Raw genomic sequence first — 72,089 nt, forward strand, 5'->3', positions numbered from 1 at the left:
AAATGTGGTAAGAAATGTAGAAGATTTTTGTGAAATGTGTGAAAATATTGAAAGTGAAAGAATCAAGCCTGTACAGGTGTATATGATGCACAGATAATGTTGTGAAGACACCACCTCACAAGATTCTATTTTGATGTTGATGGCTATTTGTTTGACTTACAAATACAATGTGTATGCAAAGCAAACCAGTGACTGTTCGAAAATGGCCTAAATCTTGGTTATGATTCAATGGAAATGACTTGTTTACTAAGTATATGTGACTGCAAATGTTTCAGTGTGTGTACTACTTCTGCGGTGTGGGTTACATTGTCAATAGTAGTTACTGTGGATGTGCTCGTGGGTTTCCATGAGCTGAAATGTCAATGAAAGCAATTTTTGGCACGCACAAACACCCAAATGATTTTCCACTGTTTGTAGTTCATTAAACCACTTTGCCAATACATGTACCTCCAGGCCATGTATCTGCATTTCAGCCATAATGAGGGGATTGCAATGTTGTGTACAGAAAATGAAGCCAACTGCAATCGATAATTTTCCAAAACAAACAAAGTTTTAAGTTCATATTTCTCCAAGCAGGGTTGAACGGCAAAGATGTCGTGTAGAAGGGCTTGTCATCGTTTTACTGTGTCTATTTTGGTGTTATGGTCGTCGTTTCTAATAGGCTTTACATAATAAACATGCACATCTGTATACACTCATCTGCTCACGAATTTCCCTAAATCTGAGGCATTTTATTTACCCTTTGGCAGATGTTTTTATTTGATGTCCATTTTGCCTATGCTAAAACAGGGCTGCACGCTAGTTTCCTACTGGTCCGACCTGTCCCTGTCAGACCAGTAGATACACAGTGTTGTCATATTTTACTGGTCAGAACCTATGAAATTTTACTGGTGTCATCCTGGCCCAGACAATTTCATTCTCTTTCTACTAGTAAATTTGGCAATTTCTGAGAAGTTACTGGCCCAACAACAGTGATTTTTAATGTTAAGCATTGGCAAAAACAGATTATTTTTTATGAAAGTTGATGGCAACATTTTTCAACCAAAGTTGTCCCTGCTGCTCTACTATTCAAGGCTTCAAGCTAAATGCCCTGAAGGCAAGTTTTGGAGTAAAGCTGGCATGTGAAAGAGCTGCAAATAATTCTTAATCCTTCCTATTAATGCCTTGAAGGTTGACATCTTTTGCCACTTCATAGCCACACACAGCAACTCATATATGTTTCATATTGTTCTGTGTTAGTACAGACTCATTGCTTTTTTTTTTTTGCCTTCAAATTTAAATGCCCTTAATGAATATTACAGTAACATTTCTTTCCACTGAAAAAGATGAAAAAGGCGAAATATGGCTCAAGGTCAATTATTGCAAGGCAGTTTTGAAGGGAAAGATAACAAAATAACTCCCACGTGACTCCTGTAAGTTTGATGTTGTTTGTGTGAACATTAACACGCTATATACTTAATAGACATACACATTCCCCATGTACGTATGCAACAATTACGTACATATAATTTGTTAAATATATTATTTCTATCCAAACAGCCCTGACACTGTGTGGAAGTACATAAATGGCTTTTGAAGGTTTTATGACATACAAATGCATGTTAATTTGAGTTGATTCATGATACTCTCAACATCACTTTTGTGGTGAAATGATATATCTACATGTAGAAACAATCCATATATTTTAAAATAATTTTGCTTCTATTTTTCTTCAGATTACTTGGATATGCCCGCAAAAAACCCCTTCCAAACCAAGATTCTGGTTGTGACCTCATCTGTCAATCATTGCTACAGTACTGATATGTTTAACAAAAGACATTGGAATGCACCTTCCCCTCGACTCAGCATAACTTGCACGTTTCTGTGATATTAACGTGACTAACAAAAGACTTGGCGAGGGAACATGCAAGTTATGCTTGGTCTCGGGGAGGGTGCATTCCAATGTCTTTTTAGCTCACCTGAGCCAAAGGCTCAAGTGAGCTATTGCGATCGCCCTTCATCCGGCGTCCGTCGTGCGTCGTCCGTCGTCCGGCGTCCGTCGTGCGTCGTGCGTAAACTTTTTACATTTTCATCTTCTTCTTGAAAACCCCAAGACTGATTTTCATCAAACTTGGCAGGTAGCATCCCTAGGGGGTTAGGAACTCAATTTGTTAAAATGGGCACCGTGCCCCACCCAGGGGGCCCCCAGGGGGGCCCAAACCCCCCAAAATTAAGGAATCTGTAAAAATCTTCTTCTCTAGAACCAGAAGTGATAGAGCTAAGTTAATACTATGAGTTAGTACATTGATGACTGTAGTTTCAAGTTTGTTCATGGCAGAATCAGGGGTGCCCCCTTGGGACCCAGGGGAGGGGGTGAGGAGGGGTCCTAATGGGGCCTAAATTGTACATTTTTATCGTCTTCTTGAGAACCCCATGACCCATTTCCACCAAACTTGGCAGGTAGCATCCCTAGGGGGTTAGGATCTCAATTTGTTAAAATGGGCACCATGCCCCACCCAGGGGGCCCTCAGGGGTCCCAAACCCCCCAAATGAAGGAATCTTTATAAATCTTCTCTAGAATCAGAAGTTATAGAGCTGAGATAATACTATGAGTGAGTACATTAATGACTGTAGTTTCAAGTTTGTTCATAGGAGATCCAGGGGTGCCCCTCTTGGGTAGGGGGGGGGGGGGTGGTTGGAAGGGTCCAAATGGGGGCCTGAATTGTACATTTTCATCTTCTTCCTGAAAACCTCATGATGGATTTTTGTCAAACTTGGCAGGTAGCATCCCTAGGGGGTCAGGATCTCAATTTATCAAAATGGGCACCATGCCCCACCCAGAGGGCCCCAACTTGGCAGGTAGCATCCCTAGGGGGTTAGGAACTCAATTTGTTAAAATGGGCACCGTGCCCCACCCAGGGGGCCCCCAGGGGGGCCCAAACCCCCCAAAATTAAGGAATCTGTAAAAATCTTCTTCTCTAGAACCAGAAGTGATAGAGCTAAGTTAATACTATGAGTTAGTACATTGATGACTGTAGTTTCAAGTTTGTTCATGGCAGAATCAGGGGTGCCCCCCTTGGGACCCAGGGGAGGGGGGTGGGGAAGGGTTCTAATGGGGCCTAAATTGTACATTTTCATCTTCTTCTTGAGAACCCCATGACCCATTTTCACCAAACTTGGCAGGTAGCATCCCTAGGGGGTTAGGATCTCAATTTGTTAAAATGGGCACCATGCCCCACCCAGGGGGCCCTCAGGGGTCCCAAACCCCCCAAATGAAGGAATCTTTATAAATCTTCTCTAGAATCAGAAGTTATAGAGCTGAGATAATACTATGAGTGAGTACATTAATGACTGTAGTTTCAAGTTTGTTCATAGGAGATCCAGGGGTGCCCCTCTTGGGTAGGGGGGGGGGGGGTGGTTGGAAGGGTCCAAATGGGGGCCTGAATTGTACATTTTCATCTTCTTCCTGAAAACCTCATGATGGATTTTTGTCAAACTTGGCAGGTAGCATCCCTAGGGGGTCAGGATCTCAATTTATCAAAATGGGCACCATGCCCCACCCAGAGGGCCCCAGGGGGCCCCAATCCCCCCAAATTAAGGAATCTTAAAAAAAAAATAAGGCCTTTATTGTACATTTTCATCTTCTACTTGAGAATGCCTGGTCAAATTTTGGTAGAGCTGTGAATAATTTAGGTTAGTGACTGCGTGAAAGGTGAACTTGCGATACTCAGGTGAGCGCTAGACCCGCGGGTCTCTTGTTTTAATCATATTAGTACTTTAGCAATGATTGACAGATGAGGTCACAACCAGAATCTTGGTTTGGAAGGTTTGTTGGGGGTGTATCCGAGTAATTTGAAGAGAAATAGAAGACAAATTATTACAAAATACATGTACATGTATTCTGTGGAATGTTTCTAGATATTCATTTCACTGCAAAAGTGATGTTGAGGGTATCATGAATCAACACAAATCAGCAATGCATTTGTATGTCCTAAAACCTTTAATTTTGCAGGTAGTTTTGGCTTGACAAGTCTGTTGTTTCATCATAAACATCCGCTTCTCTGACCATCTTCGGTGTGAAATTGGGGGTCACAGTTCTTATCGAATCACATTCAGCAATGGAATACCAAATCAGATTTAGTCGATGGCAGTTTCTCTTTTTGAATCTGCTTGTCAGCAGGAGTTTGGGTGAGTGAATTAAATGTAGACAGTTTATAAAAACAGATGCTTTTCTTTTCATTTGTTATGCTAATGTGCTGAACTTCAAATGGGGCAATATTTTCTGTTGTGACCCCTACTTCTTTCTCCAGAAAATACTGCCTGTGATACAAAAAAGGATTGCATAGGAAAAAATTGGTAAATTTATTTGACTGCATTTCTTCTTCCAAGAAATCTGCTGCCTTGTTTAATCTGTACTTGTTTCTGGTTGAATCATAGTTTTCACAGTTTGACTGCTCCCCAACACCTAGGTTTCTTGTTTTGTTTGTTTGTTTATTTTTAGGTTGTTTATATCTTTTTGCCAAAGTTGGTGTACTACCACCCAAAAAAGGTGACTAAGAGTTGGCAGTTCATGATGAAATTATTATACTGCCCTCAGTGATGATAGCCATACAAGTCATTGCAGTCCCAGAATAATTGTTTCTTTTTGTTGTAATTATGTGTTATCATTGTGACCATTCTAATGATTTTTACTGTTGGAACCATCATTACTGCAGTGACTTCCGGTGATAAATAAACCATCAGTCAAATGCTCTCTGATTATTCTTCAAGTCATCAGCCCATCTACAAGTATCTGTAGTGTTATATAATTATTTTTAATGTGTAGGCTACAGCTCTGTACGGTTGAGCAATATTCGCAGACCTAGCGGTTATGTATTCTCAAGAAATATTATGAACATTGTTGTAGATCAACACTCCTATACTGAAAAGAAGAAGAAAACAACAAATGAAAGAAATAATGAATTAGAATTGTACCTGGATGTGCAGTATTTTGTGCTTGATACACAAATATTATTCATATTGCTGTTTACAGCGTACTTTTCATGGCGTGATCATCTCGGTTCATTTTCCACCTCCCTTTTCATGTCTTCAGATGTGACTGGCAATGTATGCCATGGTTGTGGTCTCTGTCATTGGTGTTCCCTAGTCTGTCTTAACTGTTGTACTGATTCTTTGCCGTAGTTATGGCATTTGAGACATGTCCATGGAACTCAGTAATTGCTGAATGATGATAATTTATTGAACTAATGGCAGGGCTGGACACTCGGGTTTACTTTCTCTGCTTGACCATTCGGGACCCTAAAATCTTAAAATTAAAAGATTTGATGGCCTGAAAAAGAAATGTATTTGCCCAATATGAAGGGAAACATAACAATCCATTTTGAATCTTAGTTAATCGGCTGGGACATCAAAAGATAATCTTTTTGGAAATTTGGTGACCCAACATCAATTCTTAGTAGCCCTGGGCCACCAGACTACCGGACCACTGGACCACCACTTGTTGAGCCTTTCTAATGGTAAAATTTTCATCAAAATTGAGAACGAGATCAGAAAATGAGAGAATTTCAAAAGTTTTGCTTGTTTCCTGTCCTGAATAGATATGTTGGTTGCAAGATGGCGCCGTCACCTCGTGAGTTTCTCATTGGCATGGACACCAATCCTCAATACAATTTGTGTCGTGTTTTATATCGCATCAGCACAAATAAAGAAGACGAGTTTTCACATAAAGGCTTTTGTAAGGTTGTAGTAACTCGGCAAGAACTTTCCAGGTTGTTGGGCATATGTTGACTATCATTAAATTTGTGACAAAAAAAAAAAAACAACACCCAAAACCAACAAAAGCTCTTTGTATGAAATGAGGGAAAATTGTGAAGCAGCCACATTCATTTGGAATGGGGCAGTTGCTACCAGTATTACTGCTTCATGAGAACAAGTGAATCTCATGGAGTTCCAAAACTATCATTCCATGTGCATGAATATTTTGTCATTTCACAGAGTTTTATTTCATTTATTTCCGTATGATGAAATGAGGTCACATGGATTTTCATCAATAATGACACATGTATTTTCACTCTTATCATCATTTTAGTTGCTATATGATTTCCTTTTCATAGCATTTGTATTATGTTTCTAATGGTGAGAGATTTCTTTCTACTTTTTCAGCTTTGTGCTACAGCATATCAATAACAGAAATGCATTCAAAAACAAAATGCATAAATATGCTTGTGCTGTACAGAAGTCACAAAAAGTGGTGCTGTTGGAAATTGCATGAGTGCTACAACATCAGCACAAATACATTGTACTAAAATTGGCATATTGTTGTGCCTCTGCATGCATGCAAGTTATAGTGTGAACATAAAGTTGGCTCTGAACTGGCAGTACTGAGTGATACATTTATATAGCTATGTCCTTTGGGAGTGGACACACTGATGACCTGATTGAGAGATTGCCCGACATCAAGGTAAATGAGCACTGAATAGATCAGTGTCTGACAGAAAAAATCATGGGCATACATACTCAAGCAGGATTCGAACCTACAACCACCTGATCTCCCGACAGGCGTCTTTTCCACTAGACCACCGAGTTTCCACCCTACAGCCAGGGCTGGTCCTTAATCCTTATAGCATGCAGTGAGTACTGTGTAAAGCCCATGATTTCTTTTGTTATGGCTACTATTAAACACTGATCAAGTCATTGCTTTAATATTTACATCAATGAAGGGCAATTTGTCAATCAGTTGCAGTAAAAACAACTAAATGGAAGAATCGCACTACTGATCATTCGAAAGAGAATACATTGTACAATGTAATGGGAGTCATAAGCCCCAGGTCATGAAGGAGGTAAAAAATCACATCCATGGTTTGAATTTAGTCCATGGAAGAACACAAGCGCAAAATGGGCGCACCTTTCACATAACAGTATTGGTTGCCTGCTGGCATATGGGATCTATCACACGCATGTACGGAGATGAAATTTGCATAATCCATGGACTAGATTTTGACTGACATTGTGTGAATTCCGGCCATTTTGTGCTTTCATGCTGGTGCTATTTACACTAGATGAGTGCATGCTCAGTGTATGCTCACAGACAGACTTGAATAAACTCAATTTCTAAGCTCTGAAGGACTTTGGTCTAACCTATGAAGTTGAAGGTAGTACATGTACCCTTTGCATAGAGTGAGGAGCTCTAAATGAAATGGATAGTATCTGGGTGTGTGCGCGTGTGTGTGTAGCATATTGTTGGTGGGGTGACAAGACCTTGTATCTCAAATTTTGGTGAAAATCACTGTTTTAGATTAATCGTCAGATCATCATTTAAATGATGTCCTGTCTAAATCCTAGCTGTCTTATCCCCAAAATTAAGCCACCATTGGATGGCATGTCAAAGGAGAGGTGATTCCATTTGTTACAGTGCTTTGGCTGCAATTTTTTTTTCTCTCCTGCACATTCAACACTTTTTAAGAAACGAGCTTTCATCACCCCAACAGCGAAATGCCACAGTATTCAGTTAGTTCTGAGTTGAACATCCAATCAGGAACCACACTGGAATAAGAACAAGGCATTTGAATATCGGGGAAAAGTTGTGAGATTTCGTCTATCAAATTTATTTCTGTCATTTTTTCCAAAGTCTGTTTACAATGCAAACATTGCAAGAATAATTGGACAAATATCACAGTAAAAAATAAAAAAGAAAGGCTATACAATCTTTACGGAGCTTTGCAATCGGCATCAAGGTCATTTTAACAGAGGATTAAAAATTACTGAACATGATACAGAAATATCAGTCTTCATAGCAACTGATCGACAAATTGCCAGTTTTTGTCCCCAATACACAAAATGGGTAAATGGATCATAAATGAATGCTGCAAAATGAAACCATCCAGATTAATGGGATCTTGGGGCAAGTTTGATATTGATAAGTTGAATTTATTGTACACTGTAATAACTGCAGTTACTACCATAATGACCCATAACCTGTTTCTATCTAAAAAATTAAGATTTCCTTGATTTTATTGTAATAAATTTAGGAACAAATCTCTGCATATACCTTTCAGATTGATAACAGAAGAGGGAGTAAATGTTCTAATACATGCTACTCTGTATAAGGACATAATCAGCATAAATTTGCAAACATGGTTGCCTACATCTTTGAAATAAAACTTTAAAGGTGTGTTACCACATTAACAGCATTTATATCTACATTCTTTTCTTGGTATGGAAGCGAAGATCATTAAGGAACCAGAAAGAAACAACAGCAACCAAATCATTTCCTTCACACACAGTGTTTACATCTGACACTTTGTTTACATACATTACAAACCACTTTGTTCTTTTCACTACAGAAGGAGATAGCATCTACCCTTCCACAAAAACAAGCACATTTCTCCTACTTGTCAACAACAAAAAGGAAACAAACTATAGATGCCCTCCATGTTTTTGTGTTCAATCATTGCATTACTGCTAGAACAAGTTAGTACTATTTTTCTTGGAACTTACACAGAAAAAAAAACAACTTTATTTATTACAAGGCAAATTAAAAAAAGAAAGAAAGAAAGAAATGACTTCACTCCCTTTGGTTCTCAGATTATATATTTGAAATTACTATTTTATATATATTTTAAAAAAGAGAGCCAATTTGTCTCGATGTCAAAACAGAGTACAATATACACTGCTAAAAGACACGATGAGTTTACTGACATAATGTTGTAAATTCTTATTACACACACAAAAAAAATCTATCAAATAGCCTTATACAAGAGATTTTTATTTGTAAGGATATTTTGCTTCTTTATACATTATATTTCATAACCTTCACCAAAGATTCAGACTCTCATATTTGCATACTTTTAATGTAAGATACACATATGACAATACAGGGGAAAAAGTCAAAACACCACAGAACACTACATTCATACTTCTTTGTAAACCCTGATAGAATCACATTATTTTGCGCTATCAAATATGCATGCTTGTAGATAGGAGTTGAAGGGTCTTTTTAATCTGCTTAGACACCAAAACTGTCCGCCAATTCTAAAAGAACTTGTACACAGCATATCACACAGTACACTACAAACACACATTTGTCTCATTAAATTCAAGATCAACCATCCAGTAAACACGTACATCAAGCTATTCTTTCTGCCATGCATGCAAGACAGTAGCTGTTCATGACCAACATTTAAAACCATGTATGGGCCTCATATTACAAACCAAGTGGTCAACAGTCTTTAAATGCTTTCCAAATGTTTGAAAATTCTCCTCTTGTAGAGGCAACTGACAAAATCACCACATGTGCAAAATTCTTTTTTGCCTAAGTAGTCACATAAAATGACCAACACAAGAATAAAAGCATATAAAAAAGATTAATTACTTGACATGATAGGCTGTTTGAAATATTGGTACTCACATGAATGAAAATCTCGCACATGACTTTCTGCAATGCCGACTGTCACTCTGGACAAAGATCACATGCTTTGTGTCGTCACAAATGTCTGACTGGTGTGAAATTAATTTTTGTACAGAGGAAATCTATGCTAGGAATTCAGTCAACTTTACTTTTCCCAATATAAATCTGCATTTTTTCTAGCACATTGCGCTGCATCAACAGCTTACATGTGAAGGTTTACAATTGCACTAACATGGCATTGTGGGTTACTATCAAAAGAACTAAAACAAAATAAAACAGAAACAAAGTAAAATGTTAATCAAACACTTGAATGTTGGCAAAAACATATAAACACATTAGAAAAAGAAGAGAGACAAAAAGCTGCTTCAATGTTATCTTGATCTAGTCTCCAATCAAAAGCAGACTTATGACTCTGACAGAATTGCTGTACTAATCAAGACCTTAGACGCCTACCAACTGCTTTGCTTAAAACAATTTCAACTTTAGCGAAAAACGTAGAAATGAATGCATGCAGATGACACAATGTTTTGGCACTGTTAAACATGCAGTCCACAGTTTGTTAGCAAGGCGCGACATTCGGCATGAAAAGAAGGAATCGTCCCTTCTGTCGTACATGTGGGTGATGGAGTTGTGTTAGTCTGCAAAACGGATATCAACTGCTACAAATGGAGATGGTACATAAAAGCAATCTTAACAGCCACAAAGTTTTTCATTTTTCTAATCATTGCTTCTATCATTCCAGCATTATCTGGCTGCAAACTTGTCAAGAACAGCAAATAACATGACCAACACGATGACATAGTAGTGAGGTATTCTTTTTGATTTTTTTTTTTCTCATTGGCAATAGTGAATGTCTCCCTCTATGTGACAATCCCAGATTAATGATGCTCTCAAGCACTTTTGGCAACAAAGATTTATTCTGGATATGTGAAGGCATTTATCACACAAACTAGGATATTCCTACCTTTTCAATCAGAATCTCGGTCTGTTGGATTAATACTCTACAAACACCAGAGTTCTCTTGACAGAGGATCTGTTACCATGGAACCTAGATGGCCTTTTCATCATGAGAAATACATTCTCACAAACCATCTCCGATCCCCTGCCATCTCTCCTTTGTTTAACTACATCTACAGTACTATATCTTGCTAAAGCCTATTTCTCTAGTAAAGCTTTGACATTAAAGCTACTCATTCATATACAGTACCTTGCCAACCAAACAGGATGACAATGTCATTCAGAATGACAAAGTTCTACTATATTCTAATCAAGAGCCCAAAACTATCATAAAATTCATCTGCACAAATAGGTGTATATCAGAACTACATGTATCAGGTTACAAAAATATCTCCACGACTTTTTATGATTACCATTTGCACAAAATATTCTAGAACTAGATTTTTTCATGTCAGATCTCAGCACATCATAACTATTGTCAAAACTTGAAACTGGATCATGAATTACATAATTAATACAGAAATAACAATCACTTAAAAAATATGAAAAGCAGTGGATGTGTATCCTTCTTTACACAAAAGCTTGCTTCAATACACACTACTTTATATTACTTGCCACAGATTGAACTCTCATTGCTTCCATAAGCAAACTGTCCTGCAACATAACTTTATGACGTACCCTCTTCATGTATTGCCAGTCATACCAAGATTCTCAAAACTTTGACATCAGTGTGTCGCATTATGTGAATAAGAACTTACCCCCCCCCCCAAAAAAAAAAAAAAGGAGAAACAAAAGTACAGATTTCATGAGTTTAGGACGCAAACTTTTGAACCCACATACAGTTCTGTACAAGGTCTAACTTTTATCTGTACATTTGTCGCATGTTGAATGATCCGAAACCTGTAAAAGTGTGCCCAGGGCAGCCTCTGAGTGAAAGCACTCTTCTTCACAGAGGACCCTGGCATTTTCCATACCCCAGCACTGCGAGGTAACCTATCCACACTGCAGTGTCATGAGCGACATACACATCCCGACTGAAAGTTTGCCCATCACTTGGGGTCTGAACCAGCGATCTTGTCTATTGAGTCCACACCCACATCCCCTTAAAATATTGAAATGCTCCAACTTGCATGCTGGTATTCAAGCAAGCCTATCGGTGTCCAAATTCCTTTCCTGAAGTCTGAAAATAGACTAATAAACATAAATGCATAGAACATTCAAGCTGTGTATAAATGCTAAAAACGATAAATTTCTGAGAGAGGTACATGTTAACAACAAAGTGAAAACTGCCGGCACTGTTGCCTACAAAAAAAGAAAGAAAGAAGAGTAACAAGTAATTTTTCTATCCCACGTAGTAGTCTAACACTGTGTGATTGAATGTTAACTGTAGGCACAGGGTACGATAAACCCTTTGGTGATTGATACATCATTATTTCCAATACTTGAGGTAATGCTTGTGGTGGTGTCTCAATTTGAGAGAATCTACAATGTACTCTTGCAGATCCATGTCAGGCTTATATCAAGGTAGATATTTCGGTTGCATACCGAATCACTTACATTTTTGTTCATCACAGACAACACATGTGCACCTCATTCTTTCAAACAATGTACCTGGTAGTAGGTTTCTGGGTATTAGTATTTTAGTTTGCCTGAGAAATTATCAGAAAACAAATACATTAATCAAATGTCCTATTTCATTTTTCCACAATCCTTGGCACACACAAACAAACAAAAAGTTAAAAAATTAGCATCTTTAACACACATGCAGCTGAAAATGCCACTGTACAATAGTCACAGCACTACAGTTTACTAAATCACCACATCACATCTATGCAGAAATTTTCTTTCAACATGTCTCATGCCAGTCTAAAATTCCACACAAATTCCTCTGAAGTTTGTGTATAGATTGATGGCAAGGCATGGAGATATTAAACCCATTCTTTGTGTTCACTGCAGTTGCGTTAGAGGCACAGGGCCATCTGCCACCCACCTTATTCTCATCCTATTAGACAATGGAAACACTGCAGCTACAACTATGACTTAATTTTTTAGGTATTGACGAAGAGTCCACAACTGAATATTTCTTTCACATTTCCATGAGTCTAAAGGGCTATTTCTGCATGTAGATCCCCCTCCCCCATGCTCCTAACATGGAAAACATGGGTGTGGGGCATGTTACACATTTAAACACTTATTTTTCTGTTCTTTATTTCAATTACAGCATTACAACACAAAATAAAAGAATTTCAATATCTTAATGAGACCTGCACAGTAGATACATGTATTTACACAGTCAAGCAACAGGTCACTCATAGAAGCCTGCAAGAAGCAGTGTCGGGTTGGCGTGTGAGTAGTGGGCAGTAGCTGTCAATTGTAGTCAACTTCACACCATATCACCTTCAACTGGTATTTGGTGACAAGAGTAATCGTGGACCAAAAATCTTAAGAACACATCAGCAATTACTGCCTCTATTCCAGCGTGTGACAAAGCATGTTACATTTGTAAGACTTTGTTCCCTTCACATACCTCACTGTGCTTCATTTGCTAGTTAGCACATCAGCTGGTGTGGTTTCTCTGCCACAGAGAGATGAAAACTTAATTGTCATTGTGTGTGGGTTTCACACAGCCCTCCAACTCATCCTGATTTCTGTCACCTTGCCATTCACGAGAAGACTGGAGCATCGCAGTGCCTCAGTAAATGGATCAATCCCCCATCAGACAATGTCACTATGTGTGTCCTAGATAGATAATAGATACGCCACTGCTTTCCTTTTAAAATGATAAACCTAAGGTAACAAACGGGTATGTTGCTACTTATCCAGATTTCAGATCCAGGATCACATGCTTTTACTCCGCTTGTGTTTTCAGGCTTTCAAGCGGGATAATGTAAAAAAGTAGGAATAAAGTAGGAACAAAATCTCTAAAAAGTAGGAAAAAGTAGGACATAAGAGGGAAAAAGTAGGGCATTAAAGAAAAAAAAGTAGGAATAAGTCAGGACATGTGCAGGCTTTTTGGAGTAATTTTCGTCGATACTCACCAGAAATCTTGATGTTACATGTAAATCTTAATTTGTACTCACAACCCTGCTGCCTCAGCCTCACTTTTGCTCCTGGGAGAGCCTGGTAATTTTGAGCGATGATGAGAGCTGGTTGAGCACTGCTCCAAGTCCTAGGCTGCAATATCAGTGGGATCAATCAGATCTGCACAGGAGCAAAAGCTGAGGCTGGCAGCAGTCTTGTGGTTGATTGGTGTGTGTTATCCCTCTTTCATGCTGAAGAGGCTCTCCCCACCAGTAAGAATCTGCAACTAGCGTTAGAGTCTACTCATCATTTCTGAATATAAATTATTCAAGTAGCCTTGCACATTTTTTTTTTTTTTTTTTTTTTTTTTTTTGCGGGGTTTTTCATCAAAAAAGTAGGAAAAAGTAGGAAAAAGCAGGATTTTGAGCAAAAAAGTAGGAAAAGTAGGGACAGCAGTAAAAAAGTAGGAAAAAGTAGGAAAAGTAGGGCCACTTGAAAGCCTGTGTTTTGTTCTGTTCTGATTTTGTCTGCTCAGGGGTGAGCAGGTCTGCCAACATTCCCACATCCAAATCAGGGAGATTCCACACAGCAATCAGGGAGATATCTGTGCGTTACATGCATTTCAATGGGCAAAAATAATTCCCAAATCAGGGAGATTTTAATATTCTCTTATTCAGACATGAACAGAGTTTGACATTTTCAAGGAGACTCCTGCAGAATCAGGGAGACTTTGCAGCTCTGGGTGAGTGATGGCATTGTTCAAGCTTCCCTAGATATGTTTTACTGCACATTTTATCTCTTTAAAATTCTCATTCTATTCTTTACAAAATCCTAGATAAAAACAGCTCATGCAAGTCTTCAGTAATGTTGACCAGAAAATTATACATATATTAAAAAAAAAATCCACAGTGATCTCAACATTTACACAGTTATGATGCTAATAACACATACATTACATACATTTTCAGTGTACTTCAGTGCACTGGAACAGATTTTGCTGTTATAGAAAAATCATCAACACATCCTAATTATGCTCTGGACCAAATTCTGACTGATTTAATTACACTTGTTCTCTAACTTTAAGAAACAGAACAAACAGCAAACCAAGTACAAAATTTGGGAAGCAAAATTGCGCTATGCATACTCTAAAATTACATAATTCACCCACTGCTAAGTTTACCAGCAATTCATGGTTATTTTTCTTCATACTGATCCTGTAGATGATAGTACGCATCGTACCAGATCTGGCCCGAGGTTTTCAGGGACCTGAAAGAAAATGGCCACAGAAACAATAAAAAAATCATCATGACATCATCATTACCATTATCATCAATCTTATTATAATCATGATTACTATCATCATTATTTTTATGTTGCTGTTGCTGTTATTATCGGTACTATTATGTTGATGATGATGACAAAGACAACTATCATTACAATTATGATCATTATCATTAACCCTTTGAGGACGAGTCCCTGAGTATACTCGGGCAGGTGTCTAAGGGAAATGCATGCTGTAGCAAACTCAAACCGTCCTCTACGGGTTAAAGGGATCGTATAGTTTTGGCTGAGACCTTATTTCAGGTTTCTAACATTTTTTTGTAAGATAATGAGAAACCTCTACGAAATATGAAAGAGCATGTAATTCCATGAGGAATTCAACTTTTATTTGATGAAAATTGGTTTTGAAATGGCCGAGATATCCAAAACAGAGCGATTCTAATAAGTGTGGGACCCACACTTTATTACGATCGCTTTGTTTTACTTTGTTTTTGGATGTTTCAGTCATTCCAAACCAGATTTTTATCAAATAAACTTTGAATTCCTCTTAAAATGGTATGCTCTGTACTATTTCATAAGTGTTTTCTTGGTATCTCGCTAAAAGTTAAAAGCCCAATTTTCATCTCCACCAATACTGTACTATCCCTTTAACATCATCATCATCAAACAATATGTAACCATCACCACTGACACTGACACTATATGTGTGGTAGATTTTGCGATTATCATTATTTATTTTTTTTTTTTGGTAATAGAATTTGACAAGTCAACTAATACTCGTAAAACATCACATCCTATCACATGAATGTGATGAATATCGTCTCCAGGGTTGAAAATCACTAATTTATATCCTGAATGGGAATATACTTGCTTCTCATTTGTCACTAAGGTTCTAAATCAAGAATTCATACACTTGTGAAATCGTCTCACAAGTCTCATTATTTGTGAAATATCGTACTTCGAAATGTATGGTGTACACAGTATTATTTTACAGCAACTGTTTGAAAGAATGACCTGCTGACCCCAATCCCCCCACTTAAAGAAAGGAGTGAAGAACTACTTTGCTTTCTGCCATCAGCAATGATCACAGTAACCTTGATGCCATGTAAAAAGCAAGTGGGGCTATCACAGTGACTATTTAATCACGAGGTGAGTAAACTCACATATATAGAAATTAACACATGTTATGTCATTCCATCAATGCCAACAGAGACCTAGTAATCCTGTTCAAGGTCTGCGGCAGGACTGCCGAAACTGCCACTTTAAAATCACGGAGTTTCATAAGAGCAATCATGATGATTCTTATCCACGTAATACATGAAAGACATACACCTTAATGGGGGGAGGGATTCCCAATAAGGGAGACTTTTGTATTCTTGTGTTAGGACAAGACAAGATACATTTTGTGCATAAGTTTTCAGGGAGCCTCTCTCAGGATAAGATAGACTTGGTAGTTCTGCTGTCTTTTACTTTCTTTGTCACTTCTTGGTTTTACTCTTCACATGCTTCACAAGAATCACAGCGAGGCAATACATATTTTATTGGCTTCTTTTTAAAGCAAGAACAGGAGAACAAAACTCTTCCTCAGCTCTGCAGTCCCATTTAAAGGACAAGTCCACCTTCATAGACATGTGGATTTAGTGAATGCAGCAATATAAGTAGAACACATCAGTGAGAGTTTGAGGAAAATCGGACAATCCATTGAAAAGTTAATGAATTTTTGAAGTTCCTGCTCAGTCACTGCTGGATGAGAAGACTACTACAGCTGATGATGTCACATGTGTACAACGACATAAAGAAAATATAAAGAAAATTCAACATATTTGTTACTTTTCTCCCATAATAAGAGAATGCTTGACTTCCCTCTTTCAGAAGGCAGGGGGAATTATATTACCCTTAACATAATGTCAGTGACAAGTTGAGGAAATGTGTACTTTTTTCAAAAAGTAACATTTTGTGAAATTCTCTTTATATTTTCCTTATACTGTTGTACGCATGTGTATTATTATCATTCTTATTATTTTCTAGCAATTCGCAAAAATATCTGTATGCGAAAATTTCAGCTCGTACAGTACTATTATTGTCATTTTATTATTATTATCATTACTATTTTCTATTATTGCTATTTTTTACCTGATGATGTCTGCAAAACCTTCCAGCAAGGTCTTGGTTTTGTATTCTACGTTGTGCTTTTTGCAGAGTGACTTGACATAGGGGGAGATGCGGAACAGGTTGTGGCGAGGCATTGTCGGGAACAGGCTGGGGGGAAAAAAAAAGTACTTGCAGGTTCAGTACAAGTATAAGATCTTACTGCTTACCTTACTATAACGCTCTCCATAACTTGTCTCCTGGCTACGTGTCTGCACTTATCAGTGTACGACAGCAACGACCAGGACTACGTTGTACTGGCCTGACTCTCCATATTCCCAATACCCGCCTAAAGATGTATGGAGATAGAGCCTTCTCTCCTGTTGCGACACGTCTGTGGAACTCTCTACCAGTCCAGCTTTGGAATTACAACAGCCTCAATACCTTCAAGTCTGAACTGAAGACCTATATTTTCCAGCAACTTTGTGAATGATGTGTGACATTTTGTGGGAGCTGGGCGCCTTTGAATGTTTCTACAGATAAATGGCGCTATATAAATGCTGTTTCATCATCATCATCATCATCATTATTATTATCTATCTATCTATCTATCTATCTATCTATCTATCTATCTATCTATCTATCTATCTATCTATCTATCTATCTATCTATCTATCTATCTATCTATCTATCTATCTATCTTATCTATCTGTCTATCTATCTATCCATACCTCTGTCCAACTATGTATTCATTACTGCTGTCATATCTCATTAGGGAGCTTTAGATTTTAGACGCGCGGACGTTCAAAGGGAAAAAAACATGGTCTGAGTGTGCGCAGTAGCGCACATCAAGTTGCTACGCACACTCAGACCATTTTTTTCCCCTTTGAACGTCCGCGCGTCTAAAATCTAAAGCTCCCTATTATGTCCTGTCAAAAACAACAGACTGAAGGTATGACACAGTACAGTACATGCCAGAGATTGAAGAGCGTTCTGTGGAAGAGACTTACTGATGCTCAATCTGGAAGTTGAGATGTCCCGTGAACCAGTCGTTGAACCAGCTCTTCTCAAGGTTGCATGTAGCATGGAGCTGAGAAAAGAAAAAGGTCAATGAAAGCATGCATATTCAAAATACACAAATGTACATTAAGTGAACTAGAAAAGCACTCCTTGGCCCGAGTTCATGAAGGTGGTACAATTGAAACCATAGTTTAAACCATGGACAAAGATGGTAGTTCTTTATGGGGTGCCAAGTTTCGCGTGGCCCATTTCATTACGGAATCAGTTATTTTGTCTACGAAAATGACCATTTCTTTAACAAAGTGATCATTTCGTTGATGACATATTACATTTCGTAACAATATTTCATAACAAAGCGGTTATTTCATCAACGAAAAGACTGATTTCGTAATGAAATAGGCCATGCACACTTGGCGCCCCATAAAATACCATGGTCATTGTCCATGTTTTAAACCATGGTTTCAATTGTACCACCTTCTTGAATTTTGGCCAGAGAGTGTAGATCTCTGCCAAGCAGCTCGTTTCCAACCATATTGTGATTTCCATCCTATACTATAGTCCTACAACTGTACATCCTGACGGTGATCTGGATCACTACCAAAATGTCAATTTTAATTATCTGTTCTTTGTGTCATTTATCAACTTCTTTTGTCATCCAAATCTGTTCATAACTTTCTGAGTTATTTAGCAAACAGACAGACACACAAACAAACAGAAAATTAACGCCAGAAAAGCATAACCTCTTTGGCCAACTTAGCAAACCAGAATGGAAGCTAGTTTATATTGCTACTGCCGATACCAGCACTCCACGTATAAATTACGGTCGTACAAAAAGTTATGAAAACCTGGTGGACGTGGTAAGTGGTAATTTTTTGGTCAATTTTGGTTTGGCTGTGCTCTGTACGGGGTATGGCCGTCGGCGGCTGTTCCACTGCTGAAGCAGTGCCTACGCACGGCTAACCACGTCCAGCCATGTGTATGTACGCGGAAAAATCAATTTGTCAGTGATAAGCCGCTAAACACACGCTATTTCCCGTGATACCAACGCGTAACACGCGTCAGATGACCGTGCTCTGCCCATGACAGACCGCTAAACTTTCGCGTCTTAAACCGCGTCTCCCCAAGTTTAATCACTGCCGGAACACAGATTATCACGTGTGTTTCATGATATGTGTGTTGCATGTCTTTACCACGTGTGCCACCCGTGGTTGTCCGCGGACTAAGATTTTGAGCAGTTCAAATCTTTTTACCGTGTCCGACGTCATTCCGATTTTTTCCCACGTCCTGCCACATCTATAAATCGACCGTAGCTCGTCTTACACTCGACATCAACGCGAACAACATCGTCTGCTTCACGGGAGACCACTCTTAGACGGGTTTTGGCCGTGATTAAGCCATGAAGCGATGTGTGACCAGGGCTTAAGATCAGTGAGGCATAAATCAAAACATACTTTTCATGACATCGTAGACTTGTCTATCATGCAGCATAGATTTTTTTTTTTTAAGTACTAAATACTGCAACAAAATTAACAGGTGCATTTCTGCATAAGGAGCACTTGAGATGGGTGGGTCCTTCACATGTTATAGGGTACTCACCTGCAGCGCCAGCCACGGTCGTGCCTTGTCTTCATCAATCTCCATCGGTATGTGGTTGGACTGGGACACCCAAGTAAACCAGATGCTCTCCAACACACTGTTTGGTGCAAGGGGGGGGGGGGGGGGGGATGGAAGATGGGGGAAATTGTGGAGTGTGGTAGTTAAACTGGATTCCCGCAGGCACATCGATGCTAGCATTCTGACGAGACTCTAGGTGTACGAGGCTACGCATCATCTCTCTTTCCAATAGCTTTTACAAGTCCATCAAATTTCATCTCAATGTACTACCCGTCACCAGAGGGGCATGGATCAGAATTACACATCTTACTACCCATAAATAAAGCAATGGGAAAACACAAATTCTGACCCATAAAAATTTTGAAGGGGTATCCTTCAATTAAACTGGAATGGAAAGTACCATGTACGAACATCTGAATGAATGCATATATCATTTTTCTGTTTAAAATACAAACACATGCAGGCACATGATTATAAACTTGCTTATATGTTTGCTCAAGATGAAAATGCAGAAACACTGCCGCAACATCAAGACATAAAAAAATTAAAGGTCCGACTATATTTTTTTTTTCATATAAACTAGCAAGAATTTGACAAGAAGAATGGAAATTCTTCAAGTGTTTCAGAGAGGCTGTTTCAAACAAAAGAATGTATGAAGGTTATTTTTCACAAAATCTCCTGCTCTCCTGCTTGAGTTTGAATTTCTCCTCCTCAAGCTGTGTGTTCTTCTGCTTTCAATATTCTCTCCTGCTTTAATATTCAGCTTTCTCCCGCCCAACTTTTAGTCTTCATGTTCTTGATGTGCACATGTTTGCGCAATCAGAGTTGCCTATTTGCTAGAGGGTCCATCTCTAGCCTGAGACTACTTGGAGTTGGAGTCTAGGCTTACTGTAAACGTCAATATTTTTGCGTGATTAATTTTTGGCGCTGAGCAGCTCAAAAACATATTCGTGTATTCTTGAATTAGTGCTGTGTAATATCGTCAACACATTCAAAATATTGCAACTGATTGACAAATTGCCCTACATCGATGTAAATAAGCACTGAATTGATCACTGTTTTTAAGTAGTAGCCACGATAAAAAATCATGGGCGTGCATATTTTTTATCATGGCTCCTACTACTAAAAAACACTGATCAATTCAGTGCTATTTTACATCAATGCAGAGCAATTTGTCAATCAGTTGCAATGAGAACATCTCAACGGAAGAATTTCATGAATTTGAATACATTCAAAATATATAGAGAAAATTGTGAAGATATTTTCACAGGTTTTAGAGGTCATGCTAGCCAAAATTAGTGCAAAATACGCAAAAATTAATGTACCATGAAAATTTCTGTGATTTTACAGTATCTCACACTGGATACTCACCGGAAGGTTTCATAGAAGAGGAGCAGCTGCCACCATGTCATGAGAGGGACGTAGCAGTAGAGGAACCGGATGTAGTACACCACGTTAAAGGCAAGGTCCTGAAATAAATCAACGACACTTGATTGTGACACTGAACGTAGTACACCAAGTTAAAGGCAAGGTTCTGAAATAAATCAACGACACTTCATTGAGACACTGAATGTGAATAATGCGCTCATGTTTTATGTACGATAAAACTGAAATAAAACTAACTGAAACAATCAAGCTGAAATTAGTCAAAAGGTGCTGAACAAGAGAAGAGAGAATAAAGATTGGATCTGGTGTCACACCACAGCAGCATACATTTAGTAAGTGCCTCTGTGCAAAATTGGAAGAAAGTTAAACACTATGGTAAAACATAAATGTTCAATACATGAACACTTGTACATATACCAAGAATGTATCTGTGTTGAATTGACACGTCAGAGAGTGAACATTCTTCTGTGTGTTTGCCTGTTGATTTGTCAGTATACATGTTATATTTACAATTACTTTGTCCATCACTGTAACAAGACATACAGTTATATTTCTATTAAGTGGTACGTCAAAGAGATGTATACAGGCAAACATACATGTAAAGCATGATTACCTCAAGAGTCTGCAGAAGGTAAATCAGTGTCATAAACAGTTAAAATCATTTTCCTATCAATTAATAACAAAATACAAAAAGTTGATGGACACTTACGACCCACTCCCTTCGCTTAATCATGTGGCGGTAGATCATAAACTGGAAGTAGACAGGAAATAGGAGGGGAGGTCCAACTGAAAGGAAAAAAAAACAGAAACATAAATCTATCTTGACAATCATGTCACATAAGTCATAAATACAGTTGTATCTGGTCTCTGCTAACTCAACTGATATGCTACTTATACAGTTTCATGTGTGTCCAACCAATTCACCCATACCAACACAAGTAGGTGGGGCATCACTGCAAGATTGATTGGTCATGGTATAAAAAGCAGCATAAGCATAGCCTTTTGAATGCGTAGTGAAATACCAGGAGGGCATTTCATGAAGTGTTTTGGTCAAATATTTTGCTGACAAACTGTTACAAGCTACAAAAATCCTTGCATCTGATTGGCTGAGAGCAACTTTGTAAGACAACTTTGTAAGACAAAATGCTTCATGAAATGCCCCCCAGGTAGTTACTTTCTTGTCAACCAAAAAGTAGAATGAATCAATTGATCATCCATTCAAAGATCCCTTCCCATTTTCTTCTTCTTTTTTTTTTTTTCTTTTAAAATACAGTCTGAGAATAGAGAAAAGTTACATTTGAAAGAGCTTTCTTTGAAACGATAACATTTCTGGGAGCAGGGTTTCAAAACTTCTTTATAATCATACAGTATGTGTTCTGGACATCAGACATACAGTGTATGGACAGCTTCATCAACTAAAGGGTAAATGAAGTCTGCTGATCGTAATATCAATGTAAAAATCGAGTATAGTACGAATGTCGGCATGAAAATGGGGTTTCATAGCACTTGCAGATTTCATTGGGACAAGAAGGTTGACCTGTTGCCTGGGAAATGGAAACAGCTTTCAAAGCGTATCCTATGCACTTTTTTTCTCCCGTTTTTGTAGCATCATATCTTGTAAATAATTGATTTGCCCACACAGTGCAATATCCACTCATCTTCCAATCAAGCTGCATCATTGATTGCATACTTTAATCTAACCAGGACACACTAAATATAGTCATGCCAAGTGCAAAGTCATCAAGTTTGTGATCAACACTAACTACAGTTAACAGATTATGACAGATATGACACTGAAAGGTGTATGTATGCAGGTCACATTCAGCATCTTCCTACTCACTTGAACTTTGTACACCAACTGACAATAAGTAATTAAGGTACCAAGTGGTAAAAAAAAAAGTCGAACTATAGTTTATGTACACGTACCTATGTACAGGTAAGGTTTGCGTTCCTGTAAAAATAACATTGCAGGTGGCACTACACAATGTACATTGTAAGATTCATAACCACACACACATACACACAATTAAAGAACCGAAAGCACTTTCCCGCCCTCCCCCCCCCCCCCCCCCCCATGCAGAAATACATTGTACAGATACAGTGCCTGTGTATTCATACTTCGTGGTTCACTGTTTTGCGAAAGAGAAAGCACAACAAAACATGCACGCACCAAACTTACAACTGGACTCTATGCACAAAAGCACAGGTAAGAAAGTACAAGAACTGCATGTAGGAAGCTATGTTTGGACACCATAAAAAGATGGTACAGTTTTGACTGGGATAATGGATTCTGATTTTAACTTTTTGCGAGATAATCAGAAACCACTTATGAAATATTGAAGAGCACATAATTCAAAGAGAAACTCATAATTTATTTGATGGAAAATTAGTTCTGAAATGGCTGAAAATTCCAAAAACAAAGTAAACAAAGAGGTCCAAATAAAGGAGGGTCCCATTAGGACCTCTCTGTTTTTCAGATTTCTCAGCTATTTCAAATCTAGTTTTCATCAAATAAATTCAGAATTCCTCTTCACAAGATTGTAGGCTCTTTCATATTTCAAGAGGTTTCATAAAAGGTTTCTCATTATCTTACAAAAAGCTGGGAACCTGAAGCCCCATCTCAACCAAAACTATACACCATTCCTTCAAAACCTAATTTCTCATTTCACATAGCAGGATGCCTTATTTCAGGCTCAACATGTACGTACATAAAATCTTCCAATACAAAAAGAGAGCACATCAATATTACAGGGGACTGTACTTAAAGGGATTGTACAGTTATGGTTGAGACCTAATTTCAGGTTTCTAACATTTTTTGGTGAGATAATGAGAAACCTCTTATAAAATGTGAAAGAGCATGTAATTCTATGAGGAATTCAATGTTTATTTGATGAAAATTGGTTTTGAAATGGCTGAGATATCAAAATGAGCGATTCTAATAAAGTGTAGGACCCACACTTTATTACGATCGCTTTGTTTTACTTTGTTTTTTTATGTTTCAGTCATTCCAAACCCGATCTTCGTCAAATAAACTTTGAATTCCTCTTAAAATGGTATGTTCTGTACTATATCATAAGTGTTTTCTTGGTATCTCGCAAAAAGTTAAAAACCCAATTCTCATCTCCACCAAAACTGTACTATCCCTTTAATGTATGGATAGCCAAGTTGCTTAGGGTGAAATGATTTTGCAGTGAATAAAATAGATTCATCTGCCTGGGTCTCTGTATTCAAAGCTGATCTGTAATGGATGGTACGTACTGATAAAGAAATACTTGTGTTGATGATTGAAGGGCATGTTTGATTCTCCACTTTCAGCCACAGTGATGGGCATTTTCTCTCCCACGACAAAGAGCTTTTCGAGGCGAACATCTGGATCCTTGTTGATCTATATAAGGTATAAAGATTAAACAAAACGGATGACAACATAAATAAATCTCCTACGATGAAAATTGCTGTGTTGCATGAGTAATACAAGTATACAGAATCCTGCTTCCCAATCTCTTCCAGATAGCCGTTAACCCATGAGGATGAGTCCCGAGTATACTCGGGCAGGTGTCTATATGGGAAAGGTGTGTTGTAGCAAAATCAAACCGTCCTCAACGGGTCAACTGTGAATCAAGGAAAGTTCACATGCATTTTGATTTTGTGAATTTCGATGAGCCAGGATTCACGAAATTAAAATGCATGCGAAAGTTCTCATCTACACTATTTGCAATGAATGCCACCAACATATCGCAAGAATTTCATGCTGCGAAAAAGGCTGACGGCTCCAACTCATGAAAATCTCAAGTTGCGAAAATATCAGATGATATGTATGACACAAAAATGTAGAGGGTCCACGTATCCCAGCATGAAAGCTAAAATCATCACCATCATCACACCAGTTTTTATCTGGGTATGTCCATGATAACACAGGGGTGGCTGAAATCATCTCATAGCTCTTATAGCAATTGCTCTCACACCTTCTTGCCATCTCTTAATCTCAGAAATATCAAAGTTAAAACATATGTGACCCGCTACAACAAAAGGATCCTAAAGTCGCTGACGGGCGAGCCAAGCATGGCCCAGAAAAATGCTATTTTCAGGCCTTTCCTTTGATCATTTAGCTTCAAAATTTCGGCAGATGATAGAAGATACATTAGACTACAAGATTATGTTAAAAACAGAAATCCGAACGTTTTGACAGATTTTGGTAATCTGACTTCAAAACGATATTTTCGGCTCACCCATCAACGACTGTAGGATCCTTTTGTTGTAGCGGGTCACATATACTGAGTACATGTAGTGCTCAGAAAGGTTCAAAATTCATATTTAGCCATTCGCAATTTGCTTGCGATTACATCAAAAGGGTCTGCCAAGAAGCTTGTCAGGCTGATACAATATGACAGGGGATAACGAGTTGCTTTGGAGTACTTTAAGATGAAAAGTGTAAAATAATTTCAATCGTAGCACACAACTTTTATCATTCAATGCACCATATCCATTCAGTAGTGAGTACATGGAATGTTAATTGTCTGGGTATGTAATGATTGAATCGTGTCCTAACTGTGGTATTGAATTGAGCTTGGAAGCTGCATGCTGCATGCCATTCTCTCTCACAGGAAGGACTGCCGTAGACTGATTGTATGAAACTATATAAGATTATTCAAAACAAACAAACAATTATACAATATCACATAGAGATCCAAACAGGGTATGCTCCAATACTGGCTCCTGGGGTACCTTCTGGGGTAATATTTCAAATTTTTGTCATTACCGAAGTGAAATTGTGTTATCACAGCATTACTTCACACATTTCTTATGCTTTAATACAATATCTCTTCTGTTTAACATAATTTTTCGCGGCATGAATTTTTCGCAAATTGGAGCCGACGGCCTCTTTCATGGCATGAAATTTTCACTAATTGCCTCTAACATTCAATGCATATAGTGTAGACAAGAACTTTTGCGTACATTTCAATTTTACAAATCTTGGCTCTCGCGAAATTAGCAAAATTAAAGTGCACACGAACATTCGTTTTACAGTATTTTAGAGCAAAAATTGACAGTTTCTGCAGTCACATGGAAACAATGTTTTACTTTCAAAGCCATTAGTGCAGGTACATGTACTGTATACGCTGTTATTTTCGCAAATGAGGTCATAGAATTTTTCTCGAACCGACGCTGACGCTAACGTAAATGGTAAATGCGCTATTAACCTAGCGCATGGAGACATATTTGCGTGTTGTTAAATTTGCGATCCAACTGAGATTCGCGAAATTTGCGAAAATTAAACCCTCGCGAAAATAACAGCTTATACAGTACGACCAAAAGCCACCAAAACTGTAATTGATAGCAACAATCTGAATACCCTCCCCCAATTCTTTGCTATATTCTTATGTGCTATTTGTTTTCGTTATCACTTCCTGAATTTCAGCTAACAAAATTATGTGATGTAGTCCAGGTACATTTTTGTGAGTTGACATGCATGTGTGTGTCGTAACATTATCTTTCATAACTCACAAACAAGGGTTTCTGCACGTGGATTCATCCTTAGGTTTGCAGGTCCTTCAATCTAGTTTGCATCCAAATGACTGTCAGACAACTACACTGTACATTTTCTGTATGTCCAATCTTCACCCCCATGTTAAACAAACCAAGTCCTGATTATATCCACACTAATCACTGCTTATCATTATGCAAACATTACAACTCACTGTTACATCAGGAATAATTTTCTGGATGCATAGACTTGCAAACTCTGCAGTGGACTGTAAGGTTACACAAACTGTATCACCTGCTCCTCTCTGAACTAGGATATCACATTACATCACAATGACATACAGACTTCCTTTTGTCTCTTTTACTTCACTGCATCAACCTATTTTTTTTTTTCATCTTTTGTTTTCTTTGTTCTATTCAAGAGTTTTAACAGCATTTCACATTATTAGAATCATGGAGGAAATTTCTGCTCATTTATAAACTCATTCAAGGCTAATCACAAGTCTACTCGGGTGGGTGTGTATGGAAAATGTGCATTCAGTATAGCAAATTCAGCTTGTCAGAGACATCACTTGGACACACAATATTTATTAGGATCACCAACTCCAACTGGGACTGCAAAGGCTAGCAATTTATACAACAACAAAAAAGAGAAAAACTACAAGATGTTCAAATGCATTTCTGCACTTAGAAACATCAGTATTAAGCACTACAATTTTGTATGATGATAAGTATTATTCATTATTCATTATCATTATCATTTTCATTTACAGCAATGCCCATTATTGTCACATCTACATATCACCATATTCATCTATTCCATGTCATTACTTGATGGAAGTCATTAGCAGCCTCTCTTTCAGCACGGAAAATTTGACAGAAAAGTGTCAAGGAGAATGTTAACAAACAGTGACCATTCTACGCAAATACCACTCCCTTTCATACCAGTGGTTCATCTGTGATGTAAAATGATAATATGTGGCATACATGTAAGAGATAAGCTTCGAGAGGTCTTACCACATTAGGCTTCGCATGGTGTTGGTAGTGCATGTGTGTCCACCACTTAGCTGATGCGCCCTGCAGAGTGAAGAAAAAATATACCGGTATAATGGAAGAAAATAATGAATCAGCTTACCGGTATTCATTCGATTACAAAAGAGACAAAAAATCTCTGAAATCTTATGAGCTGATTGCCAAGAAAGAGTAATTTTTGTTGATTTTCTTTTTTTTTTTCTTTTTTTTTTCTAGTTTCTACTGTATATATTTTCAGCCATATGTTTAATAGAGAACTTTGTCTTAATCTTGTGTACAGCCATGTATCTTGTAAATTCCTCACATGAAATTCTTGCACTGGATTCCTCACTCAAATGTTACCTACAATATTGGTTCATTTTCACATATTCTAGTATGTTAAATGGGTACTGCTGTCTTCACAGGAATACAAATTGTACTGCTTGAATCAATGGAATGGGATGCACACATTTCAATGCTTTGGAAATGGTTTGAAACCTCTTCAGCTGCATATCATGTGATTATGCCATATTAGATTAACTCATCGGATGCAATTCTCATCAATCCATTCATGTCTGGCTATCAATTTAATAGATTGAATATGAATCAAAACAAGCTTTAATGTATTCACCATCTGTAACAACCTACATCTCTTACAAGGTTTCACACAGACAAAGCTAATTACCTACGTGATGATGTTTAATGACACATTAACAATGGCTAGATTGTTAAGGGCACTATATGCCATTTGTATGTGCGCATTATACACTATCTTCTATGCAGGATATCATATGTCATACAAGTAGTTTGTAGAGGAGAAAATGATACAAATAATAACTTGATAGCACTCTGCACACACATCAGCAAGTTGCATGAGAAGTATGATACAACATACAGATATATCAAGTACATTTGAGTAAAATTGGTTTCAATACCAAACCAGTACTCAAAACACTCTTGCTGTCAGGCAATAAGTGTGATAAAGCATACTGATGCAATTACTCATTTTTGTCAATGGTGATAACCACAATATCAGGCAATTTTGGTTTCAGAGCTCAAGATTACTGCTGTACCCTGGCCTTGCACTGGGTATGTTCAGGGTATAGTACCTATAGCAAAGTGGTGGCATACAGTTTTCTTCTCTAACACTGCATTAAAAGATCACTACACAATAAAGGAGTCATGTGTTTTCAACAACAGTATTTATAAAAGAAAACACACTTTTTAAAATGGTCTAAATACATAAGGAATGTCTCATTGTCTCATACTTTTAAAACATAATTGATGTTGTACAGAAGAAAATGAACTAGAAATGTCGCTACAGCGACTGGTTATACCCCCGCCAAACAACATTTCATAAGCTTTGGTCAAAAAACTGAGGAAGTAGTTAAATCCGCAAGATCTTTCCTTGATCTTCTGCCATTAATATGCCGTTACCATGGCAACGTACTTTCGGGTACTGTCGAAAAATGCGTCTTGCACATCTACAACCAAAGGCACACATCTGTACCAAGTTTCATGGAAATTGGGCAAAAACTGAGGAAGTAGTTTGCAACACAAAATTTTCCATCATTTTGGCTCATAATATGTGAGCTGTTACCATGGCAACATACTTTTTGTCACTGTCAAGAAATGTGTCATGCTGACCTATATCCTAAGACAAACATTCAATATGAATTCCATGAGAATTGGAAGAACACTGATGAAGCAGTTTTGCCATAAAGCATTTTGCCCTATATTTTACCAATAACATGCCGTTACCATGGCAACGCACTTTTTGCCACTGCGGAAATATGTGTCTTGCACATTAACATATTCAGATGAACATCTGTACCTAATTTCATTAAAATTGATCAAAAACTGTGGGAGGAGTTCACGACGCAAGATTTGTACCCATTTTTGCCCATAATATGCCATTACCATGGCAACGTACTTTTGGGTACTGTCAAAAAATATGTCTTGCACATCTACAACCCAAGGCACACATCTGTGCCAAGTTTTATGGGAATCGGTTGAAAACTGAGGAAGTAGTTCGCGACGCAAGATTTGCAACGGACCGACCGCCCGACCGCCCGACCGTCCGCTGATTCCTATATACCCCCTTCAAACTTCGTTTGGCGGGGGTATAATTACATATAACCCACAAGTGAATAATACACAAATTGGCATGCCCTTTTGAATTGAAGTTAATAACACTGCAATATAGTACTTTTCAGCTTTATATACATTATGTTGTGCTTTCATAATATCTTTCCACATGACTAGAGATAATCTTTGCAAAAAGTCCCAGGAAGACACAAAAATAGAAAAAATAAAAAGATAGAATGAACACGATAGACAGGATGAGGAAGGGCAGAGGGAGGAGGAGTAGAAGAAAGAAGAATGAAAGCTCCACAAAAATGAAACAAAAGAAAAAAAAAGGAAACAAACCATCACCCAATATCTATGAAATCTGAATGTTTACAGATTCAAGGTATATAACAAAAAAGCTTCAAATACAGAAAAAACAATAAAATTATAAAAGAATAAGGGGGTAATAACAAAAAGAGAAACAGACAGATATCACAAAGTTTGGAAAGAGGAAAAAACAAAACATTGAAGAAGGTTAATATATGATTTGATTTAATATCAAATTGTGACAAAATGAAAGCAAACTTTACTACCTCATGGTATTTTGTGCAGACAGAAAAAAAAATCTGAGGTAAAAATAGATGAACACAATTTTGAAACTTTTGAGCCTTACCTTGATGGAACTCATGAGGAAATAGTGGAAGAAGTGATTCCAAAAGGTAGATTTAAAGCAAGACAGATGGCCAAAGTCATGTTGCACCCAACCACACTGGGCCTGCAGGCAGGAAATGACACACAGTTCAACTTAGATACCACAGAGGGTAAGTCTCAGATTACATGAGAAGCTGGCATTGAAAATGTTACATCTGTTTTCCTGACTTACATCAAGAAGAGGGGATCTCCGTTTACTTGGCAATGTTGCTGTGCAATACAATTTACAACTGCAGGTTGATTTGCCAAGGTTTGTGTTGCAATGTGATACAAATTACACCTTTTATGAACAACTCAACTGTATTTATGAAAGGGACTCTCTAATTAGCATGGAAACTTTGTGTAGGCTGATAAACTTTTGCCTCTTTCCCTGGGGAACTTTTCTGAGTGTGCACAGCTTGGATGTTCTTGTTGTTGCATGAGTACTCCTCATTTGAAAAAGAGGTAAAACATAAACTCGCATTTGGAGAGCGACACAAAAGGGTTCTGGAAACTCTCCACATTTGATCCATATTTCTCTCAACAATTTGTGATGGGAAAAAATATTGGAAAACAACATGAGGCAAAACATAATGTACATTTCTCTCTGGGATAACCCAGCACTACAATGAAACAATTTTGGGCACTGCCAATAGACTGCTGATTAAACTTGGAAGTACAAAGCATGCCTGGGCCCTGTTTTATGAAGAGTTAAAATTGATTATATAGTTGATTTCAACTGTAAGTCTATGGCAGCCTGTGTAGTAAGGAAATTTAAAATCGATTTTATCTTTTGATAAAACGGGGCCCACTGATGTATCAAAGCACCTGTAGAGTGGCAATCAGGGATGTGCACACAATGAATGTCCACCAGGAAAACCCATACGTCCTCATGATGACATAGGCCGCTGCCTCCAGGGCTAGAATGTGGAACACTTGAAGGAAGAAGAAGAAGAAGCTGGCATTGAACAGACCCTGGGATGCAGGAGAAACACAAGAATACAAAGATGTGACAAATCTTTAATGATATGGATACTACAAGCAAAGGCACGTCAGTGGGCTCAGAAATGCACATACACAGTAGGGCTTGACATAATTGACATTTTTTTCTCTGGTGGCCACTTTTCATAAAATAGAACAAAGGCAACAAAGTTCCATGTATGTACACTGTAATACCAAGGTATAATGATTAGAATGTGATATACAACATACAGGTGATGAATTCACTATACTTCAACTGTAATGCAGTTAAAGATTGATTACAATGTCATATGGTAGGGGAAGGAAGAGTGCTTTGCCATTATATGATGACATAAAATGGTATCCCCGGGTACCAAATAAAAATCATCCATTTTGTTGAATTATTTTTTTTTTTTAAGGTTGAACCCTAGGTTGCCTTAAAAATTACTTTGGTGCTGGAGCTAACGTGCGCTAACCACTGCACTGCACTGCACTGCACTGAAGCACATGCTATTGTTAGTACAGTGTACCATGCATGCATAACATGCAGTGGAATGGGAATGAATATGTACACGCAAACACAGTGCATGCATTTCTCTGCGCCTGTTCTCGAGTGGACACAAGGTGGCGCTACACAACGTGGTACCCCGGGGTACTACGGTATCCAGGGTAACGCGTGATGCATCATATAGGGCTTATAACATACTTGAGATTGCACAGGAAGGCATTTCACGCACTATCTTTGAGAAGATATCAAAGGTATGACATGCACACACATAGTAGGAAGTAAGAATGGTGCAACACAGTGGCACTGATTATTATGCAATCATACATCACACTGAAAGTACTTGTAATTTCTACAGAAATTGGTACTTGTAATCAATACAGATGATCATGGACCAGTGCGCTTAACTCTGTCATGTTATGACCATCTTTACTGTGTACCCGTTGTGCACTGATACTGGAGTTTTTCTACAAATTGTACATCCTTTCAACAATATTCTGATCTACTATAGCACTAGGTGCACAGTGTACATGTATGTGCATGTAACTATTGTAGATCTCATAACCACTTTACATTTTTCAGATGAAAATGCCAACCTTCTTGTAATAAATCAAAACTTAAGACTTATACTTTATCTCAACGCAATGAAATCTGTACCTGACTTTGTTCAATTCTGCTGAAACACAATGACATTCAGTGTCTGGAAAAATAGACTATTTTCTGCACATGTACTGCACAGGCATTCCATGTTTGCCTTCTTTCCTTAGGGACAATGAGTGTGTACCCTGTATGTGACATTGAGACTGACATTCAGCGTGCACACAGGCTATAGTACCCAAGATGGTGATATCTTGATTGTATTGCAGTATTCATCACATTGTATGGTCCCATTCCAAGCAATCCTTTTCTCTTAACCCATCACGTCCCATCAAAAAAACCCATTTCTGTTGTTTTGTAAGTGCTGAATCTTTGTGTTTAATTATAGACACATAAAAACAAGACCGATGTAGCATGGGGATACCATGAAGTACACTGTAAAACATGATATATTCGCGGCATGAAATTTTCGCGAATTGGAGCTGACAGCCCTTTTCTTGGCATGAAATTTTCGCGAATTGCCACTGGCGTTCAATGCATGTGGTGTAGACAAAAAATTTCGCGTGCACTTTAATTTCGCGAATTTTGGCGCTCGCGAAATTCGCGAAATTAAAATGCACGCGAAAATTTCTCTTTTTACAGTATGATGCATCACATTACCCCGGGGTACCGTAGTACCCCGGATTACCGCTTTGTTTAGCGCCACCTCACGTCCATTCGAGGACATTGAGCCAGAGAAAAATGCATGCACTGTGTGTGTGTGCATAGTCATTCCCATACCACTGCATGTTATACTATGCGTGCATGGCACGCTGTGCTACCACAAGCGTGTGCTTCAGTGCAGTGCAGTAAAGTGGCTAGCACGCGCTAGCTCCAGCACCAAAATAATTTCCTCTTTTTGGCACCCAAGGTACACAACAACCTTTTTAAAAAATAAATAATTCAACAAAATGGCTGATTTTTTTTTTGTACCCCAGGATACCATTTATGTCATCGAAGGCTGGCCTGACTCGGATGAGGGTGGGATGCATTTGAGAAACCAGGGAGGTGGAAACCACCTCCCTGGAGAAACCAAATGTAACATACAATCTGTATACATGTCTGGTATCACAAGCAGCCGAAGAGTCGAACATTAACCAATGCTATACGCTTCAATGCACAGTATGTTTGCTGACGGGTAATTCTATACATAGCAGGCCGGCGCTATTGGCAGTTTTCGAATACAGTTCCCTGGTGGGCAGCAAGGGAAAATCAATGCAACCTGGCCAAATGTCTCTCACACTACAAGGTCTTCGGCTTTCCATGACAGAGCTAAAAAATTCTCTTTATTTTGAGCCCAATGTTTTTCTTTGACGTAAGTGTTTCCAGTTGCATAATTCTTCTAACAAGCATCTTTGTTGCTAGATTTGGAATAGATTCTTCAAAAGGAAACAAGTAAAAAAAAAAAATAAGTTGGCAAAGTAACAATGTATTTCCCCTGATCTTGTGCAGATTTAATGAAATAAATACAGTTCAATCTATTTTTTTACGATTAAGAATGCTTCCTATTAAACAAGGTAATGCTCTGTGCATGTCCTCGTATTTGTCATGATGAATGTATTCAGTTAAGGGGTGGGGAAGTTACACTGCCTAAAGAGATTCATCATAGATCCCTCTGATTTCTGAAATGATTTAATTGACAAACTAGATCACAAAGAAAAAACAAAACATAACTATTCCCCAATTCCTTCATTTTGGAAAGGTTACGTTGTAATTCAGAGTGAGATGTGTCAGAAATGTTAACATATAATGCAAAATGCAATGAAACAAAGATTGGCAGTCTTTTTAGTATTTGGTCCAAGTAATATTATGACAGATCAGCTTGAATTAAATTATACAATCAGTAGACTGCTTTGCTTTCATTTTACCTTTTAGTACTTTACTAGAAGAACAATAGAAACACACCAACAAAACCCTTGAACAATGTAATTTCTCTGCATAGTTTTTGCCAGTTGATTCTGATTTGATGCTGTCATAGTGATTACAAAAACTCTTGCATCCTTGTCCAACTCTGTTGTAATACACATTTACTCACTGGAAAAAAAAATCCACCTGAATTGCCAATCAACCCAAATTAGATTGAAATCCCTGTCAAACAGGATAAGAGTCAGACTGTCAAGCTTACAACTGTACCTTGGGGGGGGGGGGGGGGGGGGGGGAAATAAGTATGGAAGATCAAAGTTTAAATACCTTGTCAAACAGATGGGGGTGACTACACATTACTAAACACTTCAAAGCTGGTGTACAATTAGCAAAAATGTCAAAATCTTAAATGAATTCAATAATCTGTGACTGCTTTTTACAAATACTACTTCAGCATAAATATGCAAATGTTCACAGAAAATTCTGAGAGTTCAGAACAATTTTATGTTACTCATAATCTTCATAATTCACAAGCATATTTTTTTTTTCCCCTGTAAACTTGTGAACCATACTACAGATGAATGAGTGCAAATGAATCCATCAACAGATCACAGAATTCACTGACCTGTAAAGCCCTTGGATCATGTGGGCTGAAAATTCAGCGGGACTATTACAGTAATGACTTGCAATGTATCATTTTGTTACACACACTTACATTGTATACAGTAAAAGCATTGTGCACCAGTTCTTGATTTACATTTTTGATAGAAAAGACACTTACATAAATTCCCTATAACACACAAACTTGTACAAGTTGTATGCTCACAGTATGATTTTGAGGGGGTATTTGGGTACCAGTGGATACACAGTACATACATGTAGGTGCCTCAAATGTTCTGGAAAGTGCATTGAAGAACAAACCAAACAAAAAAACAAATAAAATCCAATTAAACACCTGCATTGATTCGTCAAAACACAGACAAATTTTGGACACGTTGCACTTGTGTACGTGCAGAAAGACACAGCATCAAGGTTAATCCACTGGACTTTGACTCATGATGTCTGTATTATACTGTACAATGGGGTCATAATCAGAACTTTTGACAGTGTGACATTCAGACTGATATTTCATGTCATACTCTGAAGATACTGGTACCAGCTAACCTCCTTCCTGATTACTGACATCAAAGAGACAACATAAGTACAGATGTACCACATCTTATCACTGTTTTCTTTCATGTTCATTAATTACCATATGGCAGGGCTGCCAACACTGGAAACTAGTTGAGAGTGAGACTCCCATAGGCCAATGTTCTAATTTAGGAGTCAAAATGAGTGAGATCAATAGAAATGCATGCAAATGAAATAAAGTTTTAGAGTGAGAAAGGACCAAAATGAGTGAGTCTCACGCTCAATGCGTGAGAGTTGGCAGCCCTGATATGGTGGCTAGCTTTAAATGTTGAAAGAAGTTCACAATGGAATGGAAGTCCAAACTGCCTACACTTGTACAACGCAGTTCATGGCACGATCAGATACTTGTATTGATGGTTGGTCATGCCATGTGATCTGGTGATTTCAGCATACCAATCCCCTTGAAGGTGAACTTCCATTGTATTTGTATAGCAGATTTATACTGTCACAGCAGGCAGTCCGAACTTGTGAAGGGGTCAGTGAACTTTTGATTACAACATCTGCTATGCTATGAATCGCGCCCTTGTTTGTCAAACTTGTGTAGCATGAAAACTGTCCTGTAATCATACTGACAGATTTTGATAGCACTGTACGATCAGACAACTACAAAAAGTATGTACTTCATGAAGAAATTTTTGCATTCCAGTTCATCATATTCATCAATGAGCATCTGCTATTTTAGCACTTTTATTTAACAGATGTAGTTGATACAGATCTACTTGTTGCTTTGAGAACTACAGCCTTCCTAGATATTTCATTGTCCATGAGATGACTAAAAATGGTATTGGTTGACACCTGGCTTCAGGTTTCTAACTTTTTCAGTGAGAAACCTAATATGAAATATGAAAGAGCATGTAATTCCAAAAGGAATATATATACATGTTAGCATTTATTTGATAATAATTGGTTTTAAAATGGGTGAGATAGCCAAAACAAGCGATACTGATAAAAAGTGGGACCCAACTTTTATTAGGATCGCTTTGTTTCACTTTGTTTTTGGATATCTCATCCATTTCAAGACCGATTTTCATCAAAAGAACTTTGAATTACTCTTAGAATGGTATGCTCTGTAACATTTTATAAGTGGTTTCTTCATGTCTCGCAATCCTCATCTCCTCCAGTACAGTGTACCATACCATCCCTTTAACCTCTGTTATGTATGACAGAATGGACTAAATAGTAAACACATCATTAACAAAGATTTATTAACAAATTATTTGTGGGATATGGCGTGCAAATGACTTCATTTGTTTGGTTTTTTTTTCAGTTTCAATGCTACAACACTTGATCCCTTTTTCATTCCACAAATATCGATCTTGCATGACATCAAATTTCAACACTTACATAATTTAATATGCAAGCTGAATATGAATTTGAAGATAAAAAGAAAACAGTACACATATGAGCAGGTTTTTTTTTGTTTGTTTTGTTTTGTTTTGTTTGTTTGTTTTTTTTTTTTAAGCACATTTTCCAGACAGGTTCTGCTTTCACTTGATATAAGGAAGGAACTCATACAGTGCACTCCCGTTATAACGAACACGGTTATAACGAAATTCCGGTTATAACGAAGTGAAAATTCGGGCCATAACGTTATCCAGTTAATGTATTTCTATTGTTTATTCGTTCGGTTATAACGAAATTTCGATATAACGAAAGAAAACTGCCGGTCCCGAGGACTTCGTTATAACGGGAGTCCACTGTAGTTGGTGAATTGGGTCTTGTGGAGTTATAGGACAACTTTTCATGTGAATTGACAATTGAGATTAGAGTGATAGACGATGGGATGAAAAGAATTATTCCTCATTAGGAGAGGAGATGACATCTTTCTGGATCCTGGTGATACAAGAACACATTTATAGTTACACTTTTCCACCATTTGTTGATTTCATAAAAATCAATCAGGTCACAAATTTCTCAGAAATACATGCAAAAAAATAAAACCCACATTGCAAAATATCAAGCACATACAAACAGTATCTTAAACCCTAAAAAGGCCGGGGGGGGGGGGGGGGGGGGGTTGAATCAACCCCCCCATGACATTTTTTCGCGACTACTCCGCCGTGAGAAATTTTTTGACCGCGCCATTCGCTGACTTTCAAGTCTCGCGCATCTTTTGACACCATTTTCGTGAAAATCGTGCATACCGCTACGATGCTGCATAACGTTTTATACAAGCCTGTCAGACCGAAAATGGCTCAAAAACGTGATTTTGTGTATACAGTCTATGCAAATTAAGTTTTCTCTTCTTATTCATAAAGATTTCACCAGAAATTAGGATTCTAGGAGCTTTAATTTCTGATTTAGAGCAAAATGTCTGATTTTATGATGCATATATATTAGCATAATTAATTATTATGATGAAAATTTCCATTTCTTTTTGTATAGCTTGGTAGATTACGCCACAGGTAATGCAGGTGCCAAATTTCATGGCGATTGCGCGATCAACAGCTGAGATCTGGGGGGGGGGGTTTGAATCAACCCCTCCCCAGCCACAGAACACCCAAAAAAGCCCGGCCTGGTTAGGGTTAATATGAAAGCAATTTTGATGTACACAGTTGGTTTATAAGCATACTTACCATCTTTTCAGCTGTTTTCCGCAGCTCTTCCATGTCTTTAACTATGTCTTTTTCCTCCACTTCTTCATCACGCAGTTTTCCGATGTGGATTGCCTTCATATACTTCCGCACAAATGCCTCATCATTGTGAAAGGCTGTGAATGCTTCCTGTATGTAACAGACAGACAGATGGCCAAAAATGTACCATTAGGCAGGGAAAACATACAAACACACTCTGCAGTGGATCAAACATTGCACAGAATTTGAACCATTGTAAGAATTTGAATTCTACAATATATTACTAAGTACAGTAGTACATCTAAACTGATCTCCAAGATGTGAACATTGTGAGGTCTTTTCTCCTTTTCCATAACAACTTATTGTCAAATTCCTCAAGACGTCTTACATCTTATAATAGCATTGAGGAACACAAAATACTGGTAATATCAAAAATATCAAAACAAAGATGGATTTTTACTAAATCGATCTAATGCAGTGACAATTTTAAGGTTTAATCATATATCTCTACCTTTTACTCCCTCCACCAACTAAATCATGCTGCACAAACACAAAACACACAGCCAAGAAGATAACTGAGCAAAGTTAAATGCATGCTGCAATTGTTACTTGACTATTGGAAGGACTGGACTGGACTTACTGTTGCATCTTGTCCTGCATAATGAGTGATGACCTTGTACCCCCCTGGATGCCTCCTGCTCCACCGTGTGATATCATACACTTGATTGTCAATGACCAGCCACTTGTCTTTCACCTCCTTCCCATCATGCTTTCTAACTTCCTCCCAGGTGAGTTCACCAAGAAATCTCTTGGAGGCAGGAGGGGTACTGTGCAGCTCTCCGTTGCCCTGTTGATTGGCTCCTTTCCCCATTTCTGTGCTTGACCTGCCTTCCAGTAGGGAAAACACCAACAAAAAAGAAAATAAAAAGGAAAAAAATATTAAATAGTAAGATCAAATGCCTTTTGTCAATATTCTCATCATCCTCAGTTCCACTTTACTTTCATTATACAGCATACAATGACAAATGTTACAAGAAATCATTATTACTGTATACGCCGTGTATACACGTGTTGTATTTCGCGAGTCCAAATTTTCACGAATCGTGACTTCCCAACAATTTCGCGAGTGGTTAAATTCGCGATCGTGGAGCCCTGTACTGAACAGAGAAATGTATGCGCGTACGTCACATATATCGGCATGAGAGTCAATATTTTCATGTGTTTTTAATTTCGCGAATAGCAGCTGACTCACAAAATTCGCGAAAATACAAACCTCGCGAAATATTCGGCGTATACAGTAAATTATATCTATGCACATTATTACACATCTCATCATAATACATTCTACAGCAGCGTTGTCAATGTTTTACTTTTTATGTGCCTACTTTTCACTGCAAAGAACAAATCATTATCTCTGGCTATCACTTGATGATGATGATGATCCACAGCATTTGTATCTTATAGTGCTATTTCATCTGTTGTAGAAACATTCAAAGGTGCAGATTCCTCCAAGAAAGTGAGCAATTGAATGCCTGGTGAAAAATGTGAGTCTTGAGTGAGATTTGAAGTGATCCAGTTTGTCAATTTCACTTCCATTTGTAGTAGTAACATACTGTATACATACATTTTTTTTTTTTTTTTTTAGCTTTAGTATTGTGGTTAAAAGTTAAAACTGACATCACATTTCCCTACAACTACAGAACTACATGTGGCAAAGCAAAGCAGTGATGAAAACAATGAAGACAGAAGTGGCTTTCCTTGATGACAATGCAGTGGCAGATCCAGAGGGGGGTGCAACCAGCGCACGCCCCCCCCCTTTTATTTTTCATGAAAAACAAAAGAAATAAAAAGAAAAAAAATGAAATGAAACACGGAAGTTCCATCAGAAAATATTAGTCATGCCCCCCCCCCCCCTTTACAGAATTCCTGGATCTGCCCCTGCAATATAACCCACCATCACCATCACCTGACCACCACCTGCCTGCAGATGCTCTTTCATATTTCATAAGAGGTTTCTCATTTATCTCACAGAATCCCCACCTCAACAAGAACTGTCCCTTTAAGACTACATACAATAGTCAGTGATAGTAGCTAGCAGGCTGCTTAATCATGTTAATACGAATTGTAACGTTAGACCGATAAATCTGCCTCTTGCGCGGTGGCCTCCTGTCTTGTTCACTAGAGTCTAAAAAGGTAGATCTAGCCCTATCCCATCCATGGATGCGTTATAGTCTAGAAGGATTTCTGAAAAAGGGCTTTCTAAAATGGTGTTAGAGGCATTTTTGAGTAAAAGTTGGGAACCGGTCTCTTTTACCTAATTTGAGTACACTGAATCCGAAAAATCCGGTTCCCAAGCGAAATTCACCGATCTTGACCATCTAATTTGCATAAACAAAATGGCTGCCAAGCCACAGAAACCATCAGTGTCAGACACGCATTTTCTAGAAATTCTTTACAAACCAGCTGGAATAAAGTGATGTGAAATGTTTGTACAGAGAATACAATTACCAATTTAAGGTATAAGCGTTTCTAAGGTGGTAAATATTATATTTTATTTATATTTATGCAAATTAGGACTGAAATATGCAGATATATATATATATATATACACACATTAACACAGGAAGAGTAATTTGGATTTATTTTTCTTGAGAGGCAAATTAAATACTAATAAGTAGACTCTAAGATTTTGAGGGTTAGGGAAACTCTGGTTCCCAAGCGAAATTCACCGATCTTCACCATCTAATTTGCATAAACAAAATGGCTGCCCAGCCACAAAAATTGTGGGTTTCAGACACGCATTTTCTTGATTTTCTTTTTTTTTCTTGTAAACGAGCTGGATAAAAAAGTGATTTGAAATCTATGTACATAGAATGGAATTAGCAACTACAGGGATAAACGTTTCTCAGATGGTAAATAGTATATTCTATTCATAATTATGCAAATTAGTACTGAAATATGCAGATAAATATATATTACCACTGAAAGAGTAATTGTTACAAATTGTTTCTTGAAAGGCAAGTTAAACACTAAATATGTAGACTTTAAGGTTTTGAGGGTTAGGAAAACTCCGGTTCCCAAGCAAAATTCACCGATCTTGACCATCTAATTTGCATAAAGAAAATGGCTGCCCAGCCTCAGAAATTATGAGTTTCAGACACGCATTTTCTTGATTTTTTTTTTTTTTTTTTTTTTTTTTGTAAACGAGCTGGAAAAAGGTGATTTGAAATCTATGTACATAGAATGGAATTAGCAACATGAGGTATAAACGTTTCTCAGGTGGTATATAGTATATTTCTTTCATAATTATGCAAATTAGTACTGAACTATGCAGATAGATATATGTTAACACTGGAATATCTTTTATATTTTTTTTTTCTTGAGAGGGAAGTTAAAAATAATAGATATATAGACTTTAAGGTTTTGAGGGTTAGATGAAAACCAGAATCCCTTCTCAGTGGTATCAAAATAAATGCAAATATTGTAATAGGTATGCAAATTATATGTAGGCGTCATTAGTTGTATGTACATGCAGTTCATTCAATAGCCTATATACCCTGGTAAAATTTTATTTTTTCAAATCCTCTGAAAAGGTCCTTTTGGATTTTCTTTTTTAAGAATTCAAGTCAGGAACCCGATTCTTAACCATAATTTTGTGCGCTAGGGCAAAAAAAAAAAAACAATCACACACACAAAAAAACAAACACACACAAAAAAGGCCTTTATCAAGCGAATGAACGTTAACATCTAATTTGCATAATACATACAAAATAGCTGCAATTTGCCATAAAATTGTTAATTCCATGAAAAAAAAATGTAGTACATCGATAATCGCAAAATGAATTGATGAAAACTCTCTCTACGCGGATCATGACTCAACTTTTTAAGGGGGGGGGGGGGATTGTCATCGAACAATGTCATTTTATTCATATGCAACATCCATTATTGTATTGTTTCAATATGCAAATCTGTAGCATTAGCACTGAAATTCTGTTTCCCAATCAATCAGAGCATGGTAATCATATATGTGTGTGTGTGTGATTAAATATAGCAAACATTCGTTCATAGATTGAAATGGGATAGGTGGTTTTATTCTATTTTCTCTTGAAGCGTTTTATTTTTCTAGAAATTCGACGAAAAATACCTTTGATGTCACAACAAACGTTACTGATGCCCCAATGAATAAACAAAATTATGGTGTAAGTAGGTTAGATAAAATTATATATATATATAAATATACATATATATATATATATATATAAAGACTGGAGAAGGATCCATTGAAAAGTTAAGCTTGTAGAATAGCACTGGCAAAAGATCAAGAAGTTTAAGACCGCAATCTCCAAGATCTCAAAAGGCGCGGCCAAATGGGCAAATCATCGAAAAGTTTAAGATCGCAATCTTTAAGATCTTGAAGTTTTTCCAGTGCGTGTGACTGCAAACTTTCCGCGAAACTTCCCACTACAGCTAGGGATATTTCATTTTATAATGCTGTCCTCGCCAAACTTCTCGATTTCTTGCCAGTGTGACCGGAAAACAAAAGATCTTGAAGACTTGACGATCTTAAACTTTGTGGTATTTTACCACTCTGACCGCGCGTTATCATGATAAACTTCGATGTTAGAATAGCAGTGAGGGAGAAGAAATGAAAAAAAAAAAAGATGCGTGGCACACATCTAACTATATTTGATCCTTCTACATCTGTTATAAGAATGTAACTTAGTCAACTTCCAAGACAGTTTGAACTCTGAAATTGCCTCGGCCAATGCAATCTGCGAAATAAGGGGTTTACACCTTCCTGTTCCATTCTATTTTCGTTTTCGATATACGTGGATAACATGCCGCCAGTGATAACCACCAAGTATGATGCATTGCAGTTTATTCCTAACTGGACGACGCCACGCTCCCTTGTCTGTCTGATTTATTTCACCAAGTGTGATTCAGATCATAGAAATGACACTCTCAGCAAACAGGCCTCTGGCTTTAAGGGCCAGTGCATTGTAAGAACTAAAGAATAATGAATACTCATTAGGAACTATGTTAATGCATACAGAAGATTCCACTTCATATCAGACGTAAATGGTCGCCATTTTGCCTCTCATTTATGCTTTATCAAGTATAGTTTTTGAATATTCACGTTTCATTTGAATTTTTGCCCAAAGAATTAGGATATGGATCTTTTCATGGAGGACCTGGGTTTTCCACCACCTTGCGAACATGAAGTTACTTTTGTTCCCTTGAGAGATAACATCGATCCGATAGCTACCTTAAAGAGGCCTTCTTCCGTAGGTACTGGAGTTGTGCTTTTTCTGCCAGACTAATACTGACAATAGCACTCTTATTAAAGCAAGTGATCAATGACTCACAATCATCAAGGATGCTGCTTGTACGAGAAGAAAACTAAAGGGTTCAAAGAACATGGTTGTTATCAGTCGTCTTTATAAGAATAAACTTATATTCGATTCAAAAGATGCATCACACAAGCTCGTTTGGCACAAAATATGTTCCGCCATTTTACCGACAAAAGTACATTGAACTCTCGCGGAAGCAGTTCAACGACAATACTCCTGTATTAAAATATATATATATAAAAAGAAGAAAATCCTACTCATTATGCCAGACCCGATCTTTCTTCACCAGTAGACAATGGGTTTGAACGTTTTGATCTGGTCTACAGCCTGTACAACTGATATATCTAGCTCCAATCCTACAAAGTTGCCTTGAGATGACTTCATGTGCATGCGAAAATAATGCAGAACATTTAGATGCAAATGTCACAAATCAGGCCTACGATGTATAGCAGTGTGTTCATTTTAGCGACAATGTGATGATGCAAACCTTGCATGAATGTAGATCAATTTAGCTCGATTGCCATTTTTCGACTCAGATTATGTTTCTTTTCAGCCAAAATATAAAGGTGTTGATGACTAGAATTACAAAGTTCATCTTTCGTTTCTGCTTCCGACACTGTCCGAGATATCAGGATTTTTCTTCCATTTTTTTTTTTTTTTGCTTGAGCCTGCAGAGCGGGTAAAGAGATAGACATAAATTATGACGAGATTTATGAAAGTTGCCACTTGATTTTTAATTCAAAAGATTGAAAATAATTATAAACCAATCTATCCAATGAAAACGACAAAGTACAGGGAAGGATAAAGTAACTTTGCACTAATCCATAGAGTAATGTATAGTGATGTGATTGCCCGATAACTTTGATGGCAAGACCTTATTTTGGTGGTAAATATGCATAGAAAATAGGTGAATATTTGCATAATTTATTATGCAAATGAGATAATAGATGTGTGTTGTTTAGTTGGTTATAGCTGCAGTTAATTTTTGCATCGCTTAATCACACCAGGAATCATTAACAGGTCTGGATGTAATAACTGTTATGAAACATATTCATATATTGCGGCGGTGCGTTGTAGAATCTCGAAACCTGCCTGGTCTACGGCCTCTTGAATATCAATTTGCAAACAAATTTCCTTTTAGTCATTCAGTTCTCCTTTATTGATTGATTTCAGTACTTGATTTACTTCGGACTCTGACGACATCATAATGTGCAACTTGTTTGCCAGATAACTTAGCTGTATTCTAGTACGCCAAGGTACATTTTGATAGCAAGACTTTGTTTTAGGGAATATATCCAGAGAAATGGCCAACTATTTGTATAATTTATATGCAAATTAGATTATTAGGGTATTTCTAATAGCTGTTTTTTTTTTCTTGTATCTCCTTATCACAAAAGAATCATCAACTTGTGTCTTGATATTATAACTATAATGATTCAGATTCATATATCGCGGCAATGTGTTGTAGAATCTCGAAGCCTGTCGTAGTATAGCCTCTTGCATACCAATTTGCATACGTTATTGCAAATATTGTTAATTCATTTTTTTATTCTGAACTGGTTGATTCCAGTACTTTATTTTCCTCGAACTCAGATGACACCATGTATACTTTGTTTGACGGATAGCATATCTATTTTTTCACTACGCCAAGATACATTTTCATATCAAAACTCTATTTTAGGGGAAATATGTTGAGAAAATGGAAAAATATTTGCCAAATTTATTATGCAAATGAGATGCATGTTTTATTTTGATACTTAAAGTTGGTTCTTGTATCTCTTTATCACACTAGGAATCGTGAACCGGTCTTGATACGATGATAACTATCATCAGATTTATGATTCAGATCCATATATTGCGGCAATGCGTTGTAGAATCTAGAATCCTGCCAGTTATGTATCCTCTTGTATGCCAATTTGCATCTAGATATATGCATAAGTGTAATTCAATTCTTTTGAATTGATTAATTTTGATTCGATTCTGGCGACACCAAGTCCTTTTTGTTTGCCCGATAACTTGTTAAAATGTTTAAAAACAAAAGTGAACACGTAGGTATACTATGCATGTGCACATATATGCGGTAATGCATTGCTGTATCAGCGGCAACTTCTAATTTGCATATTTCACTTTTTAATTTGCATATATAAGTGAAAGTTATGAACAATTGATGACCTAGCTATTGCCTTTGCAACTTAATTTCTGAAATTATTACCATTTCTGCATGTCTAGGGAGATTTTATGAAAATTAGATCATCGAAACACCTTAAAAAGCAATGAATTGGTGGCCATTTTGTTTATGCAAATTAGATGCTCTTAGACTCAAAATTCCGCTTGGGAACCGGAATTTTTGGATTCAGCGTACTTGAATTATACAAAATAGGCCCGTTCCCAATTTTTACTAAAAAATGCCTCTAACAGTCATATTTTCCCGAAATCCCACTAGACTATTATGATCATTTATAATATCTACACCTCTGTGATGTACATGAAACAGCGTTAGAAATTTTGGCCAATTTACAATGACAGAACTCTAAAATCACGTGAAAATGAGAATGTACCGTTTCCTAGGCGTTACATCACGCGACAGAGTCTACTTAGTCGATAGCCCTAATAACAATATCTGGACGGTCTATAGACGTCTTGCCTCTAACTTCTACACTAACACAGGTAGACAGAGACTCCAACCCCAAGCACCTTCTGATCTGGAGATTCTCCCGCCCGAAACCCCTAGCAAACGGGAGACTCCAAGTTGATGTGTGCAAACCGCGAAGTTCCTAGGTTCTAGATCTTCTCTGGTGCTATCTAAGGCTATTTTTTTTTTCAACATACGATAGCAATGAGTAAGAAATCCTTTCCACCGGGAGACACAGAGCCAGGGCGGGAGAAATGAAATCTTCAGCGGGAGAACGGGAGATTCTGCAAAAATGGGATTTCGGCGGGAGATCTCCCGTCGAAAACGGGAGAGTTGTCCAGAGTCTCTGGGTAGACACTGACTAATGAAAATGTAATGTAATGTAACGGTTAGGGCCTTGTCTACATTCCAGAGGCCCAACAAGACAGGTGAATACAGCCTATAAACGTTAGAGTTAGATCCTCTACAATGAATTATGTTTACAGGAGAATACCAACGAGTAACGTAAAACATTGACCGAAAGATCGGTCTGTATCTGTCCGTCGGGGAATGTTCCGCGGAGACTGCGTCTGGCTTCACGGATCCCCTCCGTATACGGAGGACAGCGTTAATGGCAAAATATAAAAGAGTCCTCCGGACAGACGGATCTTTCTGTCTACGTAAAACAGTGACCTCTAACGTTTGTTAAAATTACATAAAATACAAATACTGGTCGAGTGAACGGTATTCTGCCACTAGCGCAGGCCTACCTAAAAAAGCTGGAAAGGTTTTGAATATTGGCCGTCTGGAATCTATTTATCATTGTTAATAGAGTCTAAATCTAACTTAAATTTACCGTGTCCGAGGAGGTCACTGGTGATGCAAGGAGGAGGTGCGGCGACAGCTCGAGCAGCGGATATCCTCTTCTCTTCTTGGAATCGGTGCAAGACGGAGCCGGTGGTGGAGTGTTGTGGTGTTAACACAGGTGCACAGCAGATTGAGGTAGGTAGGTAGCAAGGCTTACGGACCCGAGTATTACGCCTGGCCTACGCGACGGGACGGTTGTTAGCGGGTCTTCCGCTTCGCTGGTAGAGGGTGAAGACAAACAGGAACACGCCTTGTCGGCATGTGCGCTTGTATCGATAACACAGACCGATCACTGTGAACTTTGCCCTCCCAGGTCTTGCGCCTGCGTGTAGTGGACCGAGAAAGAGAGAAACCGCATCAAAAGACACTTACAAGTGTTGCGCCTCAAACCCCTTCAGAATGTCGTCGGATTTCTGACAAATGTTTCTTATCTTGATGGTTCAAAATCAGTGGAGACTTTAACTGAATACGTCCTATCACAAAAATGCCGCATTCTACAAATTTTCTTTCTGTATAAATTCCTCAGCCCTGAGAATCAGGTGATCTACCGACGATCGCACCACTCAGAGGAGCAAGAGCGATCTATCTCTATCAGGTGATCGATCAATACAGAACTTACGCAAGGTTGGAAACTCGCCTTCATCTTCTACCTGCTGGAAGAGGGGTTGGGGTGGGGTAGCCCCGGAGACCGCTCCGCTAAACACGCTGCACTGCACGTTGGGGCTGGTCGCAGTTAGGGGTGGGGATACTAGGGAAAGGGGGAGGCAGAGGGGGTACAAAACAACCCCCTCTTGATCTTACCAGAATAGCTGTTTGTTTCTTTGTTTGTTCATTTGCTACAGCTAGTGAGTACATGTATATCTGCTTGTTTGTATTTGAAATTTCCATTATGTAAAGTCATCTAAATGTGCAACGAGTACCTGGTATACCACGAATATAGTAAGTGATGAAAATATTAACTTTGTAGGCCTACAAGCTGGATACTGGTACATGTACCATAATCTTGGTTTCTCTAGCCTTCACTGTGTAGATGCAGCCTATCCGACAATAATGCATTTTCTCTCTGTCCTTTATAGGGCCTAATACATGCACATGTCTCTTTCTCGAAAATCTTTTATTGATAGCATTCTTCTATAGTAACACCCGTGCCGTAAGCAGACATGGGATCAACCGGATTTGAGATAATTGAGAATAAAGATGCTGAAAATATCAGAAAATGGTTAAAATATATGTGTGATAATTTTTCTCTTTTTTTCTTTTAATATTCTTGGGATATATCAAGTGCAATATCAATAAAAAATTCTCTGATGATGATATCTTCTCTTTTACATTCGTAACTCTTGGTGTCTACAAACGGTGTCTTGGTATAGGTGTATTAATCCTGAGCAGTTCCTTTTCCAAAATCCGCTTCTGATAGTAATTAGGGGGAAAAAGCGGATTTTCATTTCACATTCTTCTGAATGTGTTTATACATGATGACTCTCCCATGACCCATATAGGGTTCCCCATATAACAGGATAAAGAAAATGGATATAGGCATATATGCGTCTGCAAATATTTTTGTAGATTCAAAATTCTTTTGGATAAAAATTCTTCTGTTGGATTTTGTGGATTAGCAGTGTGGAGTCGAAGCGTTTTTTTAGCATGGTGCTGACACAACACGTAAATGTTGTTTTAGTGACCCGTAGTTTCTGTGACTTTGAGATTTTTTTTTGTTTGAATGAAGTAAGTGCCTATTTGATCTTTTGTTTCGTCCATCTATATAACATTTTTATATGCACAAAAAATGAAAAAAATAAATTCACAGCCAAGAATCAATTTGATAGGCCTACGTGTCATCTGGAGAGCTATACACGGCGGCAAGAAAGCCAATACGAGTCTGGGTTTACTATACTCCGAGGTAAAAGTGTGGTCGACCAATGCGTGAACCACTGGTTTCTGATTGGATCCTGCGAGATTACCGCTTTAGAACAAAACTGTACTTTTGATCGTTTGTCTGATTTCTCCATGTTCTCAATTAATTTCAATAAGCCTATTTTAAAGAGTTTACTGTATGATGGATACATTATTTTGTGTTTAAAAAAAATGGTTTTGCACGTTTTGAAAGGAGCCGCTCGTCATATCATAGCACTTCGCCCGCTATAAAAAAAAAAAATAAACATCAAACAAGCCGACAGCTTGTGAAGTATTGATCGGATATCAACAAACATAATGGGAAGCATACCTCTCTGGCCTCTGCTGTGAGTATCGTGATCCCTTTATCCTGTGATGCTGTACCTATCCGCTAAGAGTGCGATGATAGTGTTGTAAAGAACAAACAATTACATAAGTCTGTCGATCAATTTGCAACGATTACAGAATGGCATGATTTTGTCGATGTTTTAGCGGAATAAGAGAAAACGGGTTGAAAGAGCTCTGAATATTTTATTTTTTCATTACAGGCCCCTTGTATAGGCCTGCAAAGGAACAATATTGACTAACATATTATACGTAGAAACCCGTATTAGTGTGCCTACAATCTCTACGATGAAATCATGAAATTACAATTTCTTTGACTTGGTCCAGGGAGTTCTTCCCACCTTCCTACTTGGTCAGACATGTTTTTTTTTTTTGGGGGGGGGGGGGGCGGCTGCTGCTGGGGTTTTTTTTTTCCACTTTTGTATAAAAAAATGTCACATTGGACATCGCTGGCTTGGTGTTAACGTGTACCAGTGTCTGATGATGTCTACTGCATAATTTTGCACAAAAAAGCAACAATTTTGCCGATTAAAATCCCTCCCCACTGGATAGGTCTGAGTGGGCGGTGCTAGTTTTTCACGCGTTGTACTTTAGAGGGCGCTCGTCACACTGCGATTCCTTTAGGACCGTACGACTCCAGAGCCTTCTAAGGTTGGAGGACACTATGTTGCCAGAGTTGGCATAGATTATGCTTTCTGCCATACTTTTAGACATTTCAGCATCTAGCATTAGGCATAATTTGTATATTTTTTTAGTATATCTAGCATAATTGCTAGCGCTGCTAGAGAAAGGAAATGCGTAGGCATTTTTCCTGCTGTGGTATCTTTTTTTTTTTTGGGGGGGGGGAGGGGGGTTCTTAAATATTAGTATGTCAGTTAATTTGTCAACAAAATTGACTGTAATAAGTTGTGAAGACCTGCTTTTGTGTGTTTGTATATGTGTGTGTGTGTTTTACCTATTGAGTGCCACAAAAAAATATGAGGACTTTCTGTTTTATTTTGGGTTTTTTTCTAGTCGATTTGTCACGGTTGGGCACCACAAAGCAATATTGGGAACCATAATGGGATTACGCAACACATACTGTATGTGTGTGTGCATGTTTTTATTATTATTTATTCGTATCCGCCTACCCCCCCCCCCAAAAAAAAAAAATGAGGTCAATCACATTATTGTTTTGCAAGTCAGCTGATTAGGCATGCACCGCAACATTGCAATTTAGTACTACACTTGTATAGTCTCATTTCTTTCGTTGGTCACACTGCTCTATTATGCTGGACTGTATTTACGCAGTGCGTTTTCCAGTAGCTGTGCCGCTCTGCACGCACTCTGACTTTGTCTTTGTTTATAATGCTATATACTGCTGGAGGATATTTAGTATGCCATTATTTTCAGAGTAGGATGGATGCCTACTGAACTGACCGTCCTCCAAATCCTCAAAATGTCGAAATAGGAACAATCAACCACTGATTAGTGACTCCCCCACTCTCTCTCTCTCTCTCTCTCTCTCTCTCTCTTTCTCCAGGGGCGGATCCAGGAATTCCGTAAAGGGGGGGGGGGAGGGGGTGGGAGTAAAATATTTTTGAAGCCACTTTTTTTTTTGTCCTCCCGTTTCTCTGACCACTTCCGGATTTCATCGGCTTAGAGGCAAAAAAACAAAAAACAATAAAACAATCAATCAATCAAACAAACAAACAAATAAGCAAACGAACAAATAACCCCCCAAAGCAACTACAAATAACCAAACGAAACAAAGTAAAACAAAGAACAACCGCTTGTATCAAAGTAGAAAAATAATAACATAAGTACATGGGACTTTCACTGACCGTGATGCTTATAATTCCTCAATGCATCATGAGGCATATGTGCCTGATGTGTGTGTGTGTGTGTGTGTGTGTGTGTGTGTGTGTGTGTGGGGGGGGGGGTGTTGGTGGCGATGTCTTCATAATTTTGTAACTTTAATGATATTTTCTTTATTGAATTTTCGGGTTATCAAGATACATTGACAACGACATCTGTAAAGATAGATGCGCCAAGATCATCTATAAATGTACATGTACTGATGAACCTTACATTATTCAAGGTGGAATACCGCTGAAACGGGAAACCAAGGTACATGTACATGACTGTTACATCAAATTTTAAGGTTCAAACAATGATTATATATCACGATATCACCTCGATATGTTTTTAGGTTATATGAAATGCATGAACGCAGATTTCTATAGCTCATAAATAGAACTGCTATATATTGTCCCAAATAGCATGCACAAATATCGTATATATTTATTCCACATTATTAACTATACACGTTTATATATATATATATATATATATATATATATATATATATATATATATCAATGAAGAGCTTGCAACCAAAAGTTTCTAGGACTTTACATTGATAGTGATCTATCCTGGAAAACCCATATTAACTATTTAAGTAAAATTTTGTCCAGAAACATTGGAATTTTAAATAAGATGAAATATTTTTTCCCCATACATATATTACAAATTATATACTCAACAATGATTTCCCCTTACCTCAACTATGGAATTCTTGCATGGGGTAATTCGTCCAGATTTTTGCTTGATTCGCTTTTCCTCCTCCAAAAACGCGCCATCAGAATTATCAATAACGCTGGATATCTACCTCATACAAATGACTTTTTTTTTTCACAAGAAAAAAATATAAAATTTGAAATTGACTGACTTGTTTGATTACAACCTAGGTATTTTCATGTATAAATACTCCACGCATGATCTTCCTGATGTTTTTCTTCACATGTTCAAAAGAAACTACTCAGTTCATAATTATCCCACCCGCCAACGGGACGCTTATCACCTTCCACGCACTCGAACAAATTTCGCGATGAAAACAATTATGTATGCGGGACCGAAATACTGGTACGATCTCCCCTCTGAACTCACAGGCTGTTTATCACTATCACCCTTTAAATGCAAATTAAGACAGTATTTATTGAATAATTACATTAATTCAGCTCACTGTAATCTGTTTTGTGCTGTACAGGACTATCCCGCTGTACTGTACTCCAGAGTTGTTATATGTTAAACCAGCTATTTGTGCCCTCAAATTCTGTCACTGTGTTTATGACTTATTGCATTTTCTTCCTTCTCTAAGACAGTTGGGGCGAGGTAACAGCTGGTATTTTAATCCCTTCTGCACTGTAACTGGTTGTTGAATGTCTTTTTTTTTGGGGGGGGGGGGGATTTGCAGGTGCATGTGTTCTTATACACGCAATGTATAAATCTCTAATACATTTTAACCGTATCATTGTTATCATATTTTATATTGAGTCATATTGTTATTATTGCCAGAACGACAATGGTTCATCCGCCTACAGCATGTGGCTTATCTGACCCCAAATCTGCATTAGAGAAGAATTTGCTATATAACTGTATAATTGTACTTTTTTTCTCTATGTTTCGGTCATTGTTGTACCCGTGCTCCCTATCTTAATCTTTAACTCGATTTGAACTGGGACCTGCGCTCAACAAGCTCGCTTTTAAGCAGGTTCCTTCATATTTCTTTAGCATTCATTCACAGATTCAAAACTTCATACAAAGTAGATCGACCACTTTTACGTTTTATATATTTGCAATATTCTATGTATGTCTCCAGCTTGTTATCATGTACTTCATTTAATGTTGTTATATTTGATGTATTTTTTCATCGAGAAATATGAAAATAAATCGAAATTGAAATCGAAATTGAAAAGGCGCTAAGTCTATAATTTTTAATGATTTTAGCGCCTTTTGGTTGCAAGCTTTTGCTAATACATTCACGTTGAGATCAGAGAATGCACGTATTGGCTCCGAAAAATGCATTACCAGTCATGACATTGTGATATACTTTTGACCAATCAGTGATATGAATCTCACTTATGAGGTATATGAATATATATATATATATATATGTATGTATACAAAGTATCAGATATAATAACGTTGCAGCAAGAAATGGATTTATTCATTTCTTTAAATCTATATTCGTACCCCGCTGAACTAGTTTAATTTTGCATGTTTAGAATGTTGTCATGTGCCTTGCGCGTATAGGTTTCATAGCTGTCATTAGTAATGCATAATACACGAATACTATACGATTAAGATTCAGAAGATATTTGAAATCAATTTAGGTGAGCAGTGACACCACAGCGTTCTCCCCGCTACAGTAATCATTGGTAAGTAAACTACAATATAATTTTGCAAGGTGATTTACATTGAATTAATTATCACTTTATATCAGATGCATGATCATACTCTCCCAAATAATCATATTATGCCTATAGAAAATTATGCTAATGAGTAAGCTCACACACGTTCTTAGAACTTCATATAAACGATAAAATGATATTGTCGATTATCGTAAATCCTATTTGGATGTTGTGACGAGACGATGTTATATTACTGTTATACAAGACCTGCCTTCTGCTTAAAGGGACTGTACAGTTCTGGTTGAGGTGAGAATTTAGTTTTTAACGTTTTGCGAGATATTCAGAAACCACTCTATGTAATGTCAAAGAGCATGCAATTCTAGGGGGAATCAAAAGTTTATTTGATGAAAATCGGTTTTGAAATGGCCGAGATATCCAAAAACAAGGTGAAACAAAGAGCTTCTAATAAAAGACGTGGCCTGTTGCCTTTTATTATTATCACTTTTTTTGATATCTCAGCCATTTGAAAACCAATTTTCATCAAATAAAAAAAAACGTTGAATCCTTACAATTACATGATCTTTCATATTCCATAAGAGGTTTCTCATTATCTCACTTAGGAATGTTATAAACCTGAATCCTCACCTCAACCGGTACTGTGCAGTGTCTTTAAACAGTGTTGGTGGTTGCTTTTAGTGTCATTGTTAAAACAAGGAAAAGTAGAAATTACGCGGTGCGTAATATATGTCCCCGCCGGAAGTAGCATTTAGTAGCAAAATGTACAATATAGGTAAAAAGATGAAGGTCAAAGGTCAAAGAAGTCAAAGGTCAAAATTCTATGTAGAAGTTTTGAAGCCCTCACCTAGTGCCATCACATAAAGCAAACGGAATCGAAATCGGGTTAGAAATGGCGAAGGAGTAGCATTTTGTAGCCAATGTACAATATAGGTAAAAAAATCAAGGTCAAAGGTCAAAGAAGTCAAAGGGCAAAATTCTGTGTAGAAGTTTTGAAGCCCTCACCTAGTGCCATCACTTAAAGCAAACGGAATTGAAATCGGGTTACAAATGGCAAAGGAGTAGCATTTTGTAGCAAAATGTACAATATAGGTCAAAAATCAAGGTCAAAGGTCAAAGAAGTCAAAGGTCAAAATTCTGTGTAGAAGTTTTGAAGCCCTCACCTAGTGCCATCACATAAAGCAAACGGAATCAAAATCGGGTTAGAAATGACGAAGGAGTAGCATTTTGTAGGCAATGTACAATATAGGTCAAAAATCAAGGTTAAAGGTCAAAGAAGTCAAAGGTCAAAATTCTGTGTAGAAGTTTTGAAGCCCTCACCTAGTGCCATCACTTAAAGCAAACGGAATTTAAATCGGGTTACAAATAGCGAAGGAGTAGCATTTTGTAGCAAAATGTACAATATAGGTCAAAAATCAAGGTCAAAGGTCAAAGAAGTCAAAGGTCAAAATTCTGTGTAGAAGTTTTGAAGCCCTCACCTAGTGCCATCATATAAAGCAAACGGAATCAAAATCGGGTTAGAAATGGCGAAGGAGTAGCATTTTGAAGCAAAATGTACAATATAGGTCAAAGGTCAAGGTCAAAGGTCACAATTGAAATTCTGTATAGAAGTTTCAAAGCTCCCATGTAGTGCTATCATATAAAGCAAACAGAATCAAAATCGGGTCAGAAATGGCGAAGGAGTAGCGTTTTGAACATTTTGATCACACACGGACGCACACACGGACGGACACACGGACGCACGGACGGACACACACACGTACGGAGCCCGTTTCATAGTCCCCTGCTCGAACTCGTTCGGCGGGGACAAAAAAAGTAGTATTAGAGTTATCTGATTTTGCGATCTTAACGGTATATCAAATGGTTTTATAAAACGTAAGTTGAAGAAAGATTAGTTTAGTACATGTGTATATCAAGTCTCGTTCTTTCCCACGCAGTCGTCCTTTAACTAAGCTGTGTGATTGTTATCCCTTGCTTTTCAACGTTATGGTGTAATTATTAGTGTGATATCAATACCGAATAGACATCTATACTTTTCTCATCGGTGACATAATAATTATATAATATAATATAAATATACATAATATGTAATAATACAACTACACACATCTTGGAATTTTCCACGTGTTGGACTTAGAATATCATCATTATACGTTTTAGAATGAGTCTCGAATACGCCAACTGTAGTTCAGACAAGAAGGCTTTTATTCACAAAATTTTCAAAAAAAACAACACACCACTTTCTTATTGGAACTCACAGATGGCGTATTATGGGGGTATTCGAGACTCCTTCTTTGTACGTACGTACGTATATATATATATATATATATATATATATATGGAGAGTTTGTTTGCAAAAACCGATAAGTCCATTTTTGAAGATTTTGAAGTACGGTCTCTGTCAAAAAGTACAAAATTATACCTTTTAAATGACATATTGGTTACTATTATAAAGGTGTATTTTTGAAATTATGGTCGAAAGAAGCAAACATTTTCTTATTATTATCTTTATTTTTCTTGACCTTTAATCGCAAATATCTCCATTTGACAAATATGGACTTATCGGTTTTTGCAAACAAACTCTTCATATATATATATATATATATATATATATATACATGAATGTGAAGTGTGTCAGTATCATGCGTTGTGAGAGAACAAAAGGCGATACATTCTATACGTTATTGCTTTAGTGCACTTTTTATTTTGCCAAAATTAACTATTGGCAATTACACGATTTCTAACGATGATAAACGTGATCTAACAGCGTAGGCATGCAGAATCGTAGTTTGCACTACAAAGATAATCAAAGTAATGCTTGATAATCAAATCACAATAGTTAGATCAAGCATTATGATTACGATTTAAACACGGTACCGCGCTTTACAAGGCTTCTGCAGTTACATCACTAAAGTACAGGCAACAAAGTTAATGCGTATTATCCCCATATACGTTTATACCTATTGTACATTGACATAAAATCACAAACAAGTATACTAGTAACACATACTGTATACACAAAACGATACACGCTTAAAATCTATTTAGACCATGGAGACTAACATGAAATGCACACTGAATTCGGCATAAACAAAGTGAATTATTGAAAAAACAACAACAGTGTTTTATGTAATTACTGTATAGCACACCCAAAAAATAAAAACAGAGTTTAAAATACTATAAAATGGGTTTGTGGAACCAAAAAGAAAATTCATGTAAAACAATATAAACAGTTTCAAAAATTGTTAGAACAATAACCATTCTTTCAAAATAAGTATTTGTTTAAAATCTAAAAGTCAGCTGACGGCATAATTCTCTTTAAATATTTCATAAGAGGGGCAAGCTTGTAAGAATACTGGTAAAGTGTTGAATATTGCACTTCCGTGGTAAGAAAGAATATTCGCATGTACTCTGTCCGTGGTGTTGGCACAAAAAGAGGGGGCTGTTGACTGCGTATCTGGTATAGTATACTGGTCTAATGGTAATGAGTGGGTTTAGCGAAGCAGCACACTCTGTCACTTGAATCTTGTGAACCATTATACATTGCTTGTATTTAAGTCTTTGCTCGTCTGATTGCCACCGTAGCAAGAAGAGGAGAATCATTCTGACATCTCTGCAGTCTTTGCGTATATGTTTTAGTATTGTTGCCCCAGACCATACAGCAGTAATCCAGGGACCATTAGAGAAAGATAAAAATCCATTAATGTTTCTTGATTAACTTAGGGCTTAATTTTAAGGAGACATGCATTTATGTTTTAGATACTATTTTTTATGATCTGATCCACGTGACTAGACCAACGTATTTTTCTTTATTTCTTGACACAAACAGCATAACCTTCGTTTAACCAACATAACATGTCACTATTGATAGCATACATCCATTATAATGCGATTAAATTGGCTTTGTAACGAAGATTCAAATTTCTCGTAAATTTCCCCTGTTGGACATAATCGTGTCACCAGCATACAATGATAGTTTGGTGGATGAAGAAAATTGGACATGACAAAGACCATTCATGAACATTGTGAACAACAAAGGCCCTACGGTAGATCCCTGGGGTACACCTGACTTTATTTTCAGGAAGTCACTAATTTTGCCGTCTATTGAAACACACTGTTTTCTTTCTGTTTGAAACCACCTATATTGCGTAATTATTTATATTCATTCCATAATATTTCTGATCTGATCTCATCAAATTTTGATTTGATTTAATCACGCTGACGTGCAATCAATAAATACTCATCATTTATCCAAGGAGTCGGATTTATTTTTTTTTGTCTTACACTTATATAAGGTGCATGTTTGTTACAAATAGACCCCCCCCAAAAAAAAAAAAGAAAGAAATTCTTTAAACTCGCGCCATAAATTTTCAATATCTTTTTCAGACTCCAAAAAGTGTCATTGTTAATTTTTTTTTTAATATTAGTAAAGAAATCTTCCTCTTTATATTGACGGAATGACCTCATAATCATATGACATTTTTGTAACTGATTTAGGCGTACACTCTTTCAAAATCACATTTATCAAAGGCTGCGTTTATCAGCTTTCCCCTGTTTAAACGGCTTTCGAAAGTTCTTTCCAAAGCCCTTTCCAAAGCCCTTTCCAAAGTCCTGTACTATTCATGTGCCGCTTGTTTTCTAAGAAGGGACGGCGAAAAGCAATTACCATCATAAAGACATATCTTCCTTGATGATGATGCAATGCCATATGAATCAATTGTCTTCCTATGTGTGAGGCAGCTCCAGTTTAGCACATACTTCAAATATTTCTGAGTGACGGCATGAGACTTTGGCTGCGTTAATCAACTTTCCCCAGTTTAAACGGCTTCCAAAAGCCCTTTCCAAAGCTCTTTCCAAAGCCCTTCAGAAACAGCATCCAAAATAGTTGCTTTTATCAACTCTCTTCGCGAACACGGTAACTGGCCTGTCACTGCACAGCTGCATTGTGCAATTCGACCCGAGGAGAAGAGGTCATAAGGCGTGCATTGTTCGTAAACTGCAGTAAAACAAAGCCGTTTCAAAGCAGCTTTGCGTTTATCAACTTCAAAAGGCTTTTAAAAACAGGTTTCTGAAAACCTGTTTAGGAAACCTGTTTGGAAAGCCACAAATTTGCGGCTTTCGAAAAGGCTTTCAAGGGCTCTCAAAACAGCTTTGCATTTTTCAACTCGTAAAAATTCCTTGAAAGCTGTTTGGAAAACCTGCTTCTACCGAGAAAAGGAAAGTTGGTAAACGCACCCTAAGAGTGGTCAGATATGGACATGGAGTATAAACCTGAGAAAAGATCACCTAATGTTTCAGATACAAAATCAAATCTATTAATGTTTCACTATATCGAGTTATCCTCGATCGTTGGTTTGGTTACAATCTGTAACATGATTATGAAGACTAGTCATCTCCACAATTTTACGTGAAAATTATTTTCAGTTAACATAATACATAAATGAATTAACGTTGTCTTTATGAATCTTCGAAAAAGAAAAGTACCATCGCAAGATTATAAGCAACCGACAAAAATGATATTGACGAGGACTGCTATAGTGCATGCTCATTACAAATAACTGGAGTAAAATACATTTTGTACGATATCGTATATTCAACTGCAGCATAGGATATGTATGTTTACATAATATACATGCAAGACAATGTCTGAACTTTACGTAATATATTCTAATACTCCGATGTAGTATAATGTAATTGATTTCTTCCATTAACATTCAAGTTTCATTGCTACTGGTAGTGCTGGGGCACTTTGTCTTTGTAGATCTCTGCAAAAAAAATAACAAAAACAAAACAAAAACAAAAAAACGTTGCAGAATTAGCACCCGACAGAAATGATATTGACGAGGATTGTTATACAGTGCATTACACGTAGGCCTAACTGTACGATGCATGGTTTAATTTAGTTAGCGTAGGATATGTTGATATGCATATGAGTGTCTGAACTTTAAACAAAATGAAATTCAAGTGTTAAAAAATGTGAAATTGAAGTGTAACTAGTGGAGATCAATCAAGAAAACGAAGATACATTTTATTACAATCACGCAGTACATTTTCCTTTGTAATCCTTTATACAATGTACAATCAATTGGTCCTAACGTTAGCTTATTTTATGTATAAATGATGAAATGTTTATGTCATGTTTACTCTATTGTTAGTGTTTTAATCATCATAAGCGATGTCTGACTAATCTTTCCAACTACAAAGTCCAGATAATCCAAATGTCCCACTGCAATGCTAGGAAGCAAGAACAAAAATAAGCAGGTATATATACATAATATTCATATATACAACGAGAATTCTCAGGGTGTGAATGGCAAGATGTCATAAAAGTCAAAACACTCCGAGACTCTGCTTTGCAAGCTTTCATTGTCCAACACTCCCTGTGCAACACGTTCCGGAGACGTCGTGGACAATAACGGTCAGTGTAGGCGACCTGGTAGCCACTGATGTTGACGTCACGAGGACTTCCCAAAGACCGGCTGGAACATGAAAATGGTCTCCGAAAAAAAAGAAGAACATGTTTGATTATATCGCGACTCTTCGGAAACCAGACATATGGTCTTGAGGAGACGTCATGAAGGTGTCTCCGCTTGTTTGATGGTATATACAATATGCAAAATACATGTAGCCACAAATTTAGCTAAATCACATGCATTTTCATTCATATAGGCACTAGGCACAAAAAGAGGGGGCTGTTGACTGCGTATCTGGTATAGTATACTGGTCTAATGGTAATGAGTGGGTTTAGCGAAGCAGCACACTCTGTCACTTGAATCTTGTGAACCATTATACATTGCTTGTATTTAAGTCTTTGCTCGACTGATTGCCACCGTAGCAAGAAGAGGAGAATCATTCTGACATCTCTGCAGTCTTTGCGTATATGTTTTAGTATTGTTGCCCCAGACCATACAGCAGTAATCCAGGGACCATTAGAGAAAGATAAAAATCCATTAATGTTTCTTGATTAACTTAGGGCTTAATTTTAAGGAGACATGCATTTATGTTTTAGATACTATTTTTTATGATCTGATCCACGTGACTAGACCAACGTATTTTTCTTTATTTCTTGACACAAACAGCATAACCTTCGTTTAACCAACATAACATGTCACTATTGATAGCATACATCCATTATAATGCGATTAAATTGGCTTTGTAACGAAGATTCAAATTTCTCGTAAATTTCCCCTGTTGGACATAATCGTGTCACCAGCATACAATGATAGTTTGGTGGATGAAGAAAATTGGACATGACAAAGACCATTCATGAACATTGTGAACAACAAAGGCCCTACGGTAGATCCCTGGGGTACACCTGACTTTATTTTCAGGAAGTCACGAATTTTGCCGTCTATTGAAACACACTGTTTTCTTTCTGTTATATATGAGTGAAACCACCTATATTGCGTAATTATCTATATTCATTCCATAATATTTCTGATCTGATCTCATCAAATTTTGATTTGATTTAATCACGCTGACGTGCAATCAGTAAATACTCATCATTTATCCAAGGAGCCGGATTTTTCTTTTTTGTCTTACACTTATATAAGGTGCATGTTTGTTACAAATAGACCCCCCCCCAAAAAAAAAAAAAAATCTTTAAGCTCGCGCCATAAACTTTCAATATCTTTTTCAGACTCCAAAAAGTGCCATTGTTATTTTTTTTTTATATCAGTAAAGAAATCTTCCTCTTTGTATTGACGGAATGACCTAATAATCATATGACATTTTTGGAACTGATTTAGGCGTACACTCTTTCAAAATCACATAAATCAAAGGCTGCGTTTATCAGCTTTCCCCTGTTTAAACGGCTTTCGAAAGTTCTTTCCAAAGCCCTTTCCAAAGCCCTTTCCAAAGTCCTGTACTATTAATGTGCCGCTTGTTTTCTAAGAAGGGACAGCGAAAAGCAATTACCATCATAAAGACATATCTTCCTTGATGATGATGCAATGCCATATGAATCAATTGTCTTCCTATGTGTGAGGCAGCTCCAGTTTAGCACATACTTCAAATATTTCTGAGTGGCGGCATGAGACTTTGGCTGCGTTAATCAACTTTCCCCAGTTTAAACGGCTTCCAAAAGCCCTTTCCAAAGCTCTTTCCAAAGCCCTTCAGAAACAGCATCCAAAATAGTTGCTTTTATCAACTCTCTTCGCGAACACGGTAACTGGCCTGTCACTGCACAGCTGCATTGTGCAATTCGACCCGAGGAGAAGAGGTCATAAGGCGTGCATTGATCGTAAACTGCAGTACAATACTACAAAGCCGTTTCAAAGCAGCTCTGCGTTTATCAACTTCAAAAGGCTTTTACAAACAGGTTTCTGAAAACCTGTTTAGGAAACCTGTTTGGAAAGCCACAAATTTGCGGCTTTCGAAAAGGCTTTCAAGGGCTCTCAAAACAGCTTTGCATTTTTCAACTCGTAAAAAATCCTTGAAAGCTGTTTGGAAAACCTGTTTCTACCGAGAAAAGGAAAGTTGGTAAACGCACCGTAAGAGTGGTCAGATATGGACATGGAGTATAAACCTGAAAAAAAATCACCTAATGTTTCAGATACAAAATCAAATCTATTAATGTTTCACTATATCGAGTTATCCTCGATCGTTGGTTTGGTTACAATCTGTAACATGATTATGAAAACTAGTCATCTCCACAATTTTTCGTGAAAATTATTTTCAGTTAACATATTACATAAATGAATTAACGTTGTCTTTATGAATCTTCGAAAAAGAAAAGTACCATCGCAAGATTATAAGCAACCGACAAAAATGATATTGACGAGGACTGTTATAGTGCATGCTCATTACAAATAACTGGAGTAAAATACATTTTGTACGATATCGGATATTCAACTGTAGCATATAGGATATGTATGTTTACATAATATACATGCAAGACAATGTCTGAACTTTACGTAATATATTCCAATACTCCGATGTAGTATAATGCAATTGATTTCTTCCATTAACATTCAAGTTTCATTGCTACTGGTAGTGCTGGGGCACTTTGTCTTTGTAGATCTCTGAAAAAAAAGTTGCAGAATTAGCACCCGACAGAAATGATATTGACGAGGATTGTTATACAGTGCATTACAAGTAGGCCTAACTGTACGATGCATGGTTTAATTTAGTTAGCGTAGGATATGTTGATATGCATATGAGTGTCTGAACTTTAAACAAAATGAAATTCAAGCGTTAAAAAATGTGAAATTGAAGTGTAACTATATAGTGGAGATCAATCAAGAAAACGAAGATACATTTTATTACAATCATGCAGTACATTTTCCTTTGTAATCCGTTATACAATGTACAATCAATTGGTCCTAACGTTAGCTTATTTTATGTATAAATGATGAAATGTTTATGTCATGTTTACTCTATTGTTAGTGTTTTAATCATCATAAGCGATGTCTGACTATAAATCTTTCCAACTACAAAGTCCAGATAATCCAAATGTCCCACTGCAATGCTGGGAAACAAGAACAAAAATAAGCAGGTATATATACATAATATTCATATATACAACGAGAATTCTCAGGGTGTGAATGGCAAGATGTCATAAAAGTCAAAACACTCCGAGACTCTGCTTTGCAAGCTTTCATTGTCCAACACTCCCTGTGCAACACGTTCCGGAGACGTCGTGGACAATAACGGTCAGTGTAGGCGACCTGGTAGCCACTGATGTTGACGTCACGAGGACGTCCCAAAGACCGGCTGGAACATGAAAATGGTCTCCGAAAAAGAAGAAGAACATGTTTGATTATATCGCGACTCTTCGGAAACCAGACATATGGTCTTGAGGAGACGTCATGAAGGTGTCTCCGCTTATTTGATGGTATATACAATATGCAAAATACATGTAGCCACAAATTTAGCTAAATCACATGCATTTTCATTCAAATAGGCACTAGGCCTAAAGTTTCATTATACAGTGTTATACAGATAATGCGCAGGTTAAACTCTGCACCGCATGTGGTATACTTATTGCGCAGATATTACGTCATTTAAGTAAAAGTGTTGTCAAATCAAGCATCCAGTGTCCCAAATTTTGTCAGCGGACTGCATACAAAGGAACACAATCCCCCGATATTTGCGGTGGGTCTTTTCAGCAAGGATCGCCCATCCTCTTTACATTTGCAGTGGTCGAATCCCATGTTATGACTAATGATTCAGTTTGAATGAAAGCAGAAAATGTTACCAGGTATCATGAAAGTATTACTTTGTCTGTTCAGCCTTCACTGAACTGCTAAATGAGTTTTCGTTCCTCCACGCGCTTGTTACCCCTTGTTGATCTTTCATACTGGCATAGTTGTTGACTAAACCATGAGGTGATCGCGGTCCAACTAACTTGCCGATGAACATCCATCTGAAGCCACTATAACAACACACTGATTTTCTTGCGTGTCAAAAACATATATAGGGCTCTGTGGTGCTCTCGATGATAATAAAATCGAGATCACCATCATATCAGAAACCCTTAGTAGGAAAGGTGAAGAAGTGAGGGTCAACTTGTGTCATGCCGAATGCATTCAGTGCAGAGGTGCCTTGAAGACTACACTTTGCATACTTTTTGTCCTACAGCCCTGCGCTCATTATCAGTGAAAACAGCACTTGCCAATCCAATGTTGGAGATCACAAATCAGTATGACGATTTGGACGTGCCATCTTCTTCCGATACAACCCACTTCCGTGTTCTTTGCCATACTGCATAGCAGTACAATAATTTGCTTGCGGTAGGCCTACTGCTGATGGCAAGTGTAACACACAAAAGGCTGATGGATGCTCCTGGTGATAACCAAACGAATCACCATTGCACAGCGCAATACTAAAGCAAAGATTATCTCATAGGTCCCAAATCAGTAAAACCACACTGCCATTGTCATACTTTCAGAATCTAAAGCACAGGCTGACAGTCAGAGTTCAGCATCGAAAAATCTGGCATAGCTGATAATATTACTATTGCTTCACAAAACTTACATCGGCAACCCTTTCCAGGATGATGGGTGAAGCCAAAGTCCATGCTGGCCTCGCTACAACTCTTTGGTGGCCGCCTCCAAAATCTCTTCGGGAAGCATCTTCTAATGATGCTTTTAAATAAAACCTCAAGACCTACGGTACCTTTCAATTCAAGTTGACAATTGTTTACCTGTATGCATGTATTATGTACGTATATTGTTTGCTTGTTTATTGTTCTTACATCTTCAACGATACTCTATTGTAATGTGATACATATGTACTCTGTTGTACAGCGCCATGAGTATCTTTTTAGGGAGAATGAGCGCTTTATAACAGTCTCTAGATTATTATCATTATCATTACTCGAGCCACGTACCGCAGTTGATACCGTGACACCACTCCCATAAGTGACACAGGAATGGTCCACTCTGCAGTGGTCATCAAGATCTTTGAGCCACACCAGGAGCAACAAGAATGTAGATCCCTTTCCAGAAAACGAGCAGATCTTGATGATATGCATGAGAGTGTCTGCAACAGACTTAAACTATGGGGATGATACTACTAACTGGCGGTTACAAGGTGACACTGTTGAACAGCTCATGTTTACAAACTACAGCAGATATTTCGCCAGCATCTATATAGGCTATATACCTTCGACTTCGAGGCTGTCCATTGTATATGGGTGCGAGAGGAACTGCGCATGTAGCCAATTAACTAATGTTGTACAGATCTCTTGGTGTATATGTAGTACTCACTGTGAAAATAGTGATGACTTAAACTACGAAAATCGTGCTCAGGGCGACGAGAGTGTTTTTGTCCCCTTTGTTTGATAGAACACAGGGACAAATACAATTTTTAAAAGGAATTTTGCAGCAACAGCGCGTTTGAAGACGCTTAGCAGCCAAGATTTTACAAATCTTGAGAAATAATTGCCACCATTTTGGAAGTCCAAGATTGGTACAACAGGATGCTTGAAAATTATTTTTTTTTTTCGCTCGGGTTGATCAGGTCTTCATTTTTCAAAGATGTATGGATTTGCAAATATTCAGGAAAAAAAGCTTCCAAAATACACTGAAAACCGAAGTAAAATGGATTCAACTGGCAACTGTATAGGCAAGAAGCAGCACAGGTATACTGACCAGCACCTCTATAGGTCATGAAGATATTCAAGTACAGTATTATGCGTAATTATTGGCACTCATTTCAGGCAAGTTTGCACGATAATCAAGGCACATGGAACTGAGATTCAAGTGAATTTGAAACACTTTTATGAAAAAAAGAGCAGTGTTAACATGCACAAAACAATCAATTTCAAATACAGGTAGCACACTTTAAAGCAAGTCTCTACTGGCATCCTGAGAATATCAAAACTCCTAACAGATGAACCCATGAGTCTCCCCCCTTGCAAATTGGGAGCACATCACGAGACCGACACCCACGAGTCATACAACCAACGAGTTAACGGGCCTACAGCCCTCGAGTCATGAGCCCATGAGCTTGACACTAAGCAAGCACGGCCCACTAGGCTGACATGAAGCCCGTTGTTGTAATGTCAAACTCGTGGGATGGATTTTTACCTATTTTTATAGTGTGATAGAATCATGACCCTTATTTGCCTAGTGTCGAACATTAGGGGTGTAAAGACTCGTGGGCTGTTGACTCACGTGGATTTTTTTTTTCAATGCTGAACTCGTGGGCTGTATGAGTTGTGGGTGTTGGTCTTTCGGGATGACTCGTGCCGATTTAGTTGTCCATTCAATAACCATGATATTACTACATTTCCATGCGTCTGGTCATAGATATATTATTAACACACAGAGACATTCATAAAGATGCAGAGTAGAGTGCTATCTACATGCGTACAGTGGGTTATCCACCATTTCCAACTCTCCCTCGTCGACCATGCTTACTTCTGCATATTCATCCATGTTACTATTAGCATTGACGTCAGTTGTCCGCTTGTCTTCTCGGGAGCATTGTAATACTTCTGCATTACCTGCTGAACTGCTGAACTGCGGTGTCATTGTGCTATCAGTGGAATCTATTTGATATTTTGGCATAGGGCAAATGTTGTCTACTTCGTGGTAGTAATAAATATCGAGTCCGTTTGTTTCAAATCTAGCTGGTACAGGTTCGCTGTTGATTGTCCTAGCCAGAGACTTCTCTTGGTAATTGGTAGCCATTTCTCCAGGTGTGTTCTCCAATACATAGTAAAACCCACTCTCGCCCAAGTTGGCGTCCGAGCTAGGCTGTTGATAATCACAATACTCTGCCACGACTAATTTTGTCTCCTGATGGTTTGGAGGTAATCGTTCATGACCATGACATTCGCCGAGCGGAGAGCATGTGTTCTCCAACTCGTGACAATCCCTGATCTCATTTGAAGGCGATGTCGATTTTTGCCTCTTTCTTAATGTACTTTCTTGAGGGCTAGGATATGACGTTGTAAGACTTTGACTCCCTTTCCCGTTAAGCTGTGGTCGTGGGGGAACTTTTGGACGTTCGCGGTGGTCACCTTGTGTGACTGACGTGAGGGCATTTTTGCAACTAGGAAGGAGTGGACGAGGAGCATACTTGTGCGACGTCGGTCGATGAGGAAGAGGCCGTCTGGTCATCTCAAGTGCAGGTGCTTTCGGGAATTTCTCATCGCTTGGTAATTGCCAAGAAGTGATATGAGTGGAACGTTGGCTGAAAGCCTCCGAAAAAGGGGGTATTTCGGGATGAACAGGTGGGCAGGGGACAGTGGATGATGCGTTGTCCGAGTCATCGGTGATAACGTAGTGGTTATCCGCACCTACATAGTCTTCATGTGTGTTTTCTATTAATGCTGTCAGAAGGGGCAATGGTTGTGCGCCTAGAGACTCCACAGGAGCCGCACCTACTTGGCCGTGAGGGTAAGAACGAGTAACTTCTACCGTCGGATATTCCGATGAAATTTGACTTATCTGTAGTTCGGTGTTTACAGCATTGATTGTATTTCTCCAGGTGTCTCTCTGTCGGGGGCTTCTTGTTCTACGGTCCCCTGTTCTTGAGGACTCGCTTGGGTGTCCTCTTCTCGATTCAAGCTTCTCTCTAATTGATATAGGAAAGCAAGAAGAACTGAAACATCAAACACGAGATCATTTCCATTTTAGAGACTCGATCTCCAAGAATACTATCACCTAGACAAAAATGCGGACAGGAAAAATCAATTATATTGATTGTCAAGAGAGTTGATGAACTTAGAAGCAGAAATTCCTACTTTGATTTGAATTGATTTGGTTTTTGCATTCTTTTTTCGTACAAGAATATAAAAGAAAGCCAAATGAACAACGTTCTTGAGTAATATTTGAACAGTGAATTACTTGAGTACATGGATATTGGTTGATGGTTAACTTATACAAATAACGCTGTTTTTCTTATAATAGGCTCTATAAAATGATTTTCAACGTTAGTCATGTCACTAAGAAAGTGTTGTCGAATGTATGCCAACGGTAATAGGAATGCAGCTATTAAAGAAATTTGGTAATCTAACATACATGGTAAATATAAAAGACCGGAAGGAGTAAATCATGACAATTAATGTTCAGGCGGTAAAATCAGGGTCCTCAATACAAACTGAAGGAATAAATGATTTTTTTTTGTATAAATAGTCCGCATATTTGTTTTATACCTTAGCCTTAGATTAGTTATTGTATAAGCAGGCGAAAACCAATCGAGAAAACTTCTATAAAACTAATGATTTGTACTGCTAGCCACACATGTTTCACATGCAATGTATCATGCAATTTCATTTTCCATGCAAAACGAATTGGTACGCACAAGCACATACAGGAGAGTATTAAATACAATAACAAAGCAGCTAGTACGAAAACATGCAATCTATGCTGCTTGGACATTACCAGAACATGAAATACGCCACCACATAAACAGTACCAAGGAACTATATAGACAAAGTATTATATAGATGGAATGGGGGCTATGTCATTATTTTCATTTTACAATAAGAAACTATCCTAGTAGAGTTCATTAACTTAACTGTTTACCTTCTTGACGATGATTTTCATCTTTTATTCATTATTTTTCTTTTTTGATAATTGTGATCCGTATGAAATGGTTACGACGGTCAAGGCATCCTTTGAAGAAAATGAACTTAAAAAATAAATGACATTCCACCACAATCATCTGTGTCATATAATATGAAAGTCTGACTGTTACAGATGAAATGTTGATCCCTGGATGTATGTTACAAATACAACACTGAATATTTGTGCAGAAACTTAACAAATGAATTGAAATGTTGCTATTCATCAATCATAGTGTACGTGTTAACGAACCTATACGCAATGTCTAACACAATCCGTGTACCGTGCAATGGGGAACCATGCATGTGGAATCAATGTCTTTCTTATGATGTACATTCATTCAGCGGTAACTAGCTGAAACAAAACAAAACAAAAGGCAAAAACAGTGCTTACGATGGCACCATTCCTGGCAAGGTGAAATTCTAAAATGAAATCAAAGGAAATGAAATTAATCCGAGAGAGAAGTGACTGTTCAAACTTCAAACAAAAATAATTGAAATAAATATATTGCATAAATACAGGATATTAGCTGTATACATAATGGTATCATTCTCATAGCAAGTGCAAAATCAGTGATTTAAAGGTCAAGTCCACCTTCTATGCCTTCATAGACATGTGGATTGAGGGAATGCAGCGATATTAGTAGAACACATCATCACTGAAAGTTTGGGGAAAATCGGACAATCCATTCGAAAGTTTCTGCTCAGTCATTGCTGGATGAGAAGACTACTATAGCTTGTGATGTCACGTGTGTAGAACGATGTAAAGAAAATAACCAAAGAAAATTCAACATATTATTTTCAAATTTCTCGCATATGCTTGACTTGCCTCTTTCAGAAGACAGGGGGAATGATATTGACAAGTGGAGGACATATGTATTCTTTTTTCAAAAAAAAAAATCCTTATATCGTTCAACGCAAGTGACATCATAAACTGCATATAGTAGTCTTCTCATCCAGTAGTGACTGCGCAGTACTTTAAAAATGCATAACTTTTGAACGGATTGTCCGAATTTCCCCAAACTTTCACTATGTTCACTGATACGTTCTACTAATATTGCTGCATTTACTCAATCAACATATGTATGAAGGTGGACTTGTTCATTGAGTTCATTAGTCGAGTTGGAGTCCCTAGTTGTGCCGAGCTGCGCGAGCTTGAACTTGCGTGAACTCGCGTGAACTCGCGTGAACTCGCGTGAAATTTGTCAATATTAATGAGCTGCGCATGAGTGATCTACGAGGCAACATTGACTTTACTACGATTGTGGTACGAGGGATCCGAGCGTGATACGAGTCACACCGATCTTAGGGCGAGTTGTGATGACCTGTGTACGACTTAAATCGACCTTTCATCGAGTTATAAAGAGCTTGTTACGAGCCCGTTACGAGCCCGTTACGAGTCCGTTATGAGTTCGCGAAATCCCTGTGAAATGTGAATAATTCCATATCAATAGGTCAGTTCAATGCACTCTCAATAAGCGAACACAATACTCGTTGTAAGTCGCAGAGCTCGATCTAAACTCGCGCTTAGCTCGAGGGCAACTCCCCCTTACACATACTGGTAGTAGGGTCGTAGTGCTCATATTGCACTCTTCAAAACTCGAGCAGAACTCGCGTATATACTTGAAGATGGCGAGTTACGAAGAGTTCATCGCGAGCTTCGTCCGAGTATTGAGAGTTTGTTACGACTAGTACGAGTACCGGTATACATCACGAGTATCACGAGTTTAAAAGAGTTCAGCACGAGTTACTTCGAGTTAGGGAAAATTTTGAACATGTCCAAAAAATTTTGAACCACTCGGGAGTTCACGGGGAGTTTTGCAGATTGACTACGAGTTACGTGAGTTGACGCGAGTTATCCCGTGTTACATGAAGAGCTTTACGCGAGTTAGCTCGAGAGCCCCTTTGAGGCAACTCGCCACAACTCGCCAAAGCTCGGCACTGTAACTCGGCGAAGTGGGAACCCTGCTTTACGTAGAGTTACGTAGTGTTACGTAGTATTGCGTAGTGACTACACAACACTACGCCACTATACGCTGTGAGAACGCAACTCTACGTAAGAGTACGTCGAGGGACGCAAAATAGGTACGCGAGATGTACGCAAAAAATTAAACATGTTTGATTTTTTTCGCGTACCCTCCGCGTAGAGCTCTGCTACGCAGGTTTTACGCAAGTCTACGCAACACTACGCAACTGTGCGCCATCTATACGGAACAGTACGCCACCGAACCCCGTTCACACCAGAGCACTTTTGGTGCTCGCGTATGACATTGCGTAGTGTTGCGTACTGTTACGTAGACATTTGCGTAGACTTGCGTTGACCTGGCGTACATTTTCGTAGACTTCCGTAGACCTGGCATACATTCGCGTAGTGTTGCTTACAGTTGCGTAGCCTATTATTATAGGTGCAGATTTGGCATTAAAATGCCTGACCCATGTTGGAAAACTGTTAGATATCATTCATCCCATTGGACTCTGAATTGCTAGTGAATGTATAGCCTACTTACCTGTGCTCTGCGAGACTTAACTATTTCTGTAGGCCTAATAATTGTAAAATGCCGAAAAGGAAGAACAAAAGGTGTGGTAGGAACAAGAGTTCCCTTACTCGTTATACATGCCTCTAGTGATCAAGATGCAGATTCGCCAGCACTAGTAGACCCAAACGCATTTTCTACAACCCGTCTGGCTCGTGAAAGCCTATACGAGTAGTTGTAGACTCGCTGCTGGCTAGTCATGTCACAAAGTGACAGAGGCTGATGAGCCATGTCACAAAGTGACAGAGGCTTCATCAGCAAAGTCCTCAGCGCAAGAGCGTCATCTCCCACAAGGAAGTAGTCAAGTGGCTGCATGGTCATCATGGGGCAGAGGGTCTGCTGCAAGGAGGTTCAGCTTCTTGGTCTTCATGCCTGTTTTGAAAGGGCTCTGCTGTTGAACACCCAGCATCAGAGTCAGAGCCAGTCTGTCCAATGTCCATGTACATGAACCTGTAGTGAGCGTCTACAATTGCCAGCAGGTTAATCGAGAAGAAACCTTTGAAGTTATAAAACAAACTTCCGGTCTTTGCAGGTTTCTTGATGACAACATGTTTATGAGCGAATCGAAATCCATATTGTAGGGTCTTGTATGTATTGCCAGTGGCCAGAAACCTCAAAGTTACAGCAAGTTTCAGGTTCCAAAGATTCCAGAAGGTGGTATCTTGTTTTTTAATTCTCAGTGCAGTTCGTGTCTGGAGTTAATTGAATACCTGTGGCGCCATCCGCATAAAATTGATCATTTTAATGAAGAAAAATCTTCGGCATGCAGTTCTGTCATCAGTTGCTCATATTGCCGATGGATGGGTCGACGCCAGACCCAAGGTTTGATCCACACTCTCCTTCTCATTCTTGTAACAGCTCGTTTTCTTCTCTTTTGCCGTTCTTAAAATTGTTCGCATTCTGCGATGCGAATCTGTAGGGCATCCAAAATGCTGAGGAATTAAAGATAGTACATAGCAAATGATTTAACCTCCCCCATGATATTTTGCTACGTGTTCGAACAGCAGGCAAGAGTGAATTGAAAAGCAGAAAGCTATATGCTGAAGTAGCTCCGCAGTTTCATTAATTTGTTAAGAAATCGGCGGTACGCAACTTTACGCAACTGCAAGCAACTCTACGCGGTCTTTATACCCGACCTACGCATATGTACGCAACTCTACGCCCGCTATACGCATATTACGCTACTTGGATACGTGCTTCCTACGCAACCATACGTAACTCTATGCTGGGACTACGCCAGTCCTGCGCGTATCATCATATTTATTTTTCATGAGTACGCCAAAATTAGCTGCGTACTCATAAAAAAACAAAAATGATTATGATGATATGCGCAGGACTGGCGTAGTCCCGGCGTAGGGTTACATATGGTTGCTAGGAAGCGCGTATCCACTTTTTTTTTGCGTAAAGTGGGCGTAGAGTTGCTTACATATACGGAGGTCGGGCCTACAGGCAGCGGAGAGTTGCTTCAACTTGCGTAAAGTTGAGTAACGCCGGTGTATGCACAAATTTATGAAACCTCGAAGCTACTTCACCACATAGCTTTCTACTCC

At 38.0% G+C, this 72,089-nt stretch overlaps 1 protein-coding gene across 1 annotated transcript; it reads right to left on the reverse strand.

Moving 5' to 3' along the window:
• Positions 1–14,109: 14,109 nt before the first annotated feature.
• LOC139740511 (acyl-CoA 6-desaturase-like) lies at positions 14,110–46,762 on the reverse strand. The gene is made up of 13 exons (XM_071651103.1): positions 46,551–46,762; positions 38,373–38,616; positions 37,736–37,882; positions 30,833–30,979; positions 29,988–30,089; positions 27,251–27,310; positions 24,011–24,137; positions 21,462–21,538; positions 20,738–20,835; positions 19,349–19,445; positions 17,743–17,822; positions 16,778–16,903; positions 14,110–14,629 (listed from the first exon to the last, which is right to left on the reverse strand). The coding sequence occupies exons 2-13, from the start codon at positions 38,601–38,603 to the stop codon at positions 14,557–14,559; spliced, it is 1,365 nt and encodes a 454-aa protein (XP_071507204.1). The 5' UTR covers positions 38,604–38,616; positions 46,551–46,762; the 3' UTR covers positions 14,110–14,556.
• Between the last annotated feature and the right edge of the window lie 25,327 nt (positions 46,763–72,089).

Source organism: Diadema antillarum, unplaced genomic scaffold, assembly GCF_040938485.1.
Source record: "Diadema antillarum isolate AM-2024a unplaced genomic scaffold, OU_Dant_1.0 seq00000856_RagTag, whole genome shotgun sequence".
Lineage (NCBI taxonomy): Eukaryota > Metazoa > Echinodermata > Echinoidea > Diadematoida > Diadematidae > Diadema > Diadema antillarum.

Excerpts from the sequence above, each read along its gene's own strand:
- LOC139740511 (XM_071651103.1), bottom strand. The coding sequence starts at position 38,603 with ATGGGGAAAGGAGCCAATCAACAGGGCAACGGAGAGCTGCACAGTACC. Across the intron at positions 30,980-37,735 it reads GGAAAACAGCTGAAAAGATG|GGTCTGTTCAATGCCAGCTT; the intron begins GTAAGTATGCTT and ends CCTGCATCCCAG. Across the intron at positions 16,904-17,742 it reads AACTTCCAGATTGAGCATCA|CCTGTTCCCGACAATGCCTC; the intron begins GTAAGTCTCTTC and ends TTTTCCCCCCAG.